A 64180-nucleotide genomic window follows, 5' to 3' on the forward strand; every position below is an offset into this window, starting at 1 on the left:
TCAAACTCGCAATATAATGAAACTATTCTAAAAACAACACATTAATTGACGACCTTGGAAATCTCTTCAAATCATCTGGGGACTATAACCTGCCGTCGTATCAAGTACTTATATTACCTGTTACCACGCAACGTCTGTCATGACTCAAAGAAATTCGACCAAATATTGAAATTAACTATTTCGCCAGGAAAATGTGAAAGGATAAGTGAATAATTTGATATACGAAGCGGCGTTCCGAAACGATGAGTCAAAATATCGAGATCAATATCGAAAGGGGTCGATATCACAAGTGTGTTTATGTTAAATGGTTTCGTCAATCGGTTGGTTGGTTTATAGATGATTCCTCAGCAGGTTTCCTCATATTGTCATGTGCACACTGAAGTGGTACAGCAGATAACACACAGATACGCCTTGTCTTGAGCAGGAGTTCGCGGAACTCAGTCCGCACGCCATTCACCGTCTGGATATACCTGTGTGATTAATGGAATAGCTGAGTGAAATACAAAATTACAAACTAACGTTCAAGATGTGATGCGGTTGTTTACACTGGCTATCCAAGTTGCTGCCTCCGCAACTACCCATCTAAGCAAATATATATTGTCAACAGAAGTTCAAAACGATTTAACACTTTTCAAAGTCGTTTCAAATCAACTTACTAAATGTTGTAAGCAGTTTTAAAGTGAGCGTATGCAATATTATGGTAAACTATGAAAGACGACGTACTGCCTACTAGTGCGTGATAACATGGCAAATACGGGGATGTGCCCTGTTATCAAGCAATAGTTTGCGAACATGCCCGTTCGGGAAAAAGGTATCAAGCAATAATAGGGGAACATCCCTGTCCGTTCGAATTCATTATAAGGACACATAACGTAAATTACTTTGCACTACTGTACAGAAATCCAACCTTATGTCTGATGGTGTTGCACATTTGAATGGAGCGAGCGTTGTTCTGTTGTTAATTGTACAAACATAATCTGTTATTAATTATGCTCTATAACTTGATCTTCTAAACTCTTTAAGGATTACGCTTAAACAATTACTGAACAGAATATAACTCAACGAATTTACATAGCCCTGGGGTTTTGCCGTGCACTTCACATTGATATTCTATTAACGAGGTGAACAAAAAAGCACAAATGCGAAACAAAGCGAGGTAACATACAGCCACTACAAACTGAACCATGCTGATATAGAGACACAATTTCCTGTGCATAAATCTATATATTACATTACAAAAAAACCTACACCCGGGGGTAGACATTCGATCTACATTCTCGCTCATGTTTCATTTCACATTATAAATAGGACATACAGTGATCAGATGTGGCCAGTGAACAACGCGACATTAACTATGCACAATTATTTTTTCTACTAAGTACAAGTTTATTTGAAGTAGAATTTAAAAATTTAGAATGGATATTAAGTAGCTGATAATGATAATCATACGTATGTAGCTATTGTGTATATTGACTCGTGATGTCAATATAATGACCCACTCAAGTGATTGAAACTAACATGCCACTAGCAAATCAATTGACAGTAAATCACGGTGAGCAATGCTACAAATACACCCATATATATACTGAACTTATTCTTCAGAGTTCTTGCTTGCCTGTTGACGTGTGTCTGAAGTAGCTGGGCGGACACTGTATGCAGTTGCACCGAATTATTATAATACATACCCTATTGAAGAATGCAACATTGTCACTGGATTAGACTGTTATATCGTTAGACTTTATTAAAACTAATGAAAATATATTTCATATATTTCACGTCCCTTTTTACGGTTGTAGAAACCACGATGAAATAAACATAGCTCCGTCGGGAAATGTCGCTCGATATATTTCATAGCTATCTCAATGGTGACGCTATATTTCTGTAGAATATTGGCACCACCTGCGCTCGCTGTCTGAGTCCTTTGTGAGGTCTTGCTTTCGACCAATGCAGACAACTTTTGTTCATAATAAAATGGTAATCGTGAATTCTCGTCGTCTGCTTCGCGAGAGACCGCCACTTTGAAACTTTCGTCCACGCATGCTGGGCAGGTCGTCGCCAGTCGATAGTTCGAATGTATTTCAATAAACGTTATGCAATATATTCTCATCTATTTTTTATACAGATTTCCGTCATCGTAAGTATATGTACACTAACTGCTATTGGCATTGATCGATACTTTGCTGTGATGTACCCACTTAAAGTAAGAGTAACCAAGAATAGAACAAAGATTGTGTTCATCTTCATCTGGGTGATAGCTATCTCCCTGGCGACGGTACAGACCGTATTTGTACGTGTTGACCACAGCTATTTCGACGGCGAAACTATATACTTCTGCAGTGAGTGGTTGTCTGAATTCCAATTCGCCAAGGCATATGAAATATTCTTCTTGATGGCTACCTATACTATTCCGTTATGTATTCTATGTTATACATACTCATGTGTTGGCATCCGTCTCTGGGGAAGAACAATACCCGGAAACGCAGACAAGTCACGAGATCAAAGTCAAGCCAAGGCTAAAAAGAGAGTAAGTGATGTGTTTTGTAAATTAATGAATATGTGTGCATAATAACATAAATTTTATTTGATGCACAAATTACACGCATAATATATCTTAAAACCTCAGCGCTTCATACCCTTTCCAAGTTTGCTAAATAAGGAATACACAATGACGAAATACATCACGCATTCATTAGAAGAAAGAAAAAGGTTGTCATCCAAATTGTATTTCTATTGTGTTGCAGGTTATCAAGATGCTGGTGATTATCGTGGTGATGTTCGCTGTGTGCTGGCTTCCTGTGCACATATTTAGAGTGATTACCCTGTTTTACCCATGGTTGTATGACAATTTTGAGTACCAGGACACCATGCGACTGGTGAATGCGGGAATATTATGGTTCGCCATGGCGCACAGTTTTGTAAATCCGTTTATTTATGGATTTCTCAACGACAGTTTCCGGGTAAGTTACTAATATACACTTCGGCGTGACATAATTGAATAATCGCGTCGGGTTTATATTACACAAATTGTGATATAATAGTTAACGTTTGCTTAATTCATTAAACATTTTCTATCTACCTAATAAAAAATAAAACAACATTTGGTGTGTGATGAATCTAACAGCTCTCGTAACCGAATCGTGACGCGCTTTGAACATTTGGGGTCACAATATCATTACAAGTACTGTTTTATACATGTCCATTTCACTTGAAAAAAATCAATTACGTTTCTACGTTCACTTTAATGAAAATTTAAGTAATGAATGTATTTCTAATACAAGATAGAGAAATGTTAAAAATATTCCGGGAACCGAGCTTGACGTCTCAGATTTGTCTTTATTTTGTTTCTTCTACATATTTGCAGATTTATTAAATTCTGTAAATACCGATATACGTTACCTTTTTAACTGCAGAACGAGGCTGAATTTTAGACAATGATTAACGGTTATAAAATTATGCATGTAATGCATGCATGTCATGCCTGTAACCAGTTTTATACTTTATATTTATAAAATTCTTTAAATACTGATATACATCACTTTTTTGAACTGCAGAATGATTTGAAAATGCTATTACTGCGCATTACTCGTTGCATAACGCGATATCAATGGAAATCAAGCCCGAAGAGGCACCGCCGTCTGCCAAGCCAATTGAGGTTATCACGAACCAGCCATTTCTCAATTTCTTCAATATCTTTCCTGCGAAAGACACGCCAACAATCATCCCAAGAATCACCAGTTGATGACAAAGTAAAACCACTTGAGAAATTGAACAATACTGAATGTTGTAAACAGCTGGATAATATCGAACCACACATTGGATAATTAACATCCGCCCGACAATCTAACAGGCTCATTGTCCCTATCATTCAATAACCTCTATCTTAACAGTTTTCACTATTCTCAGGGCGACACCTGAAAGTCAAGGTTTACACAGTGTCTAGACAAGATCATATTTCTATGTTGAAAGATCACCAGGAAAAATATTTACGCCCATAGTACATTCGACTCAGTATTGAGTATACGTGTATTCTTTCCACGTTACCTATATGAAACACCGAGGCAAAGCTGCTCGTTCAGTTTACCTCAACAACTATATTTATGTGCACTGCGACAGTAACGTGATAACATACTTGATCGATGAAGGGAAAAAAAAGGTGTTTTAATTTGTGTAAGGTAGTCGATGATTCAAGGAACAAGACTGAATTTTAGACAATGGTTAACGATCATTAAAATGAGATTACCTAGTTTGAAAATCTTTGAGATTTAACCTTGAATCTGTTTACTGTATGCTGGTCATGCCTCCAACCAGTTTCATACTTCAGGTCAAGCGTATGACTATTTTCATGCTTCAGTTATGACGTCTCTAGGATGCAGCTGCGACTTAAGAGTAATACACTCGAATAAAGATGAATCATTCTTCGTTTTCACAATGAGTACACAACATTAAACCATCGATTCACGCGTGTTATGAAGCTGTTTTTTTCCACACGTCGTTTATTATTGTCCGATGATAGTGTAAATGGGATACAACTCTTTATTCGGATTAAGTTGCACGTGAAACAATCAAGAAGCTAGTCTCACACCCACGAGGCTGAAATGAAGATAATAAAGTACTGTATTCCAAATGGAAGTCTGTAATGCTACAACATTTAAGAAGCCAAAGTCACCAACACATTCTTTGCGTATATAGTCGGACCCGACATAAAATGCCGTGGCCGTAGTTGTACTTTTAGAGTTCTGTTCTAATTGAATATTTCACTACAAGCATATATGTTTTAAAGATTAATAAATAATATTCGTTTTTTTTCTTATCAATCAAAGAGTGCTATGCGTAATTTCGTTTTGCATAATAATAGATGGAACATAAAGGGCGATTATCGGTATACTCACAGTATCAAAAAGTGTAAGTTCAGAAATCCTGCATTGGAACATAACTTGAAATCTGAATATTCAGTTTGTTTATTGTATAATGTGTACAAAATAAGATGTAGTCTTATGTGAATGTTAAATGACGTGTGTTCACTATCGCAAGGTTGTATGATTCACATTTAGTCGTCGCTTGAAAAGCTCGGTAGAAAAAATGCTTTGTAAGATTTGTGATTTCTACAAGATTTAACCACTCATTTCAATCGGTATTATTTGCATATATTAATCAATGTATTTGTTTCATAAACAATGATGATGCACGTGTGTGATTATTATTTTTGAACTGGAATTAATTCAGCTTCACCAAAGGTGTCATTAAAGTACTAAATATAAGACTTAGTCTGTTATTTATTTGTTTGTTTGTTTATTTGTTTGTTGAGTAATACTGTTTGCAATGGAGATAAACGAGTGGCAGGATCTACGGGTCCCATTTATCAATAGGACAAAATATAATAAAGTGGAATTCATTTCTCTTCCACCGTACACTCACTCTGCTTCGTGTCTGCTCATCCTTTTTTCAACGATTTGTAGAGAAGTAAGCTGGAACATTCACCATGATTTACCATTTCTGGCATAATTAAAAAAAATCTATATGTCAGTTTCAGTTTTGAGTTTCGTATGACTGCTCTTTTGATTATTCGAAAGCTGGTAGCGTATCAATACGTTAATTGCGAACTCTACTGAAACACAATTATGTCCAAATTACATTTTACACACACATAAAATATGCGCCAAGAAAACAATATAGGCCAAAATTTAGAAATAATAAAACAGCCAGCGTGTAGACGTATATAGATAATATGTAACGTTAAGTGAAAAAACAAAAGAATTTCTACATATAATTTTGTGACCTTTCCAGGGTATCTATATTTTCTCACTACTATTAAACTGTCAGTGAATCGTACACATCTCAATAACGTAGTTTGTATACTCATAACCGTTATTTTCATTTTAATTCATTTTATGATGGCGCTTGGACGAATGCTCCTATCATTTTGATTCCTAAAAAAATACGAGGTGGGTTACTAGTGATTCCAAGAATCATCATGTCATGTAAAACTATTATGTAATATAGATTAAAAACTTATTTTTTTATGACCAATTGAACTAAGGCGTTGAAATGGAATGGATCGTCTCGTACGCGCTCATAGATGCATGAATATATACGCAAATCATGTAATATATTAACGCGCGAGTGCTGTTACATTCAATAAACATTTGAATAAAATAATTACAATATTTGAACTCATACATTCAATAAAGTTCAATTAGGTAACGTTTCTTTCTTTGCTTTTTTGAACATGACGCAATAAAATATTTACAGTATATAAATAATCATCAGAGATATAACAACTTCATTCATTTGACACGAACAACACGTATAATATAACATATAACTCGGGAAGACAGAAACATGTCCACTTTCAGACGCAATCACTAAAAGTGCATTAAATATAAATAAAAACACATCAAATACAATAGGTGAGTTGGTTATATTCTTGTGATAGTTACGATTCCTTGAACTTGACAATAAACATTTATCTTGCTGTATGTGTCCCCGCTGAACGTACCTGCTATAATATAAACACCACAGCAAAAAACCACTAACAAATGAACTCAAATGTACATTGAATTTTTATTATAGTTGAACGGCATGCTATTAACTAAATATATATTTAAAATTGTCACTAATATGATCTCCGTTATTCTATTCATATTACTATGTTAATATTCTTATAATGAACGATTGAACAAGAAAATTTTCCGGAAGCACATATTCATAGAAAAGATCTCTGTATCGGATATAACTATTGAAGATATTACAAAAAATCGTTAAAGTACATTTTGATTGGTCGTGCAATTGTCCAACTACATTTTTTTTTCTTTTGTATTCGGACAGCTGCTAGAGACTAACAAATCTACAATTAATTGAAACTGTAAGAAAATGAAATAGTTGAGCCTATCGTGATGTGCTTGTCCATGTCACCTAATTAAATTATTCATAATATAGTATTGAGGTATACGTAGAGCAGTGGTATAAGTGCTAATTCGGTAATCACGACACTACGTAGACATCTTTTGAGACTGGACTTTGATGTGAGCGATTGAGTTGATGTAACACATGCCTGCCAGTCAGGGCGTCAATCTGATATCTGCGTCTGTTCGCTTCTTAAATTACGTTAGTTTTACTGACGTACATGACAGCTATTTGATTGTTAATTGAGTCTTCTACTTTGTCTGGTGTACACATGCATTGGAGCCGGACAACTTCATTAGATTTTTGATTATACGCTCAAAGCGTTTTTAAACTTTCATCCTGTACTTCACGACTTAAGTTAATCTTTTATTTATACGCTACACACTGCAGCCCTTTGGAGATGTGAAGGCATTCCATTGGGGGAAATGCATAATCAGTTGTTCATTTCCACAAGGACTAGTCCAAGACATTTAATATAAATAACATGCACATCATGAAGTGGAGATTCTAACCGACGACAAAGCGCCTCGCCAATGTTTGCGGTCATGCACCTTTCTACACCACACTTAGCATCCTGTCCTCAATTACGGTCCGAAATATCGTTTAATAAACGCGGACTCTCAGTGACTAGACGGATATGCGCAAACCGGGTACACGATATTACAGACTACCGGAAATAAGTTCATTCGAACGCGTGATGTGTGACTCTGGCACTTTTATATAGTGCATGAAATACAAACCTTAAAAATAATAAATTCATACAACATTGACCAGGGATCGCAAATGCACTCTAAATTGACATAACTCACTGTCTAAAAGATCATAATGTTTGACCCGCATTAAGCTCAAATACGAGATGATAATGTACAGCCACGGGCCACACTAAGGCCGCGCACTCGCAAATGTTAACGTTATACAACAGAGACTCGCTTAACAAAAATTAGCCTGTAGGCCTGACGCTCATCAGTAATTATAACATTAGCCAAGCAACGAACTAGAAGTATAATATACAATACTTGCTTAAGTGTGTCAAGGCCAAGATGAATCTGTTTTTGTAGCTGAAATTAGAAAATTTCACAACAGATTGGTTCTGCCATATATAAAGTTCAAAAGTTTTGTTTTGAACAAAAAATTCATAGAACAAAATAAATCACTAACAACAACAACAAAAACAACAACTACAAGATAAAGTATTAGCCCATGTATCTGCACGCTAAATATGACAGAAATTAGATGTTTTGGCATTTTGACCCAATTTGCAGATTTATTAGTCAATCTATGCGACTTGAACAAATTACCACCTTCAGCCAATAAGGAATATTTACCCTGAAATAAAAACTACCTAGCAGTTTGAAAGAAAAAATCTTGAAAATAGCATTTCTGCCAAAAAATACAACAAAATAGCATATACAAAAATCACTAAAAATCTACCATATGGCAAAATCACAGAGAGGGTTACATCAGGTAACTTCATGGTTGACATGTAAGCAATTTGTGTGACAGTTGGAGAGAAACGTCTTAAAAATTTTGCTTTGAACAAAAAATGTTTAAAAAATAATTGTTTAATGCGCATGATCACAATTTTGTGTTCGCCAACCAAGCCAAGATCCACGCAATTTGATTCGCTTTGGCCCAACAAAGAGTTCGTTCAGCAATTGGTAATTTGTTATTTTTCTGTATTTTGTAGCGATTCCTTATTTTAAGTATGCGCTCTCTATTGCTGCTGTAAGAGTATTTGTTTGATGTGCAATTGATTGCAATATCTAACGCTGTTGCAACAATAAAATCATGATTTCAGATTTAAATTGGAAAACGTGTTAACCACGCATGTAGTTGGACTATCTTTTAATAAATTCACAGTGATAGTCAATTTTGATCAACGACATTCACATCGAGTAGTTCTGAATGATCACCGATAGTTTTTGTATCAGTAGTATCATAAGACATACGCTAGGAAGGTTCATTTGAAAATATAAATAACCTCGTCATCGCCGCCGCGATACAATACGACACGTTTCAGAAAGAACATTTCTAAATACTAATCCCGATTGTGGAAAATGTCGAGGGTGAGGGAAATTTGAGAAAATTGTGCGATTCAAACTCTACGTGGCTATAGAAATATAATAGCTGTTGTCACCGAGACAAATGTCTTATAAATATTCTTAGTGACATATAGGAATAAATATGATGTAATATAAACCAAGTATCGTATAATTTATATTTGACATAAAGCTTATGTTTTAGATGATTTTTTAAGCACTAAAGGAAGCCCAGTGTATGTGACGAATATTTCTCATTCCCTTCTCCCAATTATGTTAATTGCATGTGTTGTATGTATATTGCACATTTAATTACACAGAATTGTAATTTGTCTTCTTTGCCCCCCAATTTGATTATTTCACACAGCGACGGATGGGGTGCGCTTGAAATTGGTCACATTATAACTGATACACGTATTGTATTGTTAGTGAGAACATTCTTTCAGAGAAAACGCCCATGCATAAATGTCGCCCTCTTCGTTCGTTATGGCATGCAATTATAATATTTGTTAAATTTGCAGTGCAGACATATTGCTCTAGAACTAATTTCGCAGTTACTTGACAATGAATGAATTACTTTAATGTATTGTATACGGGCCTACAAAAGCAAACTATAATTTGCCTTGAGAGATTGGTTCCAATATTGCTTCCAAAGGTATGGGCTCATCATGACAATATTCGTGGAGGTTATTGTAATGTTATTCTTTTAGACATGTAAAGAAACCCACGTGAATGCGGAGAACAGAAAATTCAATTGACAGCACTGGTGATGAAATCCTTGCAATCTGCTAATGTCGAGAAATGATTTAGTATTGACTAAATGTTTTTGTTGTATATGGGAAAGAAGATTAAACATATACGTAAACAATACTTCAAAAATGCAAATCAACAGCAGAAAATGGATTTTCTTTCCCCCAAAGGGTAGACCGTGAGATTTTCATCAACACAAACTGTACCTCTGTATGCTTTTGTAAACGTTAATTGTGTATATGTAATTGCATTCAATTCATCATTCGATCTTTACTGTCGACTGGACACACATTCATGTTGCCTTTGGTTAAACCGTACAATTAGATTTGAGATTCGTCGATATTAATTTTTAAACGATTATCTTATATAGTATATCTACTAGACACGTGTGGAAATGTAATACATAGTATTGTGGCACATTACAAATATTCATGTGACTTGGTACCGCTTCGTTTGGACTGTTTTATTAGAATATTTCCGTTCATATATCATAACGCCAAAATTCAATAGTGTACGAACTATTACTGACAATAAAACTGTTGTGCATTAGCGCGATTATGGGTGCAAAACGGCAGTTGTCGGTTTGAGATAATTATATAATATCTTAATTATTATATTGTATAGCAATACGATACGCCGCATATGTTCGAAACACACTATGTGAAATCCGCATTCTTCAACTCACGTGCAGTGCCTATGAAACGAATATCAGTTGCATTTATTTCAAAATTAGGAAAATTAAGTATTATGATGCACAACATCAATTTCTCAAATTTCTGTATTAGACATTTTGTGTACGTAATACATGTCAACACGATTCATTGAACTAATATATTAGTTTATATGCACATACATAAACCATCAATTACTATTAACTATTCAACCATGACAGTCGAAGTTGTTGACTATTGAAGGACGGAAAATGCCTGACAAGTCTTCCCAGTAACATAACTTTGTAATTGCGACGCCCCTTGATAATATTACAAAATTACAATGCGAGGGAAGTATTTATATATAACTGGTCAAATTATATACGTGTCTCTTTGAATGAAGAACAGCATGAAGTGAATTTCCAATTAAAAAATAACAGAGACACTCGCTATTTGAGCTGTTTATGTGCGTTGGGAATATGTCTAGAGTTAAACTGAAGCAAAATCAAGAAACGGTCTTTGATGAAACTTAATTACAATACTCATCACTCGCTTTGTTGGATCGACAGTACAATATATGCATGAATACCACAGTTCGATCAGTGAGCAATCAACAAAAAGTTCCCGTTTTTCCTACTAATTACGTGCCATACAAAGTTGCACCATATCATTATAAATGACTGAAAGCAGAAGAATAGTTGCTTGAACGTTTCTTTTGCAAATGAAGTCAAGTTTATACGCATTATATTTTGTAAATCTATCAACAGTTTACTGAGAAAAAAGTGGAAATGCAAATAAAAACACGTGGTTAGTATATCTATATACAATGATGCAACTAGCTTTACATTGATCTAGAAGCCGACGAGCCAAGATCTTATGTTAGTTTATTTTCCGATCCGAAATTGAGTCTAATCGGTTCTCTGTGAGGTATAATTATGATTACAGAGAATACCAAATCACTACATCAATATTGTACAGATTCAGTTGTTTTTTGTATTTTCTATATCAAGTACTTTCTCTGTTAGTGCATGTATGCATAATTAATGGGGTAACAAGTTCTGCTAAAACCACGAACTAAAATGAACTCATTATATTGGCCGGCTCAGTACTACTAGATAATACTTAATGGGTAGAGTTATCTGAGATCCAGAGACATCACAGAATTACAACCTATTAGGTGACACCATATGCTATTAATAATGTTAACGGAAGTGTCTATGATTGGAAGCTTCAGTCACCGCACTGCTCGTTGACTACACTAGATTGAACCTGTGTGTAAGTATTGGAGTCAACGAGCGTATATCCCCGAAAAATACCCTCGAGATAGAGAAGATGGGGATTATGCTTTCGAGTACCTTGCTTCATGTATTTGTTTGTCATGCCTAAGTAATTATTGGCTCGAGAGATAACATCGTTTCAGATCAGCGTATTAACATAACGTCTCTAAAAACCACACCTTCGCAGAAAATGTCAAATTCCTAACCCTAATTGACAATATAATGCTGATTCAGAACTCATTAAATAAATAAAAATAAGATAAGTTACAAAAATCATTTGTACTTTCTGCTGTGAGTTGTTAGGCAATACTCCGGCACGTCTTAAGTCCGAGATACAATCAGTTCGTTACAATCCACCAGCGGCGATTCCCGCTGGATGTGTGCAATTGCCTGCTTCGAACATCACATATTTACATGCGAATAATTTTCACTTCTTCTATGATTGCCATGTATTCGCAGTTTGAATAAAACCTGCTTATTACAAGCTGCGCGCTTCTGCTTTCTGTATATCTGCAGAATGGTCCTCTGTCTATAAAATCGTTCAGATAAGCTGCCTTATATGGTCTTCGGCAATTAAACGTGTGCGATAACACTAGTCCGCACTTTATTCATGGATATTAAAACTAAAACACAGTTTACGCCGAAATTAACTGGCCAACATTATACTGGCGAAGTCAACGTAAGTTAAATATTCTAATTATAGATCGATTATTGGGGCCCAAGTAAGATCCCAAAAGTGAGCCTAATCTGGTCTTATTCATACATAGATTACAGGACACATGATCTACATTGCGTTGAGCTTTTCATAATTCCACGCAGTATTCATAGTTTAGGTCAATAGTCAGTTTTATTGACCCAAAGATAAATTTATTGTATAAGGATCAGCCTACGTACATTGTATGCAGATCAACTAAACTGAATATTGGCCGACCGTTAAGGTAACTGTTACTATACAAAACGCATTATGTTTAACCACAACAAGCAATTTAATTCCTAATACGAGTACATACGAGGGAAACAGTTTGAAAATAATGGAATACTCATCTGTAATTGCGTGTTTGCATTGCAGCTGAAGTGCACGCTCCTGTAAATCCGAAAAATTTGCGTGGATCGCCCGAATTTCAAGTAAATTTTACTCGCGTCGCGTACAGCGCTTTGAGACCCAAATCGAACAGAATGTGGCGCGAGTGACCTCCACCCGGTCTGTTGACTAGTGTATTAGTGATTGCTAAAATTTAAACCAGTTTTGTTTGCTGAATCGAATAACTAACATTCTGATAATAACGCAACAAAACGATTCAGCTGCGAGAGAGAGAGATAGACAGACGGTATGAGATGATGGAACAACCGTGCAAGCGCAAGAGGATTCAATACACAAAAGACAATGTCAAGTTAAACTAATTGTATCGTGCTTCGCTGTACCCAGTAATGTAGGTGCGGCGTTTTTATATGTATAGAGCGAATATTGAATAGTTAGTCTAGTACATATGAATCTTTATATTTTTATTTTTATTATCAGTGTATCAACACGTAATAGCTTCAGTCCTCTCATAGACTCGCGTCAACAAACGTGCAACACGAAAATAAAAGCACCATATTTGTTCATATCACATCAACGAAACTATCATCAATCGATGACATGTTTATTTAACATTCAACAGAGCAAACGCCGTGACAAAAACGATCAGATCAACGTTATTTTTTACCCAGGTTTTAGGTACCTAAACCATACGTAACTCCGGCGGCAGCATTTTTGTAAAGTTGTAAATTTATAGAGATTGATAACGTCTATGAAAGTATACAGTTTTATTCAAATTTAGGATAACCGAATGACCAAAGTGAAGCAATATGGATACTACTTTGAATATTATTTAGACGTACAAAGGTAGTCAGTAACTTTTGTTTGGCGGGATTTTGGGCATAGGTCCCATATGTGCGTGTTTATCACCACTACATGGTGTTTTACATTAATCAGCAACTCAGCACGATAACAACTCTATTCATGTATTGTTTGGTTTTACTATTTCGATATTTTGAGATAAACACGAAATACTGCCAATCATTGCAGGATTGGTGACCGGAGTATGTTGCAAAAAATGACAGAAGCACTTCAGCTGAACAAATCTCAGGTTGACAAGAGAAGGTTCATTTCATTTTTCTATATGTTGTTACATTTCTAATGATTGACATTACAGGGTTTGCATTATTATTCGGATCACACTCCGAACGTCCAATTTGTACATGCACTAGTTCACATGACAATATGAAGCAGTCGTAGACGATATGACACACTTGCGATAGTTGTTTTAATGAGACGAATGCAGTAAATACAGGCTTTGCTGTGAACTATAAAAGATAGCATTTCATCATTGCTCCTGTCTTTAATATAAACAGTTCTGTGTTGCTCCATCGCTGTTTAGGTATATTCCTAACCGTTTTATGATCAATGTTTACTACAACATTAAAAAACCACATACATATTCATAATCCATATTCACAAGTAACAATTGGAAGGTATATTAATTAATAATATAATTTATAGGTAAAACTTAATTTAGTTCTCCAAATTATTTACTTGCTTACATATTTATTTATACATTCTATTACGTTTGATGAAAATGTAGCTATTTTGAGTTGAACAAAAACACGCATCATTTGATTTATTTGCACTCTATTATGTTGCCCGATTTGATTGAAAAGAGCAGAATGCGCTGAATATGTTTCAATGTATGTATACCTATACCTATTTCCCATACTTCGCAGAAATTACTCGAACAATACATACTTAGACATAATTTCACAATTGTGAAAATTCCTTTGGAAAAATCTTGTCCCAACCAAAATATAATCGATTGGTTCTTGTTTCTAGGGTTACCGTCTAGCAAACAAACAGATAAAAAATCGTCCCTAAACAAATAATGATCGATGTAAAATAACAGTATTTCGGTTTTGACTGAACAGATTGCATTCAAATGGTTTACTGACGCTATATGTATGTATATTTTGGTGTATTATTCTGTGCTAATACCCCTTTTATTGCGGTAACATCATTATATATGATAGTCCCGAGTATGATTTGGATATGTAGCTAGGCGTGTATATTACGTGTGTAATAATACTGTCGTTCATAACTATATATATATTAAGCGTTATCGAAAGCGAGGAATTGACTCACTTTCATCGTAAAATTGATAAATTAAACGTAACCAAAAGCCTTTTTTTATTTTTTAATGCACACGGCTGTAATAATGCAATCTACACATTTAGTCTGTATTGCAAAATTGTTTTTGAAGAAGCGTTGGGTAATATGTTACTGTGATTGCTGCTGTTACTGTATTAACCACCCTGCCAATAGCCGAATAACGACGAGTAGTTCCATGGATTCGGTTGTCATCATGTCACCGAATCGTACGCGGAATTCTCTTTCCGATGATCGAAGATGGACCATATTACCAAATCAATATTCTATGTGAGGCCTTTTCAAATGAGTTTATGCACACTAGACTCTTGAGTTGTTTTCTGTAAAGGTATTGGATTCGTAAATTATATAGGGCGACCATTTTACTCATTACCGCTGCAACGTCACAAATCGTGTACGTCCTAGCGTGTTTCGTACACACTGACAGAAATTTCAGATTTCGTTGATAGCAAGTTACTCAAAATGGGAAGTCGCTTTAATTCATCAATAATACACAATTCTAATGCAATACCTACTTCCAAAATAACCAGCTAATATATGGCTTATACATTATAAAACAGAACGCTTTAATTGGAATAACGTGTGCACTCGAGAAACAGTGCCTAATAACTAAAATATGATCACAAAGGCTCGGCTAATTCTGACATAAATACAGTGAACTATAGCTATAACATAAATAGCAATAGGAAACAAAAATTCGTTAAAATAAAATTGAACAAAGTAATACAGTCAGTCATTAAAAGAACAGCCAGATAATAGAACAAGACAATGGTAATAAATTAAGAACATAAAGGTTATTCAAAACTCTGAAGTGAAAAAAATACCTGTCAGAAATACATGATTTTAATTTGAGAACGATGTTATCCAAATTTGTGATAGGTTCAAATATCAGAAAAAATGTATAACAATACCATCCACAGCTCGAGAAATTGAATAGGCAAGAAACATCTCAGCTTGAATAAAATTTTATACGTTTTAGTTTATACATTTATACGTTCCAAAATTCCAAAATAAACCAGCGTTCATTCTCTAGTATAAGCAACAATCACTCCAGTATTTCGTTTTTAATGATTATAATATAGTGAACGAAATTTGAGACGAACGTCGTGATTTTTGAATACGAAACTCAACAGGTAATGGTTCGATGGGTTTGTTCCAGTACTTTTGCTTACGAAGTTTCAAAAGCGCCGCATATTGCTCTTAGTACTATGCCTATTACCACAATTGGGAATGCTATTCATCTGTATGGATATATAAAACGCATTGTCTGGAAAATTTGAGAAAAGAGGTATGCATGTTATCTAGCTATTAATGAATTTTGTAGTATTTTCTTATGGAAAAGACTTTAAAATTTGAATCTGTATATATCTTAATATTATTATACATCGGTCACCGTAACGAAAAGTTACAGCGTTCCATATGCAGTATTCTACGGGATATTTTCATCCTACCATATAAGGACATGCTAATTCTAAATATGGAATGATTACGCGCGTAAGAGTCCTATAGTGAAAACAAACACAGCTTGACAGGACTCCACACAAAGAAGTTCGCGGATTCTGATATAAACATTTTCGGATTTCGGCATTCCCATGATGTATCCTTGGAAAAAAATGTATAATAATAAGGTTATTACGAGGAAACCTCAAAGTATGCACGAAGCGGGAGTATCGACCGACACGCAACTGGAAATATAACATGAACTCTATAATGTATTATGTTTAATAATGTACGCGAGATAATTAACTTTGTCAGTCTCCTAGAAGCAACTAAATCAGGTAACAGTACACAGAATGTAGACTAAGGCACAGATGCAAGTTTGCGGGCAATCACATTCATATTATAATTTTACATATATAATTTTCACATAAACAGGCTGATCACTGTTTTATTATTAATAGTATACTATATAAAGCTTCTGATAAAATATTCCAAAAACATTGTAATTCATTATTTATACACAGTCTTGCAAATTATGCAAAGCGTTCATTCAAAAAAATGTATGAGACCTTTTTAAGTATATTCTATTTGTGGTCTAAGCTCTGAAAAGTAGATAGTGTGATGCAAGACTGTCTAATTGTTGCTGCGTGTGCCCATATCAACCTACATCCAAAGAAAAACTAGTAATGAGAATGAAAATACATCATACATTACTTTACAAATCAATTGTGTTGTGTTGCAAAAAAACAGTGTCATATATCAAACTCAGGTTAGATTTAGAAACATAATCGAAACATTGATGCTTGCCGCAACGCGTTCTATATTCACAAGAGTTTTGCAGATAATTTAATTAATATGTGACTCGAGACATCAAGATATACTTACACCTAAATGTATTGAAACTTTAGTTTAATAAAACGGATATGGCTGACATGTAATCAATAGATCACGTTCTCGTTTCGCTAGTTAGTGTGTATATTCCTACCCTTGAGATTCGGTTAGCAAGCAAAGAGATTGCCATTCTGCAAAACTACGTCCGCCAACTTGACATGATGGATCCACACAATTAGTCAAGCTAATGATAGAAGATTACCTTCGGATTCAATCTTCTCCGAATCAAGTGTGCAATTACCCGCCTACTGGAAATAGTTCCATCAAGGTCATGTCGTTATATTATGTTCAGTTCCTTTATATTTAGTGGTTGTGTGTTTAAATTTATTTAATATCCGGATATTTTAATATTTACTCAGCGTGTGTCGCACTTTAATGCAAATTAGATACTTGTCACAATTGATTTCGTTGCAAAAGATGTGTTCGCGCGAAACAATAACTACGGAAAACAAGAGTTGGCAGAGCCATCTCGATGCTGGGAAAATAAAGAGTATTTAAAGATGTGTTTTGGAGCAAATGATTGGCGAACAGGCAAGAAAGCAATTTCAAAGACTTTGATCTTGTTTTAATGAAAACTTGAAGTATACATGAGGGTACGTGTTATTATTTATTTATTTTGGAAACTCAATTTTTAACTGAAGGAATTAAACTAAATTAAATAATCATGTTTGTTTATTTATGTTGAACCTTAGAAATGACTGCTGTTAAACTCGGGACGTTAATTGTACTTAGCATATTGACTATGACAATCAACCAATTTGAGAAAAACAGTCGACAATGACTAAATGCATGGCCACAGCCAAATCGCTGTTTAATTGAAATAAAACAAATAAAAAAAACAGAGAAGAGAAACACCAGCGATGTAGTCGAACAACAGGCATTACGGCAGCCATGTTTGTTTCACCTCGATCGATACAGTATTACCCACAATGCACTATTCCCATAAGCGTGGGTATGTGTAGTTCATAGCCAAGCGTACTGCGGTCAAGAACAAGGTAAGAAATTACGCGACGAGACCATCTCGATTTGCCATCGATTTCCGGGTTCGTTTCATACAAGAAGTTCGATACGCACTACACCGCCGAGTGTAGTAGACATAATCCCGATGGCAATAGGAAGTTCGAAGTAAGCTAATACAATTAACTGATTTATAACAGACGAAGTCAATGGAAATCACTTTTTTTCAGTCTTCCTATTTAAATGAGTTGGTAAACAAGAGACAATGGCAACTCCACGTTGTAGCAAATTTACACACTACTACAGTTTGACTAATATTTACAAACACCACGGTCAGTCCCCCAAATTCAAAAGGGATTTTTTAAATGCGTCGGGGAACACGAGACGAACATTCGTGCATACTCGGATGACGACTCCACGTTATAACGTGGCGTGAAAATGGCAATTTAAACTTTTATTGCATATTTTCCCCGGGACAGATTTACATAATACTACAGTTCGATAACACGGCCAGTCACACAAAATCCGTCAAATGGGAACTGCAAGTTGTATAATGCCAAAACAGTAGCATGATTTCACAACTTTCGAAATACGTTCGCTTTTATCGATGTCCACTGTACACCAGTAAAAGAACGCGAAGCCTAAACTATCAGAAATTCGTAACACACTATTCGAGTGATGGAATAACAAAATAACTCATCATTTGTAAATTCAATCCATCGGAAAAGTATAAAAAACATTTTCATAAACAATTTGTATTATATAAATACACCTTGAAAAGAAACAAGATTCATAAACATAAATCTATTTGAATTCATTCTCACTACAAATTAAACAATACTTATTTTCTAATGGAGTTTCGTCACAGCACAAACTATTGGAATCCATGCACACGTGTGAGTACTTCGATGACACATTTTATAGCTTCGCCCAAAATAGTCCATCATTTATTGCGCAACTGTGACCAAACGACATCATTCTGTTAACATCCACACATTTTCATAAAATCTCCATGCACTTTTTGACCATTCATAAGTAAAATACGCTGCAATTTACTCCAGTTTTCTTGGTACATTCCTACATTCTTGCATACTAATGAGGGGTTCAGACACATTCCAAGCTGAACAATTTTCTTGGACTAATAACAAAGCTGGTAAATCTTTTCTCAGCAATAACTCAACTGGGTGCAGTTGTGTATCGTACTATAATGTGTAGTTCAGACCGAGGTGTGGTTGTTCACAGTAGTATCTTTGTTTTTTCTGTTCACTTTTAAACGTTTTTTTCGGCTTGTTTTACATGGCCAGACAGATAAATACATATCATGTAAAAAGTGACTTTTTCAGTTGATATACTTTGCCAGTTAAGTATTTACAAATCTCTAACACACGTCATATGCGACATGCTGCATCCCGCGTTACTCGGGTCAGAATATGCGTGTCGGACGTTCAGTTTACGAACTGATAAACGGAGGACAAAACTTAGATTTCAAACTACTAGACCGAAAACTGATTAATTTTACGTGATCCATGAGATGCGTACAGATAGCTCATTAATGCATATTCTTCCAGTGTCCCAATTGGCTTGAAACATGACTACTATCGTTTATGTACACACAAGCAATACATTCTTATCCGTTTAGAACATCTGATTCCACATTGTATGTATGTTATAAACAACAGATATTAGCTTTCGTTCGTTTTCTACAATTTATTTCAATCCAAGAATAATATTGAACCATTAAAATACAACTTTGAGGACAGTATATATAGAAATGACGATGTTATTTCACAAGCGCATGCGTAACGCTGCGCAATAGTTTCAATTACGTGATTTATGTTATAAACTAAGAAATATCAGCATAAAGGGCAATATACCACATCGTATTCATTTTATAAAAAAATATATTTCAGTAAACCGATAAAACGTAGTTATACCCTGATACGGGTTGTTCTGTTTGAAACCCAACTAAAACTTAAAACCATTTATGTATATTTTGTATATATAATTGAACAAATTACAGGGTTGTACAGGTTTGCTATTGCCAATCTGGCACGCAGTAGCAGTTGGTAGTTTCAGGTTGCAGCAATGATAGCTGCATTTAGCTTTTCGATGAATCTTCTACATCAAAGCTTTTTTGAGTTGAATGACTCATTTTTCGACAAATACACTGTTTTATATTTTTAAAACAACAAGTCCTTGAGATGAGGGAAGACAACATTTTGAAAAACAGGGATAGTGGGGCGATTTCAATGGACTTGATGATATGAGTGAATACCATCATATCTAAATAAAATCACTGACATAATCTAAAAGAAGCACAAGCAAACGATAGTACTGTAGTACTTATCTTTTAAAATTGCAGCCAGGCATAATGCCTTAATGAATGAATCAAATTACTTATGCCTACAGACCGAAAACCAATATTTTACCATTATTCAACGAATGTTAACTTTTTTTAGGTCACTGCAACATTCCCCAATACTAGAAATTTAATTAATGATACAGAACAATCAGCTTGATCAAGTACTGGTAAATAATGTAGCGTGAGGTAGAAATCTACTCTGCAACTCTGTTATGCATATTGACAATTGTACACTCAAATGTTATATTTAGATAACTAGGTCCCAGGTGTATGATGGGTGCATGAAGTGCAAGAAGTTCGATGGTTGCCAAGGATATAGTATAATCTACAATGTTATAGTAAATATGTTCTATTACTTTATTAGTACATCTGTCAGATGCATCATTATGGTATAACAAAACATGTTTTCAATTTATATTAATATTAATAAACATTATTAATATTTCTCACAACTTAAGAACATTAAGAAAATAATTACTTATACACATCGCCGTATGTTGAATATATCGTTAATTATATGGCATTCAATTACTGGTAATATCATAGTGAAAAGTTTCATTCTTCGCAGGGTTATCGAGTCTAAGTGGTGCGTTTTCTTATATCATCCATGTGTGAATTACTAAGCACATGTCAATTACTGGGCACATGTCAATTACTAAGCATGTGTCAATTCCTCAGCCTGCATAACTGAGTGCCAAGGGAGGATATAACTACCTTAGACACTTTATCACTTCAAAAATACGTGTCTATGGAATATCATTCATTAAAATGTGTAGCCTCAAAAGAACCCATTTCATTCAAATCTGAAACTATGCGGACGTGTTGTGGGCACTAATTTTATCATGAATTTCTGCATGAGGATTGTGTTAACTAGTTAATTGTATATAAATACTGTTCTACATTTTTAAATTGTTTTTTTTTAAATGCCATATTGTGGTTGCTGAATATTAAACAAATTCTGATTAAGAGCCCACTAACATGTAACATATTAATGTCAACTAGCATAATGTAAAGTACATACATAATCTCTTGGGATGATAAGTTGATTTGAACAAAAATCAAAACAAACAAAATAAGTACGATTCTGTGAACATGAACGTTCATATTCGAGCTAAATTTAAAATTCAACACGTGTTAGGGTGATATATTAATACATGCAGAGAACGTGCGACAAATGATATCACCCAAAAATCGATATATGTCAATGTTAGGTACAACAGATTATTCCTTCCATGATGTGGAAAATATATTGATATAAACGCTCGATTAAACATATCAATTATTTAGCATAGGTTAACAGCATTTTAAATGCAAACAAAACAATGATTCTATTTAAATTCAATCCGTCCAAACACGCCGAAAATAAGCATGGTATTGACATGACGTGCCGTCTCGGGTATTATTGGAGAAATCGCGAAAACAAAATATAACACAGTCTACTGACGTTAGTGAAGGGTGATTGAAGATATGTGTGAACAAGTGCTGTTAGGGATATTGGGTCGACGTTATAACGAACTACAAACGAAATATTGAGTAACACATCTTCAATTATTTCAAAGGTAACCATGTGTCTCTGACTGATGTATGTGTATTGTCTATAATCATTTGGTAAATAGCAGGAATTCTATTAAACTAATAAGTCAGTTAACGTCCGTACACTATACGGAGATATTATTCCTAATACTGAAGTAATGGAGCCGACAGTGCCATGCATTATCGGTCTTGGTAATAACTTTTCAGTCAACAATATTCAAATAACATGGTCGTGTAGTCATGGAGACAAAATCCCTTACATATACAACAGAAGTTTAGAAACGTGGCTAATCGGATGACGAACGTCAATACAACAAATAGCTCTACCTTGAATGTTATTTTTGATAATCGTACTATGTTATGTGCGCATTGAGAACATGAATATTTGAAAGGCTGCATTTATAACATAAGAGCCACCTGTCATGAAAGCATTTGTTGAGAGAAGTAGCAACATCATTATTTTGTATATACGTGTATTGGTTCATGCATTGTAATATTGACAGCATATGTCATTTTAGCCGCAACGCAATTCGTGCATGTAAAATATGTTGCCTATATATTTATTTTTGTATTTGAAAAATCTGGTCTTCATAAATCTAGTGTTTATAAAACTTCATATACATGTAGTTATTCTTGATATACTATTCGCAATTTCATAAACACAAAAAACGAAATGCGAAATACAAATACTCGTTTATATTATAATAAACATTGTTTGTTCGTGTGTGTAATTTGTACATATATTTACTGGGTTATATAACTCATTTTATATTGTACACCGCCATAAAGTGATATTTTCATTTTCACATTCTGTTCGAACTTCTGATTCTTCTCGAAGGTTTATATGTTTGTTTGTGTATTAATCACATATATCACATAGGATAAATTCAAGCCCAGTCGAGATGAAAATGTATAATCTAAAACTGAAATTATAAGTGCAAGAACATAATAGTAAACAACTGAAAAACACAACTCATTACATGGTGCAATGAGTGAGAAAAAGATTTACTTCTGTATTCTAGTAATTCGAAAATAATCAACATATTAAACCATATTAGTGTTCTTTCGACGACACCTGACAGTTCTTCTATCAGCGCCAGTAACATAAAAACCAGATTGGGTGCAGATATATCAATCTGTCAAAATAATTGATTCGAATCAAATACTTCGCCTACTCATTTATCGCAAGACGTAATGTTGCCCTCTTCCACTGAGCGGCAATCCACATCTCGGTACAAAATAGAAATATCATGCAGCGCACATACTCGTTCATTTATCGACGATAGTATATAATGCTATGGGCTAATCACTAAAAATGCCTTCGTGAGGTTACAGTCATTCCGCGGCAATCCGTTAATCATTGCGACAATGATATTGTGATTAGTTTCACGTGCACTGGGGGTCAGAAATGGTAAACGAAATCGCAAGTCAACCCCTCATTCGTCCTATTACCGCGCCAGACGATATTACATAATAATTCATCAATGCAGTTTTTCTGCGAAGCTTCCACCAAAGCTGATTATTACCTGTGAGAACAGTTTAAGAAGCCTGACGGCAGACGTAATCAGCTTAATATAAATTAGACTTCCCAAATTTATCCTAGGATTACTTTAAACACATCACACTCAGTGCCCTTGTGAGGAAAATCAATCGCCAAACGCAACATTATATTGATATATATTCAGGTAATTAAGCAGGTCTCAAAATGTATGTCTAGTAAAATCATCTTTAAATAATATGTGATAATAAGCATTTTTATACGTGTTTTTGATACAAACACTTTACATTATGTGCAAACTCATCCCTGAAATGTTGCGATAAAAACACTAATGGCAAGCGTTTTTAAGATATACACTTCTCGAAATTATGCAGATTATAAACATTTTAAGTGTTTTTAAGGTGGGGGCAGGCTTATATACACTTTTAATATTTTATCACAAAACAGTAAAAATGTTTGTTTTTAAACAGTAGTGTTGTCAAATGACTCATTTGCGATTTTAAGAGAACAACATTTTTATGGCTACTGGAGTTCAAAACCCTCAATGTTCATTCTTAATATTCAATGTTTCTACCTGAACATTGCAGTAAAAAAGAAACGTATCTCATTTTTATCCAATGCAGTACCGTCAAAATAGCCATCATCTTAAATTTTCTGAAAAAATATTCACCCACAATCGTGCCATATACAAAGGCGGGCACTGGTAATGACTTATCATCTTTTTTGTTGGAATAGTTCTACGTGGGCGTTCTCGGTCCCGAAATCTCCTCTCAAGATCTTAGGGCATCCATGATTTTGTTACTGCTGTAATGTAGTAATTTGCGTTCACTATTAGTTCGAAATGCCATTATTATTATTTTACGAGAGTATCCATCAATTGCACCGTTTATGCACATTCCGTATGGTTTTAGCTTGTCGTAGCCATCTATATGCCAAACGATATCTGGTACAAATAAACGATATGCTTGTCTACGTAGTCGATGATTTGAATGTTGTACTACGCCTTCGGGGTCTAAGTCTTTAATGATGCGTGTTACAGTCTCTCGAGTTGTACTAATTCCATTTTGAATGCAGAATAGATGCATCCAACGGTATCCATGAAATTGACCTGATCCACTTAACTGTTCAATACACAACCGAACAACATCATCATCAGTTCTATTCTTGCGACGAAAAAGTCTTAGCTAACTTAATAAGTGTTAAATCTCTCACACTAATATCATAGTTGTAAGGTTAAATGGTATATATGATGGTAAGTCGTGCCCACGAGATAAGGAATCATGCCCACGAGATAGTAAGTCTTGCCCACGAGATAAGGAATCGTGCCCACGAGATAGTAAGTTGCGGCTACAATATAGTAAGTCGTGCCCACGAGATATTAATTCGTATCCACGAGATAGGGAATCGTGCCCACGAGATAGTAAGTCGTGGCCACGAGATAGTAAGTCTTGCCCACGAGATAAGGAATCGTGCCCACGAGATAGTAAGTCGTGCCCACGAGATAATGAATCGTGCCCACGAGATAGTAAGTCGTGGCCACGAGATAGTAAGTCGTGCACACGAGATAAGGAATCGTGCCCACGAAATAGTAAGTAGTGCCCACGAGATAATGAATCGTGCCCACGAGATAGTAAGTTGCGGCTATAATATAGTAAGTCGTGCCCACGAGATAGTAAGTCGTGCCCACGAGATAGGGAGTCGTGCTCACGAGATAGTAAGTCGTGGCGACGAGATAAGTAGTATGGTTGAAATCTGGCCCTTAGAATCAAATTCAAAACACAGATCTAAGTATTAAGCTAAAGAGGTGGAAGATGTAGTCTGCTTAATCTCAAGCACAGCTAAATATAGTATTGGAATATAATCAATAATTTGAAGAAATCATCAATATATCTGAATATGAAAGTAAATGATTTGGCCTCTTTGCACTTGTTTGTTTTTAACTAATTTCTGCAGAAATTCCGTTCCATAGATCAAAGCAATAGATATGCAAGCAAAATAGACAATTTAAAAAAAATCGACAAATATATTGTCAAAAGGAAATCCCAGTACACAGAAAACGTCATCGTCAGTATGTAAAATTATATCCAACCTCTATGTAATTGTAGCGACTTTTATTTAAAAAATACTTGATGTATAATGTTCTCCATGCGTCAATTTATTTATTATCTTGTACAGTAGTATCAAAAGAATAACAGATTTTGATTTATACCACTTCTAGAAAAAAATACACTACAGTATTTCAGTGCTCCTCTTTGATAGTATATAAAGTAAATATTATTAATTTTGACAACCCATAACACAACACCACAAACATGCACTTTTAAAACTGTTAGACCAGTTGACATATTCACTCAAGTTCTCTGAATAATATTTTCTTTTGAAGAGTATCATGTGGTATAATTGTAAGATCACCAGTAATATCATGTCCAACATGTATTATGCAGTTGTATTTAAAAAATTATTGTCCATATTAATTTTATACTGCCCGTTTATAGTTGAACAATTTGGTGAAGATTGTTCTTGTACAGTAAGACACAGTGGGAACATAATGCCTATTGAAATACGGTATTTTAAAGTTATGTATTAAATTATATTAAGTATATCACTGGCATTGATAGCATCACGTTATTTCTTTTGTATTTGAAAGATAGATGCGTAAAGTGGCGTCAAAGGCTCTGGTCGAACTTACTATGAAGTCTGAATGATGAAATGTCATTAATTAGACTAACCAGTCTTAAGTATTTGGAAATCCGTTTCTGGTACTCCAAATACATAATCTTTGAGTATTTGAAGTTACTGAGTATAAAGAGAAAGTAGTAAAATTCGTGTGTGATGGGGGCCTAGAGGGCTCTTTTATTCGAATCTATAAAAATATAAGAAATCATATCTTCATCAAAAGAATTGCTTCGTGAAAATATGCACGTTCCATATTATGTTTTTTTTCCCCAAGGGGTATTCATTACCACCTGTTGTAATGTATTGTGTTGTGTTGTGTTGCATCGTATTTAGTTACGTAACTCACCTCAAGAACATGTTCTAAGCCGTATGAATAGTTATTATATTATTATTGCTATGCATATTAATTACAACAGATTGCATAACTACAATCAATTTAATTACAATCAATCAATGACATCTGATCTTTATTTGTGGTTTATGCTGGTTCAAGCGAGTTGAACATTTAATATAATTGAATAATCATAATTGAAATGGTAATGGTGAATATTTTCAAAATAAAATAATATTTCCGGACATGTAAAGTGTCATAGCTTAACGAATAACTTCATTCAAGCCTTTTCTATCCTTCTTGTGCGTCATTTGGCGTGTACGAATAGTTTTCTTTCGTTTTTTTTTCATTTTTCAGGGATTACCTGCAAAGAACATTCTAAGTTGATATTGCGCAATACTTTTGTTGAGAATTACATGTTTATTGATGTGTGCAAATGCAAATACGAGGTTGTAATTTTCTGTTGAAAGATTTATTCAGTGTAATAAAACAAATTGTCTCCTGAACAACGATGACTATAGTGACCCAAATTTAGTGACCCAAAACTCAGAGGGCTCATCTGTATAATGGGCTTCACATATTTACTTTGATACTTTGGACTTATAATGACCACACTGTAGTCAGCGAACATAGAAGTATAAGATTTATTGCAAAAAAGTTATTTTTTCTCATAATAACTTGATGACAAAAATAACTCATGTTCATCACGAAATTTAGCTTGTACGAAATCAAGATAGCAAACTGTATTATTTTATGAATATTCGAAAATGAAAACATAAATGTCAATTAATATTATTATTATAGACATTTCTCCATTGTTCAATTGTCTAAAGACATTTGAATTTAAATTATAAAATCCCGCTCCTTTCTCTCCCTTTCCCTTCCGGTCAGTCATGCGTGCGCATTTGTACTCAAGAGGAACAAACATAATCTCACAATTTCTATAGAAGTAAGACTGTAAGGTACGGAATAACGCTATAATAGGCTAAGATACACTCGATGACATCACCACAGCGGTGCATATTAACGATACAAAATGCAAGACATAATGCAATACTTTTTTCTGTTTTGAATGATTCAGTATTGTAATATTTCATCTATGAATTTGTAATATTTTGTACTTATTTAATATCATTATGTGTTTGAGCCAACAAAACTAGGAAAAGTGAAAACATGGCGTTCCAATTAAATAGTAAACGATAATATACAAATATAAAAATGTTAGTAATGAACGAAACTGCGTCTTCATACTTGCTTCTACTGCGATGTTGTGCAATATTACGGTTACACGGATCACTGATTCACATCAACTTCGGGTTTACAATAATGTTTTCTCTCAAATTTATAACAACGTATTTGAGTCTTCTTAACTTCGTTGTATGTTATGGGTCTCTATATACATTACCGGATCAATACAAATGTCCTTTCATTTTTTTTTTAATACGATCATTGCGGGCTGGGCTCTAAAACTTCCAGAGGAGCAGGGTGGATATTGTTGATTAACGTTTCGCCGGTTTTGATTATTTTCTCGCTATTGTTTACAACATGCTTTTGTGAAGTTTTATGCGATCGTCGTAGAAATGGCACTGAATACACAGAAAGTGTTCGCGACCGAGTGATGCTTGACTGGCTGCTTAGACGCCGTGATCGCTTTCTCTCTCTGCCATGTCTTGAAACAGATCGTGTACATTGGCGAATTAGTGCTCGTAAGTCCGTCTAAGTAAAACAATATATACAAGTTAATATTAGAGTACTTTTTTAATAGATCTTGGTTAAATTATGAAAATGAATTGCATTCATGGTTTTGCAGAAAATTAGTGTTGAAACATAAGAATTGAATAATAGTCTAAATTTGTAAAAAAAAAAAAAAAAATCTCGGTTTACATTTTCTTCCCGGAACAACATATAGGTATAATGATGAGCCAACATTATAAAAATATATTATCTACGAGTGTCCATAATAGCAAAGTCACAAAGAACGACGCGGCATGTAACATGTAATTGGGCGAGTTTCTTCAGAGAAAATACCGTGGGTGTGTTACAATTCGTGATCCCCCAAAAAGGTCGGATTTGCTTTTAGCAGGGAAGAAATATGTGCAATACTTGTTCACTTGTTTGTTTTTTCTATCATACACATGTGTATGAAACTCATCAATAGCCCTTTGTCGCTGCCGATATCTCATTGGGAACCACGAGTATTGTTTTTCTCTGAAAATAGCGCCGCCCGTCGCGCTTACTGTTCCTCTAAATAATTTTTGTTTTCCTTATGTTAAGTAAAAACAGAATCTCAAATATCCCTTCAATCGAACTTACCCGGAAGCTGTCGTTGAGAAATCCATAAATAAATGGATTTACAAAACTGTGCGCCATGGCAAACCATAATATTCCTGCATTAACCAGTCGCATGGTGTCTTGGTACTCATAACTCGAATACAGCCACGGATGAAACATAGTAAGAACTTTAAAGATATGGACCGGAAGCCAACATATGGCAAACATTATTACAATGATCATCAGCATTTTAATGACCTAAAATAAAACAATTTAACAAAGGTAATGTCAGTGTTTGTGATAGTGACGTTCATGTAGTTCACTTTGTACTTTTGCGGAGGCCAACCTTTTGTTTATATACTGACTTGCAAAGGTTCATTGATTATAACTTCACAAAACCTATTGGATACATATAGATAACTCCATATAACCGTCACATAACCGTCAATAGTATCGTTCAACTAAAGTTTATATACAGTTATTTTGGACCAAATGAAGTGTCTCGTAGGGTAATATGATTATTCAATTCAAGACGACATATTGTTGTTTAATTTATGTGTCTTATAATTTTTTAATATTTACATCCACAGCTTTGCCCGTAGGCCGTTGTAATTTTTTGTGTCGCATGTTTCCAGAATATACATCGAGAAAGATGATATTATAGGAAGTGAGGACATATATCAATTTATAATTTAATTAGTAATTTTTGTCTTACAACAAAAAAGAACAGCATAAAATGTTCGCCCTAGCATATATTAACTTTATATTTTCGTATGAGCTGATGTAAACACAGGATGCGTTCCTATATAGTAAGAAAACCTGAGTTTTGATTTAATAAAAAAAATAATTTACCAGTAAAGGAAATATTTCATGGAGGAGAAGTTCTCCTGGGAAATAGTTATCTAGGGGTGGTTATTGTATAGGGTAGTTGTTCTAAAGGAAGTTGTAGGTGAGGCTGATGTCCGGGTGATTATTGGTTATACGGTTACCTTCTTTTTAGCCTTGGCTTGACTTTGATCTCGTGACTTGTCTGCGTTTCCGGGTATTGCCCTTCCCCAGAGACGGATGCCAACACATGAGTATGTATAACATAGAATACATAACGGAATAGTATAGGTAGCCATCAAGAAGAATATTTCATATGCCTTAGCGAATTGGAATTCAGACAACCATTCACTGCAGAAGTATACAGTCTCGCCGTCGAAATAGCTTTCTTCAACACGCACAAATACCGTCTGTACCGTCGCCAGGGAGATAGCTATCACCCAGATGAAGATGAACACAATCTTTGTTCTATTCTTGGTTACTCTTACTTTTAGTGGGTACATCACAGCAAAGTATCGATCAATACCAATTGCAGTCAGTGTACATATACTTACAATAACCGAAATCTAAATAAAATGAAGATAAACATTGACATAAACATAGAAATAGATTGTATAAATACAAAATGGGAGATGCAGTAAAATGAGAGATGCATATGGCAGTGCCACATAAGCTTTGGTGGCTTTCGTTTAAGGATGAGATCCAGGTGTAGTATTTTTTTTTTATTTTTAGAGTAATAAGATAAGTTGCCAACCATGTTTACCCGGTAAACTGTGGACTCATTGTTTTTAAGGGCCATGCTGAAAAAGTGTAACGTTTTAATCTATTTTAAGGTCCACAAATTCAAAAACGTAGATTTTGAAGAAAATTAAAAATAAGCTCATAAAAGGATAAGGTGTGATTTCAAAATGTTTAACTTCTGATTAACCAAAAATATACAATGTCATCTTCATTATAAAATATGAGTTTGGAAACAAAATAAGTAGCACGTGACTTGAATACATATTAATTTACCTAGAATAGAACACGTAGTTGAAAATGAGAATCTAAGTATTTAAAAATGCTTCTTTCGTTTTCAATGTGATTTTCGCAATTGTATATGCACAAACTCGATATACTGCGACGCATAGCAGTACACACTTCAAGAACACAATAACACAAAATGCTTGATATTCTCTCGTCATCGCGTTTTCTGCCCCCCCCCCCCACGGATAAATGTAACTACGATATTTGGAACTGCGAAAGCGATGACAGAATAAAATTAAATATAACTTGAGAGTTCTTATTACGAAACAAAGTTTATGGGTTTTCACAGAGCAAAGACGGTTAACAAACGTTAAAATATCTCAGTTTGAAAAGGAAAACAATTTAACACAACTCTTGAACAGCTTGGCGGAAAACCCATGATGGGTTGACAATTGTGTTAAATTCGGATATTAATATTTGACATACTTCTTTTTCAAATATCAATTTGACATCTTTTGTTGATTCAATTATGTGATACGGAAGACCTAGAACTAATTTAATTTCCGTTCGCAGTAGAATGATTGATGTTATTATCAGCGAGTATACAATAATCACTGTTAGAAAACTAGATGACCTGGAAGTCATGTGCACCTGCCCTTTCACATATGTTAGTGTCGATGTGTGCTCGTCCAGCAAATCAGGGTCAAGTTGGCGCCAACATTGTGGTTTATTAGAGAATTAACAATAACCCAGACAAAAGTGCATTTATGAAAAACGTGACGCTAGTACCCTGTCATGATAGGCGCAATTGAAACACTCAAAACAATGCCACGAATGATTCAATATAATATATATATCCCGGCAGGAGCGACGACAAAAGATACGTCTACATGCAGTAACGTTTGCGATGGCGCCGTGCTTCTTTGTTTATTCAGGGAAGTCAGACATATTTTGTATTGCAATAAACACAAGATTAAGACAGATGTTACAATCCGCCGATATCCCACATATGATGTAATGCATTTGGAAAACAATATGTGTGTTAACGAAGCCGAATCATTTGAGCACACCGCTACAATTGTCCACAATTGGCGAAGGATATGTTCCTGTTATAATGAAAATATGATAATGATTGACATACCCGCAAGCAATTGTCTTCGGCATTCGTTATGTTTTCAAAATCCAACTGATTCAAAAGGGTAGAGGACACAGAATTACACTTAAAGTATTAGTTGCCGTCGTGATTGTGACTACTGACGTGTGATCAAGTTACCGAGTATTTATTATTATCGGTCAGACTGCCTGTCTTTCCGTTTACAGAACAAATCACTAACAATACAAGGTATACAGACTAATTCAAACAAAATCAATTGAATTCATCTGCAGACATTTTAGTTGGGTAATATTGTAAATCAAACACTTAATTTATTCAGGATGTCAAAACGATTAAATTGATTGATTACTTGTTCAGGTAACGGAAGGTTTCTGATCATGTAAAAACACTGATGATTTTACAGCGCTATCAAACACAAAGAATTTGTATTTTTGCTACACGTTCTAAACGTTGTTGCCTAGGATGCGACAAACATACAGTAACATCGGTAAAGAATTGTCATATATGTTACATTTCGCGTGAATTTGTATTGAATTATTACGCGTGTCAATATTAAACCGTATTTTCTGTTTGAGTTGTCAGTCATCGATGAGTAATCTATGACCTATGACCGTGTATACTGTATTACTAATATTCCCATGATGCAATGAATCAGATATACATCAAACAACCATATCGGAGTCACGCATGTAACATTTCAGTCACAAACTATTCCATGCGACTCGAACTTTTCTATTAGCCTTGTCTCTGCTGTAATATACCTTGTCATATTGCACTAATTTTTACGAGCTCGTTGGTAGTAGGTGAAGAATTTCCAGAGAGGTTTTTAGTGGAGCCCCACATTGTTCCGCTACTAATGTATTTCTACTAAGGTATTTATGTCGTTGATGTTGTTTAGTATAACTTGAGAAAGATACTGGCAGGCTTGTTAATACAGAACTTCGTTTGTAATGTAAAGAGCCCATATACCCCTAGTTAGTCTATGATGAATACATCGTCACCAAATCATTTCTGTAAGCATCATTGTTAGTATACTAATGGCGACATTGAAGGTTAACGTATGTCTGGCGTTATATTTAACGTATTCAATACTACATATTCTTTTAGTCACGAATTTTTCTCTCAAAAAATGAGCTACAGTTGTATACTAAATTGTTATTCTTACGTAGCTCAAGCACGTACATCACGAATCAGAGTACAGAATTTAATTCATTCCTATAGTCCTCATTCATCAACCGTGGAAATAGCCGTTATGATGCCCAGTGGGTCTACTAACATACGGTATACACCATCTACCGTTTCGATTATACCCCCATTAAACGTGTAGCCTACCTGAATACTACAGTCAAATTAGTTGCCATGCGCTGGCGAGATTACAGTGGCTAATTGGATCATCAATGCATCCAGGGTAGATCTCAAAATCATTCAGTAATTCATGGAATCGAAGCTCTTCCAATATTGAATCAACCTCTTATTGCTACGATGGAATAAACGATGTCAATAGCATTGAAATGGGGTTGAACTTCAAGTATACAGACGATCCGTTCGGGAAATACGTAAAATCTCAAATGTCTGAATTGTCAGAATACAACCTTGATATGAGTGTCATAAACAAGCGTCATTTCACATTTTGAACATAATGGCATAGTGGTTCAGACATTTTTCTCTAATATACGGATGACACAAACATCAGGCACGTTTATTAATCGCACAAATAGAGAAATAGACACGTGACTCATACAAGCTAATGAATAGAAGCATGTATAAACTTCAACAACAATGCTCTGCAAGTATGGACTATACGAATTTACGACATGAAAGTGCACTTAATCAGTACCCATTCAAACCATGGATTAGTGCAATTTATTCATCGATATTTATGCCTAGATTAAACCACATGTGACAACAAACGATTGCAATCAATACATACACATATTGTAATATATTGTAGATTTCCTGGGAGAAATTACTCTTTATGTTTGGAATTCCCATACAACAGAGCAATTTGAGTGGATCACATGTATTGAATAGTACTACATATTAAGACATATATTTATCTTATTTAGGCCCGGGAAAATTGCTCAACAATCATTTGTATTTATGGTCGCATGAGAAGCATGATGCCACTATTCATTTAATACTAGTTGGTAATAACTTCGATATGTAGACGTCATGCGATGAATGGATCATTTTGAAATAAATGTACGTCCCTTGTGACACATTGTTATTTGCTTTTTCAAATGCACAAAGTTGCTTCCGACATGTACTCAAACGGTTCAATAAACCGGGGAACTTTTTTCCGACGCCCATGTTGTACCCGGATACGCTACCTTTCGGTTACGGCGCGAACGAAAAAAAATGTCATATAAAAAGTGTTGTATTTCAAGTATTATTCTCGCGTTTTCATTTTTGAAAACACTCACAGTGCGCATTGGTGCCTACCAATAGATAAGTACTACATGTATAAGATTCGTGAATGTGTAAATTATTTGGCGAAATATCTGCTGAAGGTGGTTCCATTGTAAATGGTCCAGTAATATATGGATCAGATATAGTATATGCACAGTGCATATGGATTTGCTAAATAAGCTGGGTTGTAATTTACAGAAGAAGAACTCGACGATTTGACGACCTGTATCTAGACAAGTACATTGGTTATAGCGAGATTTTGATTAATATCTCAACACACTACACTGCTAAGTTTAAAATAGTATTCGGGAATGATGAAGGTGCCTAAGCTCACTCACGAATATAAATGTCACCGATATCCAGAATGTGTTTCTGTGTGCAATATCTGCAAAATTTTCAGACTACTGTAAGAAATGCTCACTCACCCCAGTTCAAACATCGACTATATACAATGAACGAATGAAATACAAAATATTGGTTTTAAAACAACAAATCTATACGCAGTGATACTAGTGAACATATATGCATATAACTGAATACAAAAGAATGCAACATAACATTTAACAATTTTATAGTCTCAGAAACCCTCAATAGTTAAACAAATTCGGCATCGGCAATTTATCTCTAATTGACCACATATGTCCCGAAGTGATCACATAACATTCAAGCACTGCCTAGTGACAGTCAATCCAAATGTCTTCACTTTTGTGTGAAACCGTCCTGCATTATTTTTTTTACAAGAACGTTAATTTCAACCTGGATGAGTTCTCCCAATATGAAAGTCTGCTCGTACTTGAGCATTGTTTTAATCAAAATGAAACGCCGAAAAAGGACACCGCCGTTTTGTCGCAGTGTTTGTTGCAAAGTTTGATTTTTGAGAAGCTACGTTCTATATTTACAACTCCGAAAATTATTAATTTTTATTCGCTGACTGCCTGAAATGCGTTTCACGGCATCCATGCACATAAGATGGACGCTACGAAAAGCTATAGACGCCCTCACTGGACCATTATGATAATGATGTAATTTTCTGCTGCTGAAACTAAACAGCTACGTGTGATAAATAAAATATTAAAATTCATTACCCATAATATATAACTCACTGAACGAGTTTCGTCATCAAACTAGATTAATAAATCTGATATCACGGATGACTCGTTATTTAACCCCTTTTTATAGGACCGACTGGTATATTATAATTAATGTTATACAGAACAGAAACACAAATGACAGAAATATATTTTATTTTACCGTATGAACGCTAAATACAAAATGCGTATATATTAATAGCTGGTTAATTTCTCTTACATTTAAGCTTGTTGGCTACTATTCCAACATATTAGTAGATTTCTACGACTTTTAGCATATGGATTTATGTTATGACGCTATTCACAATAACAACAATATCGAACTACTCGTCGCTCAAAAAATTGTCAAACACACATGAAATTTACAATTTTTGATCCATTCATCTTTTCTATGGTTAAATACCAATATCCCGAAGTTACATTCTGGTACTATGTAGTTATAAGACTAATAAGAAATTATGATGAACACTATTTTCTATCAAAACAAATTTAACATAAATTCTTATTCAATTTTTTGCAGGTTTTCCAAAGAATATAACTCGTATGGAGTTTAAACAAGTTCAACAAGCCGGTGACACATTCTAAATCAATAACTATGTACATTTTTTGAAACAGATAGCACATCTTTTATATGACGGCGAAGCGCATTTGCCGAGTTGTGAGTTCAAATTTCCTGTTTCATGTTCGTATGTGTGTCTGCAATTTCTGTAATTCATACATATAGCCGTATGCCAAGAATTACCTCCCCGTTAAGAGTGTCAGTTAAAATCTTGATCTTCCAAACGCAAATAGTATACGGTCTAAGTACTGCTTAACCTTTTCTTTGAGCTGATCATATCTGACGCGGCTCATTTGTTGAAAAGCGGGCGTGTCGCATACTATCAGTGCATGTAATCATGTTATGAATATTCACACATTGTGTAACTTGGAAGCTAATGACAACCCACAATCTTAACAGATGAGAATCGAATTCGACTTACAGTCTCATGAACATTGATCACGTATATTTTTCACAGTTATTTCGTCAACATACACTTATATCACAATCTCAATTTGTAGGAGAGACCAAAGCTCTTTGGGCGCCATATCTCCTTTGCATACATGACACAGTTTTGAAAGGATGTTTATTGCCTACTGTCTGAGTCATCGTTAACAATATTTTTGAGTCATCCATACATTTATACGGATGAAGCTACAAATCGGCAATATTGTCATGCAACGATGAGGTATATTTACTCAGTGGTCTGCTTCATATATCGACAAGCAATACGGTTTGCGAACCATTATGAAATCAAGCCAATATAACATTTTATGTCAATGGTTCCAATCAAAAGAAGCCTTAGATTTCATAATGTTTACTTTATCGCGAATATGTATTTGCGTTTGTCTGTTTCTGGTCATACATGTTCATACTCATATGCAGGTAACATGTATCATGTATTACTCATCGAACACAATTTCTGAATTTTAAAATCGCAAAAACACTGAATGAATGTGACATATACACACGACAATTTATTTATTTAATGTATTGAACTATATTATTGTTATAAATCTGCATCATAACACGGCAGCGAAAATTGCATATATTTTATCTCATGGACTGAATCCAACTATTTGAACATAAACATGATGGACACACGTATACTTAAAAGTATGACCACTTATAAATATAAATATAAATGATGATTGCGTATTCTGCCTGAAAGGTAATATCATATAAGAACACGATTTGCGTAACGACCTGTAGAATAAACTATGCCAAGTTGTTTTCAAAATTATATTCAGTAAAAGTAATTTAAAGTCCTAAAATAAATAAATAAATAATATGTTACTGAAAGGTCATTACCGACACGTTCATCTATTACTACTAGTTACCTAGAACAGCAATTATCAAATATCGCATAATAGATATATACCACATATCTACAAGAGTCGTATAATCGTCCTGACAATGAATGATTGAAATTGTCATTTTTGGAACATTTGGTGTATTTTTGAAGTATTCCCAAACCATCTGACTTTGACCTCCTTACTTTTGATTATGACCTTGTCACTGTTGATTTGTTCACAGTAAACCTTCAGATGACGTACACTGTTAGCAAAAAAGTAAACAAAACTGCGTGAATATTCAGTCTATCCTATAGCATAACTAACCCAACTATGTTCGACATCTATGTAATTAAAGTCTAATTGGATACACAGGACACAGATACGGAAAATTGGAATGGAGATATGTTCTTGGCAAAACATCGACATTTAGTTTTGGCTGCAATCATTAGGTTGTTCTATAACTCAAATTCAAACAGCTTTCGGCTATGAATTGTCGTGACAACTCAAACTATCTGAAAACTAAATTTGATAAAGGAAACCGACAATTCACTTTTGCCATCGGTGTCAAGGATTGTCCAATTTACATTGGTGTAAAACCACGCAATCACTAGCTCAACTGCGATATTGTTACTGATTGTAGGATATGTAATTGCTGTTATCATAAAAGTATAGTTGTCATGGAAACATCATTTTGTTTGTTTGCTTGCATTTCACGGTAAATATGCCTGCTAGTGGCCCTTGGCAGCACGTCTCTATCATGCACTCTCTTAACAGCCTAGACAGACTTATTGACCGCTAAGCGGAAAGTCTTTTTTTTTCAATGACTGTAATTGCGTCTCAGAATTGGTTCACGTGATATGATCGAAATATAACCTGCTGTAAGGGTCATTTTTACCGATCATACTGGTGAACGTTTCAGTCTATCACACGAATCTATGTACGAATATTATCGTGAACTATGTATGGATGAATTCCGATCATTGCATAAACACCATACCATGGTACATCTAGATAGCACTCTAGATGTCCATATCTGGCAATAGTGAAGAATCCTTCCACAGAATAACGATTTAAGAATAATCGGGTCCAGATTTCGCTTGCAAACTTATACTTATACTTGTTATTAGCTTTTCTACCGATAGACAGAAAAACAAACACACCAAGGCCGACTATATCAAAACATGCGGTGGAAATTAACCATTGTCCGACATTAGATACATTGTCGTGTGTCAGAACTTCATTTAAATTAAACCAGGCGAAGATAATTCTATGTTTAGTATCAGAAATTAAAATGTGTTAAATTAAAATTTCTGGTTTCTAGGGTGAATGACGATTTTATATCAAAATTAATCATACGTGCAACTGTGATACAATATCATTATTTTAGTTTTTCTTACTTTCTTATATTTGTACAATGCTAGGTGTAAAGAATTGTTTTTTTTTATGACGCACTGATATTTATTTCCATTGTCATGATTGTATATTCATGTTTTAATTAAAATGAATGAGTTGGCTTTAAATTACCCTTTAATTGGCGATGTATCATTGAAACATCTAGTTCACAAACTCTTTTCACTTGCTAAACATACATTGTATAGTGTTGAATTACCAAGTCTTTGGAGATGCCATGTTTGTACATTGTCCATTGTGGTTATACGGTTGTATAAATTGTACTATTGTTAGCGAGCTGCACCTTTCTAGCAGTAATTTTATTTTTGCACGCACATGCACATTGAGACATTGTATGATGACAATGTATTATGCTGCATGGTAATTAAATTCTCCGTTAAGCAGGCTTTCTGCTACCTCGAAGAAACGCGCACAGTTTCAAGAAATCCGCCCACGGTGGATTTAACAATCAATCGTGTGACAATATTTGAATTCTCTGTATCCCCAATACGAACACGTATGATTGTCGAACATGTCAGTTTTTCCCATTGTACTATAGGGAACATAGACAGGATAATAATTTGCATCGAGCAGAATCGGTAAACGAACTCTGAAAATGACTGGAAATAATTATGCCACTTGTATTAAGGCTGATTATTATCTTCGCTGCATTTTGTCAAGCCTTCTCCTTAAAAGCCGCATTGCAGAACATCTCGGCGGTTCGCAAATCACTTATCGCATACGCTGAGAGGTTTGTTTGAAACGTTTTGTCTGGTAATTATTATGAGACTGTAAACCGTAGTTGGGATACATAATATAATAAAGAGAAACGACTAAATACAATTAAAATCAAATGTTCACATTCTTCTTGACAAGTGGAGATCAATGAGTAAATGTGAAATAAATCGAAAAGAACAGACATTGATTCTGTAATCGCATTAGTGTTGCCTACTAAGTTTGTTATTAATTATTCATCACGTCATATCGGGTAAATGAAGGACATGAAAAACCATTGAGACGGGTATATTTGTTCTTGGGCCAATTATATATAATTTTATTGAGTTGAGAAGTCATTAGCAATCTCTGTAATAATTTGTGATTATTTAGGATATAAATGTCTCAGTCTGTTTTCCAATTACAAAAAAGCAAAATATAATGCACTAAAGTTCTGAAAACATAATCTGCATCCAGTGGTCCACTTGAGAGAAAAAAAATGAACTGCGCACCCACTGTCCTCAATACTATGCGGATTCATGTATCGGAGACAAATTGAATTCAATTACGTCAGCAAAAGAGGCTTCGTGACTCTCGCTCTCAACAAAGCCTCAGCAGTCATTTTAAAAATGCGGGCTATTAGATGCATATTATTAACATGGCAATCTAGGTTTGCATCACTTCGAGGTAGAACTATTCAAATATGTGGTCGGATGTGTTCCGAAGATGATGAGCAAACCATATATAACACGTCATTTGATGTAATAGTTCTTGATTGTATTATAGATACATATGACGTACTGTATGAACTAGATGATCGCCAGTCGGCCATTTTGAATTTGATGGTGACAAAAGTGCGTATGTGTGAAGTTTAAACATGATCGGTCCAATCATATATGTCGAGTATATGGAACCAAATGAAACAAAATGACCACCACTCGGTCAGTTTGAGCCCAATCCGATAAATAAAATGCATTAAGATGTCATTGTATTCAACGTACATATCATGTTTGATCTGGCTGAGATCAAGTTCCTGAATGGCGACTTCGATACATTTGGGCATTAAAATGGTAAAAATCACGAAACATATGCATACGTCCGATATAGTGTGTGATAAATTTCTTCGTTTATTAGTTCTCGTTCAAAACACATACATTGATGCAATGTAATGTTGCTACGTAGGCTATCGGATAAAATATGTATAGTGCGTTTTTCATTACTTTACATTGGTTATATTCCCTCACCTACGAGACATTTGTTTTCATTATTCCCCAGATCATATATTTTTAATCCTAACATATGGTCACGTGTTAGTGAGCAATATCGCATTAGTGAACATATTAAGAAGCCATAAATATTCGAGCGAGTTATTTGCGAATCACGATTGGATTGAGTTACATACTAAGTCATATGTTTAGTTTATGTATAAAAGCCGCGGTTTACTGTTACAGTGTTCAAAAACAGTTTAATTGTATGTCTAGCTCTTTTATGTAAATGAGTGTATGATTGATCAGTGGTGAGAAAGACATATGAGTGAACCCAATGTTATAGTGACAGACATTCCTTGTTATTGAATATGACTCAAGTGACACACGATCTGAAGCTAAATAAGCGACCAAATCCTCTTATAGACCAATACTAATTAGGCATAATTGAATACTAATGAACAACTATCCGCAAAATCTGCGGGTAGCTAATGCAATGTATCGTAACCCGGTATATTACGTTCCTCGTATTAAATTGTGTCTAGGTAATGAAAATCAGTACGTGGATATTTAAGCAAACGCTTTTTAGTGTATGTACACCGTGTAATGACGGAAAGACGAGACTTCATTGTATTATGAATACAGACAATGATTGCGTGTCAGTGAGTTGAGCCGCTGGGAAAGATCGGTAAGAGTCTCCACTCATGTTTATTTGCCAATTACGACATGCATGCATGTTATAATGAAAATCAAACAAAAAATCGTGGTACACAAGTTTAGTCTCAAGCATTACCCAGGACCCTCAACAACTATCACGCTTCTTCGTGTGATTTATAATTAACCAATGAAGTATGAGTGTATTTTTGTATAACGCCAAATGATGAAACCTGAGCACATCGCATTTCATAGTGTCGCATATTTGAATAATTGGGACTCGATCAGCGTTTTGTAATGATTAGAGTAATCAAGAATTTTACACGATATGAATCAACATCACCTATCTTTAAAGCAGGTACACCTACACGCAGACCAATTTTGCATTTCAAATACATTTAGTCAAAAACATTGATTAAAGTATTTCACAGACATGGATATATCCATTTAGTATCATTCAACACAGGTCAAATGAGTGCACCCATCATCCAATCATCATAGTCATTTTGCAACCTCGTATCTGAGTTTAAAATAGATTAGTTGAATCATTGTCGGTCGATATAATGCGTATGGAGTTAGAGATATATCGGTTTCTTGGTAACTATGTTGAACAAGTATAGGTCGTTCAGCCAGAAGTCAGATATAATTCTTCGTTTAAAAATAACAATCCTCTCACTATTGTAATGTAATGCAAAAGACATTCACAGGATATCATTCCAAAGTGCTGCGTGTAGCATTATTGAAGAATCTTTTCGACTAACAAAAATAAGAAGATCATCAAATAGTATATGACATTTTATTGTCGAATTCGTCAAAGATTTGTGATCTGAGCATATATGTAATTCTACCAATCTTCTAGAGATATGTGATATTCAATATCACACTGTATACTAACCCACTCATGGTATTCAATTAGAATAATAGCTGATTTTGTCAGCTCCGTTAATTACTTCGAAAGATATTCCTGCCACACCTACTCAAGTAAATGCAGTATCATTTCAGTAGTGGGCTTTGAGTTTGAAAGCTACGCATTATAATTTACCATCGTCACGTAACAACGTTTATATATAATTTGTGCAAATCGTGATTTTGCATAAAAGATGTCATGGTACTATTCAAACAGCGTATAATATATCGATACATCACGAGTTATTTTACAATATAATATGTGTTATATGAGAGGAGTAATTTTCATGTGTGCTTAGTTTAATAAATTGAAATGCTATTTTGTCGAGTCTTCGCATTTGAAATCTTACTTATCTTATAAATATGGAAATACGCCTAGGTAAACCAATCGGCAGTTAGCTTAAGCTGCAAAACCAGTTAATGCTGGTATACTGGATGGATTAGGCCGAACATAATATATTTTTATCCGTACCAAGCGTCTAAATTCAACTCAGAATTATTAATGTAGAATATTTGTTTTGTTTTATATAATGTATTTATTAATTAATATGCTATTTAAATTGCGTTATACATATACAACATACAGTGTGTTTTAGGGGAGTATTTTACGGTTAACACTATCTTAACACCAGATTAATGTGGCGAGTTGAAGGTAGTAAGTACTATAAAACATTGTTGTTGATCAAAGATGTACAGTATCATTTTATGTGTTCAATTAAATGTTTTAAAGCGATTAAACACGCAAACCTATTAGGGATTATTTAAATAATCGTGACCCACTTAAATAAGCAAACCTTCGTATCTCAAACAACTTTCTATATGTCAAAATGGAAATGTTCCAATGTGAACCAGAATAATGAAAAGACGCCTAAGATAATTAATGAAATGATGTATCTACCATGCGAAGATCGACTTTATTTGTCAAGGTAAAATCTCATCTTCAAATTAACTCTGATATTGAAAGAAAGTGTCATGTACATGATAATGGTAAACATTCAGATAATTACTAAATCTATATTCACTATGTCACCTATCGCGCATAATTACCTAATGGGACTTTGCAGTGTTCAAAAAAAATCTCGATGGGTTTTACAGGTAATACCAGATTTGCTCCAGAGAGATAGAACCAACATACTGCATTCATACCATTAGGATTTATGAGCTATTTTTGATATTACTTGCTTTAGCATAAGTTGAAATGACTACATCACACAGATTATATATTTGCATAGAATGACTAAGTATCGACTAATATATTGTTGAATGTATAATAATTCAAGGACAGAGCCAAACAAGAGCAAATAATGCTGTATTTAAAAAGGTGGGAAGTACCATACCCAACTGTGGACAAATTTCGGATAGGGAAAGGACAAAATAATCGATTGACAACAATCGATAAAAAAACAAGTACAAGTACTTGACATTGACAATATTGACATTGACACCATCTTTATTACAAGACATACTTCTAAAATACTATAGAACGTAAGGCAAAACCAACCACAGGCAATCAGACTGAACGCAGTATATTCACAATGTCCAACCTCTTCACAGTACTGTAACACATAATAAATATGGTATGAGTGTGAGCATTTGGAGGATTATACTATTTTATACATCCCAGTAAGTCCAAACAAACAAACTAACTAAATGTTATAGGTTGTTATTCCAGGCGTCAACATATAAATGCATTAGACTATTTTACGTTTTCCATTCATATTTTATATGTTTATATTTAAATCTTATTTAAAAATACATCACAATGGTGAGTTATTTGTCACAGAACCAAGTGTGAAAATATCAGGTGACACATACGATCAATTGAGCACTAGTTTTGTTTTATATTGATCAACAGCATGCCACAATCGATAAGTGTTGCATAAATTTGCGGCTCAAGATATCAAACAATTCTATCTTGATGGATTGTATTTCCTAACACAGATCCAATAATATATTACTTGTATTACGTCGTGAGTAGTAAGTACATAATTCTATTCTGATAAGCTGTAATGATCAAAGGCCAAACCCTTGAGATTCCGACAGTTCTCCTCGCTTCAGGAAGTATGTGTATACGACCCCAACCAACTCGCGGTATTAGTTCCGAAAACATGGCCTCCTAATGGTTGGTAAATACAAATCCCAGTGATGAATAAATAAATAAAATGCTTATATTTAAGAGTTACTGAATTTAGCAAATGTTAAAGTGTTCAGTATGTTTTCCACAGTTGAAAAGGTTCGACAATTGCGAGTAAATGTAAAGCTACCTCCAAAATTTGTCTCATTGACTACCAAACCCTAACACCTATATTCCTCAGAGATCAGTCTGTTTGTTGACAGTTTGTTCGACGTAACAAACTCTGTTTTGTGTATATGCTCCGACTCAACTAAAAGTTGAATTGAAACACCATGGATAATAACGAGTGTGTTAAATGTTGACCTTTCCAGGCCCAATCTTGAGTACGAGAATTATTGTGTGGGGTTGATTTGCTGAGACTAGAAATACTGAATACAGAATTAAAAACACGGATAGCTTCAAGTGCGAAATAGCACGAAGGCTTCATAATTTGAACTAACTCGCGGGGTGAATGGAGCACTCGTTTCCATGGAAACTGTATTAATTTGTATAACTACAAGATCAATCGTAAGGTTGTGCAGAAGATTTGTGTGCAAATTCCTGAAGGTAGTGGACAATTTAGAATTGTGTTCGAGGGCAGAGGGCATTGTAAAACTTTAGTAGGAGTGAAGTACCTTTTTAAAATACAGTCAGACTAAAAACTCCTGTGTGACGATAAAATAGTACTGACACTAAACATATGTGGAATCTCAACGAGGAGGAAAGCAGGTGTACAATGTAACGGGATTTCTTAGTTTAACAAATTAAACATCACCAATATGACGCTATTTTTAATACAATGTCACTGTCGATTATTTTAATATTTAAAATGCTGAACGAGACGCAAGAGTGAAACAATTCAGAGCACGCAGTCTGACAGGATGAAACGCGTTGATTGACACGCCTCTGTTGGTGCCTATATGAGCCGCAATGGGACGAATGAAAGCAGTGAAAAGAAGATGATATTGATATCTATTTTAAAATGAATGTTATCGTCAAAGCGTGTTTAAATAACGACTGATTGCTAGTAATAAATATACACTCAAATACAACGAAACATTTGTTTGTGTTAAAATTTTTTCTTTGACTATTTTAAAAATATAAATGGCGATGTTATAAAGGCGTGAAGTTTTATCCGCCCTATGTAACAACTACAGTGGAGTGTTGTTTAACACAACATTTCCTAGTGTTAGTGTCATGGGTACCATATTGTTCAAAATCTGTATTCATATGCCAACGAGACATTCGAAAACAGGGAGGGATTATTTTTCACGGAAAGACCATTATTGTAAACATGACTTGTCCAGTTACTAGTACTTCGCAGAAGAAAACTGAAGAATAAACAAAACTATTAATTAAAGTGAGCAGGTGGCAGAAACACGGCAATGACAGTTTTGTTGACAGTGACGACGTTCATTCACCGTGAATAATTATAAGTTAATTATCAGCAAACGCCATATGATTATACATATTTTAATTTCCGGCATTCGAAAAGACCATTCACCCATGCATATATATGTGCTTGTAATAATATAGGTCGTATAAAATATTGGCATTTTCCTTTAATAAACGAACGGCTGATGACTCATAAAATGACTTAGAAATGGTACAAAAACGAGAATTCGAAACAAGAACGGGGAATTATAACATCTTATAACAATCTTAGAAACTACGATGGGATCTTTCAACAACCACTTCCCAAAAATAAATACTGACACCATTTAGTCAGACTATTTATTACATGATATCGAGTACTAATGGTGAAACTATCATAATCACCTTACTTTGTGATCAAGAATATGATATAAACAAAACGGCAACAACAATATCACATAAAATACCATCTACGTGAGAAACAAAACAGATATAATATTATGTATTCGATGGAAACTATATATATACTACATATACACTAACCAACGATTATTTAAACATTTATTCCTAAACCAGAGAGTATATACGTAAAGACATACATACATATTCATGATAATCTCTCCACATGAGTATATATTTTTGATAACTTGTTCTATAACCATCACCTCATTTCATCAAACTGAAATGTATGTCAAACATACTTGGATGACTAAACCGTAACTTATGCCACCCTTATTATGGTTTCCGTAATTATACCTAAGGGAATTTCAAACGATGTATCGTATGTTGCAAGAATACTAAATCATCCAATTTGAAGGAAGCATCAATTTCACCTGAGGTTACCGATGTGTTCCCTGATTATAATGTGTGTCCTGTTGAGCAAACATCTACTTACTTCTAATCTGTTGACAAAATGACGCCATGTGGAGTAATGACTACTATTCATTGGAATCCTAATCGATAATCAGAAACATAGTAGTAAAATGTTTTAAATTCTGGGCGTTATTTTTGTCTTTAATTACTTTGCTAATTAATTTAATATTATAGATCGATGAGCATGCGGGATCGATATTTATTAAAATTCTACACGACTTGTTCTCACGGGAATGCACCACTATTTGGATTAGGCTAGTTAAATGTTCATTGGTATGTGACATGATTAAGTAATTAGACGCAGAGGCGATACTTTGAGTTGTGGTATAACGCACAACTTTTTAATAACGATATGAACCCCCGAAAAAATGAAAATCCATTTTAACCTGACTAACTCAATAAAATATATGTCATGTAGAACACTCACTATTTACTTCCAAACATAATGATGAAAATGGGTGTTCCTACCCTGTGTACTGACAGAAATCGTTTAGATTGAAGAGCAACACAGACGTAACAAATAGTTATCACATTCGCTGGTTCGGATGAACATGTTTAATCCAATTTCACATCGCTTCTACTTTGAATTAGTTATATAGATATTCTCCACTCAAGTGAAAAACCGTTTAACTTCCTCTCCTTCTTCATCTTTTAAAATATTTGATAAAGCATGGTTTCATACATACTGTGAGCATTATAAAGGTAATAGATGGGGATTGCAATTGCATTTGCTCTTCTCTAGCAATGATAAATTTACCTTGCACAAATCTTTATATCGGTTCTCTAGCCTAGTTGATTTCACGCACTAGTCAACACGTTCAGAACAAATTGAAAGAGATTCAGGGTCACGGAGTTGGTCAATAGGTTTAAGAAATTATGTTGTGTATGATCATGGTGAACAATACAGAAGTACGTGCACCAAATTATCGAAATATTGAAGAAGCTATAGATTCATTCCGCTATGGGCATTTACCTAAATAACTTGATTACGTATTCACGACATCACATGAACGTACGTGAAATGCAATGGCAACCGTATTAACTCATTTTCAGTTTGACGAATTCCGGTTAATCAATCAAATTGTGCAATTAATCTTGACAAGAAGTTGCACGGCGGGTAACAGCGGCACTTTCCTTACGCCTACGTCAAGTTTCTGCTTGTTAAGAAGTGGCTTATTGCTCATATCTGTCTGTCCCTGGGCGGCATAAGTACAACATAATCACATCACCATTGCTGCTTATGTGAATTGTTTTCACGCTGGAAAACTGCAATCACATACGCCACCTTTGATGTGTTCTATTTGACATTGATGGCACATACGTGAATTTGTGAATGCAGTTTGCGTTCACTGTTAGTAGAAAGCAGTACATTGTCTTTCTTGTCTGCAATCGACTTCTTTTTATTGTCAATTGAATCAGCACGGGCAATTTTTTTAAAACGTTTCAAGAATTGACTTGGTCAAACATTATCACATGATACTTCAGCTGTATCATCGAAACAAGACTGTGTAGTTTAATCGGATACCTTATTTTTTATATTTTTCCAATACTGTATCACTATAGTCCCTGTAAACGACATCTATATACAATTTAATTTCCGACGCATAGTATCGTGTTTCCGTAAGCTCTAACCTAATTATGTTAAGTGAGTTCCAAATCATCGGAACTGTTTTTGTTTGTGCTTAACGTTAGCAAATCGCGTTAATGAAGGTTATACAACGTCAGTTGTCATATCTATTGCCAAGCTGTTCGTAGTATAAACAACTAGTATGGCATAACAAATATTTTCAAATATTGATAAACGACTCAATATATATCATTTGATATAATATCGTTTTAGATTATATTTTATAGTTGATTATCATCCTCAGAGGCGAACAGTATATAAATTACGATAAGTCACTAACAGATGTCATGACAAGTCAGCTTGATAATGAGGTGTTACACGGATCAGAAGACACAAAATATGACACTCGTATATTAAACGCAATAAAGCTATCGGGAATTAATGCAGATGTAGGGATGGAAACCGTTATTGTTAATACATGTGCGGACAGGCAAGTGTATTATGAAAAGCGACAAGCATAGTTAATATGTACTAATCAGAAAAGGCTGCCCATGTCCAAACTGATGAAGCTACTGCATTTTGATTTAAAACAATATCGATGTAATATTTTGTTCTAAGGAATGCATGGCATAATATTTCGTTGATAAATAAGTACTATGTGTGTGACACAGGTACTTGTGGAGGGATTACACAAAGCTGGCAAATTTTGTACTGTGTTACTGAGTTCCTACCTGCTGCATAAATATGAGCACGGGACACATAACACGTCCAAACACCCATTCTCCTAACATTATCGTGGGGAATGTGAACGGCATACAGAAAACAGCCATCATCAGATCAGCAACGGAGAGGTTCACAAGAAATGGATTCAGATCTGATCTGGTTGATTTCCTCCAGATGAGGACAATAAGCACCAGCACGTTGCCAACAATCGACAGAAGCATATTTAACGTGAATGCACTTATGAAGAGAATTTGACATTCCATCGGCAAGGACATGTCCAGGTAGTCGAAAGTGATATTTGTGGTGTTAGGGTCCACATACTCGTATGTGTAGTCCAATCCGCACCACGGCATGGTTGTCTTATGTCTGAGTCGCTGTCACACGTTGACGGGTGCGCTGTTATGCATGACAATACAACTTCTGGCTTGGTGAGTTTTATAGCTGATCTGACGTCATGTGTTTCCATGACAACATACCGCTTCTTCTTCCTGTGCACGACACATTGTTGGCAATGGAAATGAATAGGGACATTATATACTGTGGAACCGTATATTGTCCAGTATTGAAAGTATTTTCGATGTGTCTAAAAAATCACACGTATGTATCTATTTTCCTATTTCATAAAATCAACAATTATTGAGGTGTTCCAGATTTTTATTTGAAGGTTTACTGTCAAGATAATTTCGTTGAATTGTTGAATAAATATTAATTTTCATAAATCCTTTCATTCTTGCATGTATACGTTATTTTACACAGTTCGGTACTGAGTGCTTCTTTTTACTAGTCCATTGATATCGAGTAACGAATACGAATCGATTAACTTCACAGATCACATGAGCTGATGGCGTATCAAAATATTAAACCTAATTCGTTATTTTGCAATGCAAGGAGTCCAGGGTAAGATGAGGAAATCAGGATTTCTGCTTTCAACTTAATATACAATTGTATATACCATCATTTATTACATGTTATTTTAGGGTTAACGAGGTTAATATTCACACCATAATGCATTTCCTGTAGGGTATCATATTGAATTAGGACGTGACCATATGCTAGTAGAACATCTGACAGAAATTGAAATCGGAAATAAGAATAACATCTTTGATGAAATTAGAGTAATTTAAGAAAGTCGCTGTGCATTCATCCTTCACGTGGTGAAGGGATGACAAATATAATAACACTGACAGGATCGTACTTCAACGGCATCCGCGCTGTGTACAATCTTCGAAATCTTATAATTACAGCTGACAAAAACAAATCATCAAATTTGATGATGATGGAAATGTAATTGGGAATAATCAAAGACGCTGGACAACATAAGTTTATGAACTTAAAGGGTCGTGGTCGTCGCGCAGCGCGTGTTCGAATTTCATGTAAACAATGTATTATACACGCGTTGTATATGTCGCTAAGTGTCATATCGAACACGACCACCGCCCTTCAAAATTAAACTTACTACTATGACAAATGGGATTAAGGAAGTTTGTATGGAGACGCAATTTTATGTGGTATGAAAAAAATCCAAGAAATCGTTACCAACATCATTCTTTGATAGTTGCCGTAGTCTTCTACGCCATCTTTAATTTGTTACTTGTTGTGTTTATGACAAATTGTATGCATGATGTTTACACAATATTGCATTATTATGTCAATATTGAATATTCTTTTATATTATATTATGTATGCTTAGTTTATGTTTTGCGATATTGTTGATTTGTTGTGTTGACTTCCCCGTAAATACAGTGCTAATATTTTTAGAATGGCAAGGGAAATAAGTGTATGAGATAAAGTTATTTGATACACACGTTATATTCCACGATCGTGAATTTAATACCAGAATACAACAAAAATCGTGATAATTCTGAAAACATAATTCATATATTAGTAACCATTAAGAGAAAATACTCTCCCAAGGGCTGTCACATACTGCTACAGACGTTTACAAAATATATGAACAATTAGGGAATTTCCAATTCCAAAAACACAATCAATCAGTACATCACATCACATAGTGATCAATCATAAATCATGGTATACATGAAATGAGTCAGGTGTTTCAAAAAGCGAGCATAATCTGTTCCCAATGCAGTAGCCGTCATATATAATGTGTTCTAATCAAATAGTTAGTGTCAGAAACCTGATGTCTACTAACTAACAAGTGCCATTGATGTTATCTGAAATTATATGTGTCTTACTATTGCCACAAGCTCATTAAAAAACACAATTTTCAAATTAAGCCTACTCATTCTCAATGAAATAAATTGGTTTTGACGACATTAAAGAATACTAGTACACAGTAAATCTTGGGAGAAGTTTCATGTTTTTCATTAAAACTGTTTTAATTGAAAATGCATTTTTGAAATTAAAAACATGTGTAATATATATTATCAAAAACAGTAGTGTTTTAGTATTTCGGGGGTGCTTGTCGGAGTAATTAAAACACCTTTTGGTTTGAAAACATTTAAAAACATATAATAAAACAAAATAAAAAAGTGTTTTACGGAGATATAGATGTGTCATTTAAGTGTTTATTAATGGGATATGTATGGATTAATGCATACAGCATTATGCAAGTAGTATTAACACAATTGTGTGGAAAGAAATTAAACTATAGTCTGGTACAGAACTCTAACTTGGGACTTGGGAAGTATATATTATGGTATATATGCCATTGACCAAACTAGACGACCACTGAAGGTGACGTAATTTAACGACATTACCTTCAGGAAATAGTTGTATGGTATCAATCCTATCTAAGCATTCTAGCATGTGATTTAAGCAGATTTCTGTTTAATTTGAAACACCGTGACGTCAGATAGCAAATTCACCAACAATGTTTCAACTTTATACACCAGACTATAAATGTGTTACAACAAAGCGCTGACATATAAGACACATTTAAGTTTTTAAGAGTAAATAAATCTTGCAACACACCTGTGCGAATTTACGTATATTCAAAACGAGCCTCTCTAAGTCTCTAATAATACTTAACCATTTCACGGTTATTTAGAAATGTCACAAATACAATACAATATGAACAATAATTAAGGTTGTTCATTCAACGATTGAATTATACTATCGTGAGTATGTGGACAAGTGGTATATTTGGCAAAGAAGCAACAACTTGGACAGAAAGCCTTTTAGATTGTCTGAAAAAAGAAAGGACTTTCAAATTCTAATTTCATGTGTTCATTGGTAAGGAATTTAATAATATAGATACATTTAGCGCAGAATAATCTAAGTGTAGATATGTGAGAAAAACGCTGCTTGTATGTCTGCGCTGTGCTTTCTAGTGTCAGTAATTACTCTATGGGAATGTGATTGGAATAGAAAATGCGTATCGCAAAATGTATCAACACAGTGTCTGTGCTACTACTTTCCTGGATTACTTACATTATCGTCATTAAAAACTACAATTATGGTATACGAGTCTTTTCGGAATTTCGATTGAATCGATGTAGCCAGAATGATTTTTGTGTTGACTCTGCTGTGGTGTCATTCTGCCATTCTAAATATACCGATAAGCAGTGATTACATATAGAGCCAGTAAAACACGTGTATTATGATCGACAAACAAGTGAACGTAATGTTTATAGTAGAATATTGAACATACATCAAGAACTCCTTTGATCCTACACATTCATAAACGTCAAGTATTTAAATTGAGATGTTTACAATCATCAAACCATGTATTGCTATTTGGTTGCGTGTATTTTCTATATTTGTTCGCTTAAAGTTGTGTTCACGATAGACTTGCTTTATTAGATTTTGTTGAAATTAATTATAACAGTAATTTATCAAGTTTCAGGGTTTGTTTCGCCCAAAGCTTTGCAGTGAATTGCAGTGAAGCGAAGCGCAATAAACACGATAACACATTTAATAACACGCACGCGATACAACGTTCTAACAATCCAGTCACGTATAGCTTTCACTTTGTGCAACAATGTGTCGCCTAAATATACTATGTGAATGTATTATAAATCAAGGACAGAAAAAAAAAAAAAACGTATTTGCTATATGATTTAAACGGAAGTGAATATGTTTGTTAAATTGAATATCATGGCTACATATGCATGATAAAATCACATCTAAAATAGACACCATATAAAGCTAGGTTTATAGATGCATCGTTTACATGTCCAACAATGAAGTTGTCTAATACATGAACAAATGTGGTAATTAATATTAGCTTTACTATGATGTTCTTGGGCGCAGTAGAATTAAAATGTGGATACTGAACAATTCCAACAAAACTCTTTCAACAAAATTGAAACTATAATTAACATTCGATTTTCCCACCATGTGTACCACGTAATACACTTTGTTAAGTTTGGCAACGCATTAGAAACATTATTCACAAAAAAAGTCGCATTCTTAACTTTGATTTATTGAATATGTGCTTTCTATCAACAAACCTTAATTCTGTGAATATATTCTAATAATCCAACTGAATTTGAGATTAAGGAGACTACAAAATCATGTTATGGTGTCAAAACAAGGCCTGTTTTCTGAGTACAGAAACATGAACATTTTATGCATATGAGCAGATGTTATGGACATGACTATGCGCATTACATAATGAATGTGAGAAGACATTATTTGTGTTACTTACTAGGGATATATGTTCTAATGGCCACGATATATGTGTAAAATGAAGTGTTACTATATTGTATTTTATCGGTCCTGGTTCATCTTGACGTTAAAATCGATAACAACAAATCAGACAAGGCACTACACACGAATCATGAATAGACTTAAAACATTCTTTAACGATCGGCTGAATGTGTCGTCAGTATATTTCAGTGTAGAACGATAGGCTATTCGCCAACCAGCACACCAGTCGGAATTTGGGCGTAAAATCAAGCAATAATAAAAAAAATCGCGATATCGCCAAGAAATCAATTTCTATATCAGAATAACAGTAATGAACTCCCACCAGTATTATGTTGGATTCAGACTCCAAATCCCACATGGCTCTGCGGGTTGTTGATTAATATTATATTGATAACTACACATATGTGATGTGCCAAGTCATCCATCTATCAATTTATGGCGTACTAATGAATCATTGTGACAACATTCGTATTCCTAATAATTATATTTTACAATATCAGGGTCGATATAATAATTGTAATAAATGGATGGTTACATTTTCACCGGTTAACTGTTCATATCAATTCGACTAGTTAGTATGCTTCGCCATATTTTTTGCAAGACGTCTAATCTGTGCCTCAGATAAATTTCATTGACCATTACACTGGTGTGACACTCGCGTTACATGTTGCCATTCCTGGATCATCAACAGCCATTGCAGGTCATGATTTTATTAATGTGTCTTTTTAAGAAGGAAAAAATACGAACAAAAATATAATTTCAGTTCAAACCACGTACAATATAGGAGCGGAAAATGTGATACCATATAACAGTAACCTTAATCGAATGGCAGGTTTTATAGCATTGATTGCTATTTACAATCATTCATAGCGCATCAGCGGCAAACAATGTGAATGTAAGGTAAAATCCGGGAATGAAGACATTGATTTATTTTACCAATATCATCCCAATATTAGGTAATATATTAAGTTTCGCAGTGTTTTTTTTTTCAGACTTAGCGCAAATTTAGTATACGAAACGTACATAATTGATGGCGCTTCATTCAATTTCACGGGGCTACTAGACAGCCGTAATTTTACACCGATTATTTTTTCTGCCGTGCAACTAGTGCAATTAGTCCTGGTTAACTTATTCGATGTTGCGGGATATGTAGATAATGAGGATTATATTTATATCCGGGCCAATTAGTACTAGGTTAAGGCTATTAATTAGAACGTTTCGTGGAAAGATACAATGGCCGACTAAGCTTCCTATAGTACACGCGTTGACAAAGACCAGCTCTAAACGAGAAAATGCAGACAAGGAGTTATGTTACCAAATCCAGTGGTGGCTAGTTAAAATTTCTCTTAAAGCAGCTAGGAAAAATACTCCGGATATATACACTGCAAATATTGTTATTATAAAAAACAGAGGCATCTTATGATTTCATATAAAGTATTCCACGAATCTCATAAATGATAATAGCACATGTGTGGGAGCTTACTAATTTCATCATAATAATCAACAATCGAATGCTACGAATATGTCACATCCATCTAATCGCATATTCTGCACTTGTACAAGGGAATTACGGTCGTCTTAAGCAATACTAATAACAGTCCACGTCAGCATCAAATCAATATCAATTGGCGACATTGTATTGTGTTATATTTATCGGTAGCGGCATTGATAAAATGTGTCATAGCGTGTACTGAAATAAGTTGCCAGGCACGAACATATAAGTCTTAAAAATAAAAAAAATAAATAGTAACTGATGTGTCATTCAATTTTGAAATGCGGGTATTTCCATTAAATCCTTATAATATGATAACAATGATAATAAATCTACAATTTCATGGGTCAACTTAATAGCAAACTCATATATTCTTGGATATTTGATCCTATTGTTTTTTATTAAACATTTCCTATGTGGTCTCAATTTGTATGCATCTCATGTAATCGATGTCTACATGTTGCAGTAACAATAGCTTGCGACATATATGCACATACGACATGATTTCGCTGTGGAAACAGACTTATAAATATAATAATGTGTGAGGTACTCCCGACCAAGCAAAAAGTGATTAGATTATAGTTAGTCTAAATAATTCCTAATTTTCAAACCCCGGCATATTAAAATACGTGATGTCATTATGAATGCATCAAGTACTGTGTTATAAATAGAGTAAGTGGAAAGAAGATCAAATTATCATCAGTCTGAATCGTTTGCGTATATTCGATCATAGAATACAAGAACGATAATTTGTCCAGGCGTGTTTTAAGTTTCCTTATACTTAGAGTGTTTCGTATGGAATTATAATATTATAATTATAATTCATTACAGACCATCGAGAACGATACATGGGGCTCGGTGTGTCGCTGCGATTGCTGTAAATCAAACATACATGATTTACATTAGATAAGCTGCACACAAGCCTTTTAAGGCCACCTAAATTGCTATATTTGCTTTCAAGCCTACGAAGAAGCCTTTCAATGTTGAATCATCACGGTATCTCGAATAACTAATTTAATAGTTGTACTATTACAGAGCAATGAAGCTTCAAAACTCGCCCGTGCTTTAAGATTGTGAAATTTTCTGTTCGGTTAAAAAAAAATAAGACTAGCTCATACTATGAGTGTGTATCCTTATAGTATGCATTTGGTATACGCTGAATTGTTTTTTTTTAATTCTTGTGAGTTTTACTGCTAATGATCTAATACAGGTTATTCAACCCAGTGACTACCAATTTAGCAAAGATGACGTTCTGAAACATGACATCTATGTTTCTCAAAGCATATCTACAAATGTTTACTAAAATTGTGTACGCTAATCACTAAAATTCAATAAGACACAATGTTAGATATAACACTTGATTAATCATATGGTTTCTAACAATACACGGAATTTCAAAAGAAAGATGATAATGTTTTCCCTATAAGTGGCTTAATTCACATGCGAACATTGAACCGCAACTGCTTCCGTGTTCTGCAACTCCCATTACGATGAGGTAAAACTAAGAATATTGTCCGCCGGGCAATACAAATAGTTTATCTGCCTTTTTCATCAGATATAAATGCAAATTCAAACATACATTGTGTAAACACATATAGCGTGACAGTATCAGTACGCTGATGATGATGTTTTTCGAGATATATGTTCATGATAAGTTATGTTTGTATGTTTATCCCTGAAAAAGAGACAAGAGACAATAAAGAAACAACGTTTAAATTCCACGTATGATATATCAATGTCGAACCGAGACTTAGAGTTACGCAAATTATATAATACATTTCGAAAACGTTATTCTTTTCTAAAAAACATTTGACGTGATTTTTTTAAATTTTCATAGTTAAAATCCACGGAATATTGCAATACAAAAATGTGCCAAAGATGTATGTATTTTCAAGCATATAGCTTAAAAAAGTAAACGCTGATTTATATGTCATAACTATTCACCAAAGAGAAAGCCAAATCCTTGTTGAGTCAATGCGAATATTAGTATTACCTTTCTTCACGCATTTAGATCGATGTACAGATGTAACATGAATATAACACACACGAAATAAAATGCATCATGCTGTGTATTTTTTGTTAAATGTAAGCTGTACTTATCGGATCACACAGCATAACATCAAAGCAAATTCTAACATTGTGATTATTCTGTCAGAATATCGCAATTGTCGTCAATAACCACATGTTTCATCGCGGTGCTGATGCGAATAGATTATCCTTCGCTGTGGGACGCCGGGCATTCAGCGTATACATTATTACATTTCTACTATTTGTAGATCTGGATATTCCCATCTAAGAAATATTAATTGTATTCGTAAATCATTATCCCAATCTGATACTGAAAAGTTGGTACATGCATTCATATCTTCTCGCTTAGACAGCTGTAATTCATTATTGTCTGGTCTCCCTGTAACTAAGATAAAACCTCTTATTCGTGTACAAAATGCAGCAGCCCGCCTTGTCACTCGTGCTCGAAAATATGACCACATTACAGACATTTTTATTAAACTTCATTGGTTACCAGTTGTACAAAGAATCAATTTCAAATTACTTTTACTAGTGTATAAATCTTTGTATGGTTTTGCCCCAAATTATCTATGTGAATTAATCGAATTTTATGTACTTAGTCGTAGTTTAAGATCTGAATCGAAGTTTCTTATTAAAACTCGTCAGGTGTGTAGTAAAAAGTCCAAGGTGTTATATAAAGACCGTGCTTTTGAAAATTTAGGTCCTAAACTTTTTAATGAATTACCTCTGTCTGTTCGTTCTAGTCCTTCAGTAGACATTTTTAAATCCAGACTGAAAACGCACTTATTTAAATGTGCTTTTAATATTTGACTGATTGTTTATTGTATCAGCGCCTTTGATCTTCAAAATCTAAATCATTTTATGTTGAAAAACCAGGTAATACCATGTTGTATTTATCATTGTAACTACGGAAATGTGTAATTTATCTCTGAAGCATACTGCCTGGTAATGAATTTTATTAGCTTATATTGTCATGAAAATTTGAAAAAAATCGTGTGAATAAGATTAGAATTATATAACACAACAATACATGTTCATATTCCCATTAAGTGATACAGACTATATATAATAGATGGTTCATTGAAGCCAAAACAATTGTTCAAATCCAACAACGAATGTTTAATGTAGATATGAATAGTTCAATATTTTAGCTGAGAAATTCATGCGAAGATAATTAAGAGATAACCTTTATATATTTGTTAACACCGACACATCTATTAGTGATGAAACTTAATATTTAGCAAGTTTACAAATTTTGTATTAAGATTTTATTGTTGAAGTCTTAAGAAGAACGTCATAATCTTGGGGCTTAGCGAATATGTACACAACTAGCATAATGGAACGTTTGTGTTCAAAATGTTGATACGGATTTATAATTCCAATTTCAAATATGAGTGAGCAGACCAACAGTCTCCATATTGTATACTGTATCGACTACACCCATTTCCACCAAGTGTTTCAATTTTCGACGCACGTGCACGTCGTTAATTCATCGTCATTCATTTATAAGTTGTCACTTCATTTAAAAACAAACTGAAGAGCTTTAGCAGGAATTATGTTTCTAGTGATTAGCTTATGTGTTTAGACATCATGCCAAAGCTTCGTGGATTAGCGGCGAATGAATGATATTCAACTGCTAATGATGCGACACAACTAATAAGTATGTAAGCTGGGGAATTGATAATGTTCGATCGTTTGAAAGTTCGGATGCACTATTCATCATCAATCAGTCGATATGAATAGAAGTGTAGGATTACAAAGTTAGACAGTGATACCTATGATAAATGTTATTCATTGAAATGTCGAAACTATTAACTTTTCCTTGTTCGGCGCTATCGAATACGCAGTTAAAATCGCCGTATATCAAATTCAGTACATTATACCCAGGGGATTGTAATAACATATATTGATATATCATGGCATATAATTATAATTTTTACAAATTATGGGATTATCAGTAACCATGGCAGGGCCATTAGGTTTTTTCTCCCTCTCCATTGATTACATATAAGTATACGTATAAGGTAAAACAGTCGTAACATTTATATAAATGAATTTTTGAACTATGTCATTTATTTAAGGTAGACATGCAGGTTTTTTTTTTGCTTTTTCTCACCCAGACAGTCTTGGCTAGATAGTGTTAAAATTTCGGAGCATTGTCATTGTTGGAACATACTCAAAAATCAATTTTAAAATATAGGAAACCGAGGCACGCGTATGTGATTAAAAGTCCCGAAAGTTTGTTTGCGTTGCTCTTTGATTGACAAGTCACTGTTGATGTTATATGCAAATGATTGCTGGCCCCAGTTACGGAGCAGCCGGTGTGCGACTTCCTGTCCTGGCTCTCTGTTTACTTACCTCAAGCGCGATCAACTAGCAAACTACAAAAAACAGACAAGACGTAGACGCTTCCAGCATGCAAGCGGAATGAAACAAAACATACACTTGTAACTGATAAGTAAACTTTTCACCCTTAAATAAATTGGTTTTTCATTTATTTTCATGTAGGAGGTAGCGTCGATAGGGCGATTTAATTTTCGCGCAAAACAAGGCCACAATTTTTCATGTTTTCTTGGTGCATAGATTTCAAGCTTTTTCGCATTGTAGGCGAAACTAAAATATGTTTCCACAAATGTTTACTCCAACGGCATTTTAAAACTGAAGTAAACATTTTTCGTTTCGATGTAATGATTATCGTGCTGATAGAATTGTGATGCAATTGACAAACAACACTGCTGTTGCTGTCATCGATAACTAACTTTTCAGTGCCAAAATACACAAACATAAAATGCTCGGTTAATTAAAAATAAAAAAAATACCCTGGGAATTACCGAAAAATGCGTCATTTAAAGTATTTTTTAAAGGTTTGAGGGAAGGTAAATTTAGACTCAACCCACCCAGTGGCGATCGTTATGTTTATATAACTGTATGAATAAGTCATCGGCTTTACGTAATCCATTGTGTCCCTCCCTCAGTGGAATTGATAACACGACGCCATGACAGTTTTCACGCTAGGTTGAGACTTCGCGGACGATTTTTTCCCTCGAATTGTAAATGTTTTTATTTTATTTTTTTACCTGACGATTTAACATCGGCAAATTACGGTGTATGGTGTATTTCTAGGAGTTTCTGTTACACATATGAAGCGAATGATTCGTTTTAAAACTTTTTTTTACAAAGTGGCGATTATCTCAGTTTCATTTTTTACTCCAAATTTCAACTTTAAAACTATTTAACTTCTAGATGGTTCATTTTTTTCGAAAAAATAGAGCTGCCAATTAGCGGCTCTGTTAACTGTGGACGATTTATAAAATGTGAATGTTTCAAAGAGCACTGTGTAAAAACTTTTCAATGGAAGCACTAATAAATAAGCCATTATGTTCCTAGTAAACAGAAGTTTTAAATAAGTGTTCTTAAATTAAAATCAGGGTATGCATTCAAAAGTTAAATAGTTTTAAGTGCACTTTCACCTAAAATGCATGATTTTAACCCAAAATCAACACCACTTAATATGGTATCATAGTACATTATTGTAAACCATAAAACTCAAAAGTTTAAATAAAACTCTTTCAAATGATATATAACTTGATTGGTAAAAAGTATATTTTACTCATGTAATTACAGTAATTAGAGGCAATTAGAAATATAGTCTCCCAACCTGCATCTCTACCTTAATTGGTATCCACCTCTGGCAATAAACGAAACCGTATGCCTAATCAGCTATGCAGGTTTGTTATATGTGTTTGTGAACAGGATTAACTTATATTATATGTTGGTTTATATATATATATTGTGTTGACATGTTATGGTCGGTTCACATGGCGGCAAGTGATCGTTTCGTCTTCGAATACAAGTCTGTAAAAGTATTAATCTGTTGGCGATCGAGATGTATGTGTTTTTTTTCCATAGACAATCTCCGTTATATAACCAGTTAGTGTAATTATTTTACAATAATACATATGCCATATGTAATAATCTCTACATTCCGATACGAAGGCTACTAAATTATCCATATTGGTTGTGTTAACAAATCATGATTTCGATGTTCGAATTGACTTTGATATAAGTACTTTAAAATGAACTGATAGAGACAAAAATTTAAAATCTCATATACTTAATATCTTCAATGTGATATTGGTGTTTGCCCCACTCATTGCTGCTTATCATATTCATGGAAAACTATGTATGTTCTCTGTGTATGACTAAATCCATTATGTTAAAACATTAACAAAACATATCACGTACATGTTACTTCAAAATAATTAGTAATATTTCAATCTACCCGTAATATAGATTTTAGGTTCAAATAAGTACTAAATGATTACCGACAGCTTGACTGAGAACTGTCTGGTATTTGTTTTCAACAGTTCTATTCTGGTATCATAGCTCTGTCATGCCTAAAATAATCAAATCGGACATCGTATACACTACGGGAACACTTACTGTCTGATCCAATAAAGCTATCCGGCGGCAATTTTAAATGAAGCGTTACAGGTACCCCTCGACTCGGATATCAGGCATGAATTATGTTTTTTAAACTTGATTTATACATAGTAAATCATGACACTATATTCAAGTCATTTCGTTTTACCGAAATTTGAACAAAGCATTGGTGCTAGACGTATTGGCTTTGTTAATACATTACATTACACGTGGGAATATGTGTACCTATATTTCTATTGAAACAATCTTGATACTGTTAAGGGGTACGTTTTTGAGTGAGATTACAAGAGTGCACTGTTGTGGGTGGGATCATGGGTAAAGTCTCGTAGTCCGTCTGGAGACCGCGAGCGTTTGCTGATAATAAGAACAAAGAGAATGCCGATCGGCGAGTTTTCATGGCAGTAACCAATGGTCACGTTATTTTAAGTAAAAGGCAACGCGGGAATGAGAGTGCTCCTGTGTACAATCGTTGTTGATATTCGTCAAATACTAGTTTGCAATATATATATATATATATATATATATATATATATATATATATATATATATATATATATATATATATATATATATGTGGATTTGTTATTATTAAAAGGTAAATAAGAACAATATCGCACTTTTTCAATTAATGAAAGTGGAATTCTACATCTATGTAATTGTTGAGGAAGAGGATCATTATTTAGAAATAAATATAAGATATTATGTCATTATTACGAGGATACTAAAATGTATGCACGAAGACTGTACAGTGCATACCGGACAATCCCTGATAGCAGCCATGTTTTCTTTTTATTATTAGAGGACGCTTACGCGCGTAATCAATCCATATTTGTAATTCGCATTTCATAATATGGTAGGATGAAAATACTACATAAAATACTGAAAAACTACGACACGCTGTAACTTATGGCGTTACGGTGACAAATGTATGATTTACATATAATTAATTTTTTTAAATATGATACAAACACAGCACTTCATAGCTGTAGCTAATGCATGAAGACCGAGAAAAAGGCATCAATGTTACTTTATAGAAAATAATCTTGGTTCATGTCGTCTATCCATGTGTTCTTGACATCTGTTTGTGCTTGAAATAAACCATTATCTGATCTATTTTTTTCTTGCTTTTCCTGGCTTCAACTAATTTCATAAGCAGTTGTAAATGTCCTTGTTGTGTTACCGTAACTTGTTACCGAATATTGTAACTAACATATTCAGTGAACTTGACACTGCTTTGAATCGGATATGTTCTTTTGCTGGTGTCACAGGTTCGGGGTGGTTCTACTATTTTCCGTATTGTCACGTTCGATCACTCGCACACAATAAGAACACTGTGGTAAAATATATGTATATATTTATATACATATAACGGTTATATTTCTGAATTGTGGGTTCAATATGCATATTGTTCACGTGAACACAAACCTTACTCTCAAACTCAACTGCCTGACTTTAGGAATTACTGCCAAAATAACCAGCTGATTTGAGTTCGCTTTAATTATTGGAACTAACTGATTTCCTAATTACAAATCAAATTAATCAATACAACTTAAATAATTACCCGATCGGCTACGCCTAAGTAATCGATAACTATTTATGGGTTAACTAACAAATACAAAAGTACACACCGTAAGGTCAATGTGCGTAGTCCCACACAGTTAGCGACAACTAGTGCGACGTAAACAGCAGTCTCTCTCCAACGTTTCCTGTATTGACTTTGCTAATATCGACTCTAGATATCCGCTCGTTACGTGCGTACATTCGTCTTACAGTAGTTGAATTAAAGAAACCTGGACCCGACAGCAAGTTGAAATCCAAACCCCGGCGTCTACAGCGCACCCCAGCAAATCTTGCAGAAACTTGACACTACGAAGTTACGACCACTCAGCGCGCCGACCACCACATCTCATCTAGGTTGTCTGAAGGGAATAAATAATAAAGTAGCATTCACATCAGAAATATCCTGCGTAATGCTCGTATATCAAATGAGCTTTGAAACTGGCAATGATTACATTCTGTGACTGCAAAGTTTCAGTCAACTAACTGCTAAATACGTACGATTAAATACTACTATATTTTAAAAGTCATCAAATTAATTTTACTCACTTGTCAGTTACAACACAATGCGTTTCTAATGGTGCCAAACTACTACTTTCCGTACACGGTATTTAGTATGTTCGCTCGTCGCTAGTCCCAAAGTAGGTGACCAGCAAAAATTCCCGTTTTACTCGTCTTAATGTACGGACCCGGGTGGCTACCCTTACACTTGCACGACTTTTAACCACGATTGTGTCGTGGCAAGTCGTGCCATTTTGGGGCACGGACTGGGAGGCTCCCACACTGTTCACGACACGAGTCATGCCAATGCGTGCCACAGAATAGTGCAAGTGTCAGGGTGGCACAATGCTCGGCCAATCACATTACATTACTACTCCACCAGTTGCTATTTAACCAAGCCTAAAACACATCGCCATACTGCTAGCTGTAAAGATATTGTTTTCTATATTGTATTTATCACATAGTCTATCAACTTAGAACATTTAAGTGTTGGTATATACTGAAATAGTGAATGCATCAGAAAACCGTGGATATACCTTGCATTTACGCTGAGATATTTCACTCTGACGTATGACTGACATGATATGTGATTAAAAACAAAACATTATTTAAGATATAACTGTGTAAATGTCATGGTAACTAGTATACGTTATACCTATTAAATGTATTTTGTTATGAGTGATTCAAACTTTGCCAACATACACTCACATAGTTGAGTTTATCAACGGTGCATTGCTGTTATAAAATACCAACTTTATTCATGGCTCATTATTGAAACCCCAACAATAAGTAAACTATATTGTAATACAGCGTTCTAACATTTGGCCAATTAGCAAAAAAAACGACACTGGTTAATACTAGTATATTATGCGTTATTCTGAAAATAGCATGTCAGGTTTAGTCTGATTAAAACTAGAATACAAAAAAGTTCTTGCAAAACAATGTGCATATTTAATAAATTACAGGGTAAGTGAATGTATGCCGTATGCATATATCCAATAAGTAGTATCTTGTT

The 64180-nt window shown here is 34.4% G+C and overlaps 2 protein-coding genes across 2 annotated transcripts in view; one reads left to right on the forward strand and one right to left on the reverse strand.

Moving 5' to 3' along the window:
• LOC100369870 (RYamide receptor-like) overlaps positions 1 to 5260 on the forward strand; it is a 9070-nt gene extending 3810 nt beyond the window's left edge. The window contains exons 2-4 of the mRNA XM_078009841.2: positions 2123 to 2524; positions 2742 to 2957; positions 3552 to 5260. Of these exons, the coding sequence (XP_077865967.2) occupies positions 2123 to 2524; positions 2742 to 2957; positions 3552 to 3821 (888 nt within the window). The 3' untranslated portion in view covers positions 3822 to 5260. The remainder of the gene's footprint in view (positions 1 to 2122; positions 2525 to 2741; positions 2958 to 3551) is intronic.
• Positions 5261 to 27136: 21876 nt separating this feature from the next.
• On the reverse strand, positions 27137 to 48883 carry LOC100370018 (substance-P receptor-like). Its single transcript, XM_006817307.3, has 4 exons — positions 48539 to 48883; positions 29767 to 30168; positions 28820 to 29035; positions 27137 to 28222 (listed from the first exon to the last, which is right to left on the reverse strand). The coding sequence occupies exons 1-4, from the start codon at positions 48881 to 48883 to the stop codon at positions 27953 to 27955; spliced, it is 1233 nt and encodes a 410-aa protein (XP_006817370.2). The 3' UTR covers positions 27137 to 27952.
• Between the last annotated feature and the right edge of the window lie 15297 nt (positions 48884 to 64180).

This window comes from Saccoglossus kowalevskii, chromosome 19 (genome assembly GCF_978046115.1).
Source record: "Saccoglossus kowalevskii chromosome 19, keSacKowa6.1, whole genome shotgun sequence".
Lineage (NCBI taxonomy): Eukaryota > Metazoa > Hemichordata > Enteropneusta > Harrimaniidae > Saccoglossus > Saccoglossus kowalevskii.

Bases quoted from the DNA above. Each gene is read 5' to 3' on its own strand.
- LOC100370018 (XM_006817307.3), bottom strand. From the start codon at position 48,883: ATGCCGTGGTGCGGATTGGACTACACATACGAGTATGTGGACCCTAAC. The intron at 30,169-48,538 runs GTAGGAACTCAG...CATTTTATTTAG, and splicing joins TGCTCATATTTATGCAGCAG to ATTTCGGTTATTGTAAGTAT. The intron at 28,223-28,819 runs GTAAGTTCGATT...TGTTTTACTTAG, and splicing joins TTCTCAACGACAGCTTCCGG to ACGGACTTACGAGCACTAAT.